The sequence below is a fragment of the Pleurodeles waltl genome, chromosome 3_1, assembly GCF_031143425.1.
Source record: "Pleurodeles waltl isolate 20211129_DDA chromosome 3_1, aPleWal1.hap1.20221129, whole genome shotgun sequence".
NCBI classification, from domain to species: domain Eukaryota; kingdom Metazoa; phylum Chordata; class Amphibia; order Caudata; family Salamandridae; genus Pleurodeles; species Pleurodeles waltl.
The window spans coordinates 91,928,424-92,000,512 of NC_090440.1; the positions used below are offsets into that span (position 1 = coordinate 91,928,424).

Here is a 72,089-nt window from a genome sequence, read left to right on the forward strand (position 1 = left end):
TCGTATTATAAATACTTCAGCACACCGTGAAATTAAATAAAAATAGAAATCGACATCACAAGGGAAAAAACAATAAAATATCAAAATGTCCTGGTTATCGCGATATATTCATATTTGGTACATTTAGACTTAGAGATGCGCGTAATTGACAGGAGAAACGCAGCCCATGGTGTGCCCCATTCAGGCATAGGGATTGAGGGGCCGAGGCTTTAAGTGGGGGTTTGTGCATCAAGATGAAAGTAATAACACAAATAAAAACATTGTGAAAAACATTTGTATATCAAGTTCAGAAGGAGCGGGCAAACGGGGGTGTACAATGGCCCCGTATTGAGAAAATAACACTAACAGAAGTGACCGCATAAGCTTAACAAGCATTAGCAAAGCAAACAGATCTCACTTTATTCACAAATTAGCTCTGCAAATCCTTTTTGCAGATGCTATGCAGCATGGGCAAAAAAGAGGAAAAAAAGAAAAGATGCAGTGATAATCCACAATTCTAGATACATGTGCATACATCATCACATATGCATGCACTTGAAGGCGTCACCAAGTATGTACGCACCAACAGTCGCAGGTCGCAGAGGGGGTGGGGCAGCACGCACGGAGGGAGTGGGTGGGGGACAAATTGCATTCAAAAAATATTTTAAAAAACACTTACCTCTGCTTCTGTGCTGCTCCTCTGCTCTTCCGTCTCTCTGCAGGCACAGGCTCCCTGTCTGCACTGTGGCCAATCCTGATGCTGCTCAGAGCAGCATCAGGATTGGCTGGGAGCACCCAGCCCGGGCACTCCCAGGCAGACTGGGAGCCTGGGAAGGCTCTCTCCAGCCTGGCTACTGTGTTGCTGGGCTGGAGAGACCCTTCTGCGTATGTGTGTTTGGTTGGCCCGAGACGGCCGGCCGGCCAAACTTACATGTGCCATAAGGGGGAGTGCTGAGCACTCCCCTCATTTGCTCATCACCCAGTGGCCCCGCCCCTTTCCCCCCAAAACTATAATAAACATAGTTTAGTTATATAAATAGTTTATTATAGTTTTTAGGGAAAAGGTTTGCAGCTGTCGCTGCTGGTGGAGGGGCGACGCTCCTTTGCCCTTATGGAGGAGCCACCCCTGCGTACCAATATGGCCAGGTACCGATAAGGCCTTCTGCAAATCCCACTCCACCCCAAACCACACTCCGCTTAAACTTACTTTGCCTTGCATAGAACCACAACTCTTTGGGTTTAGGGCTCGTAAACCCCCAGCCGTATTGTTATTGAGAAAACACATAAATCAATCAATAAAATGTGTACGCAGTAACCTCCATCATATTTACATAGTATTTACAACTTTTCAGATGCCTAGCCTTAACAGAGAATGCTAATACATCTGATTTTCCTATCACTAAATAAATCCGTTTGTTCCTGCTTATCCAAATGTCAGTGACTGTGGGTGAGATCATGACTGATTGCCAAGACATCCAGTCTCTGTCCCTCCCCACATTAGGAGGCCCAGGGGTAGTATCTGCACAGGGGACCATCCTATCCCCTCCCAAACCCACTTGTGGGTACACCCTCTAGAGGGCGTCCGCCTGCCTTCCAGGATACCTTCCTCGGGTGCTCCCTCCACCCTCGACACCCCTCCCCCCATGGGCCAGTGCTAGCTTGAAGACCTTTACACATACATGAGTGGATGGCCCTAGGGGCCTACTCACAACCCCCGCACCACTTGATGTCATCCTCATTGAATGGCCCTTGAAGGGCCCAATGACCTTGCCGTCCTGCTCAGATAAGAAAAGGTACCTAATTGTCTCCCCAGTCATGATCTCACCCCACTACAGGCCACCATAGTAGACCGACTATCTGGCCTTCCCTTCCCACAGTCACTCCCCTACTGAGGACGATGGACCAACCAAACCAGAAAGTTTTCCAACAACAAGTTGTTCCATACCTGAAAAAGATGCACTCTATCTTCGAGGAAGAAACTCTATCCGTGAATGCAGCTGGGTGGAATGATAACTAACCTTTGTGGTCTGAACAACTTGGCCGACTTGTTATTAATTGTCTTCCACTGAGTCATTGAGAGCCTTAACTGACAGGCTGCCCCTCCACTGAAAATGGGGATCATGTTTGACCAGACAAGCACCACCTATGGAAATTGCTTGGCTATCCAACCGAATTCTGAGACCACCAACTCAAACAGCTGCCGCCGATCCAGGGGAACCAAGTCGTTACCCCCAAGATGCAAAATGATGACGCGTGGCGGGCACCTTAGAGGAAGCATTGAGTCCAGCACCAGCCTCAGCTGAGTGAGGCGCAGCCCGCCCTGATCGTAGAAAGAAAAACGGTATCCAGCCTGTGATGTGTGTAACGTGAAGGCACTCTTTACAAACAGATCACCTGCCCGTCAGTCCTGAGAGTGGCCGATGACCCACACTTCAGTTACCCCTGCAGCTCCTGCGTGAACCGGAACCCTTGGGACCTCCAAACAACTGTCTCCATCTCCTAGAGAGAGAAGACGGATAAAGACAAAAGGTGTAAGAAACAAGTACTCAGAACATATGCACTCTCATATACCTCTTGTGTCAATCAGAGGACCACCTGCCAATCCTCCTAACTGCTGCACCCCAAAACCCCATCCCCACTGCTGCCGTGGCTGCCCTGATCCTAAAGGATTGAGTACCGAATTCAGAGGTTTCAAAACCCACCACGGACAGAACGTGCTTGAGTACTTGTGAAAACTGGTATCTGGTCAGCGACGTGCCATCAGCATGCACCAAGACTGTACCCTTTAACCTCAGTGGGGCGCTATGTTAAGAAGACCTCAAAATTATAGACCGGACAACACATATTACCAGGGGGTCTTCCCAAAAGTATGTGGTCACCCCTCCCTTCCTGGTCCATCTTAGAATGACGGACGTTGATCGCCAAGGATCCCCCACATTCCAGCCAATGAATATCCACCAACTGCTGCCCCCCTGTTATGTCCTTCTTGTTTCTCGCCACCAATTCACTCAGTCTGAGGGCCCCCTAAAAAGCCAGGGTAAAGGCCGCCCTAAATAGGGTGTCCTCCCAAGAAGAGGTACAGATACACTCCAAAGCCCACAAGATGAATCCCAACATCACTGCGTCAATGGGGCACCTAGAATCTGGTTTGGTCACCTGGAGCCACTGCCAACCCTTAAGGGCCCTCTTTACCAGGAAGGATTTTGCTCTGTTTGGCGCCCCCTGCAGTTGGGCAAAGAAAGAATGCAACTGCAGGACCAAGAATCAGGAAGTCATCCAAGTAGTGGAGTACCCATTGATAATGTGATTTGCATCCGAAAACCCACTCTGAGAATGCACTTAATTTCTCAAAATAGGAACAAGACACGGAGCAGCTCTTTAGCATACACTTATCAAAGTAGTACTTCCCTTTCCACTGGAAACCCAAGAGATGGAAGTCGTCTGAGTGGACCTGTAGCAGCCTAATGGTGGATTCAATGTTCGATTTTGCCATCAGAGCTCCAGGTACCAGCTCCCACAGCATCTGAATTGCTTGATCCAAAGAAGCGTACCTGAGCAAACAGAGAGCCCCATCAATAGCTTCCTTCACGGATTTTCCCTTTGGTGCAGGCCGGTTATGGATCAGTCTGAACTTCCCTGGCTCTTTCTTAGGGACCACCCCTAGGGAAGAACAGACAAAACCCTACATGAGTCCTGAAGTTGGCTCAGCGTCCTGTTATTCTGAAGAAATCACATATTCTCTGTGTGCCTAAAAAAATGAATCTGACCTTGTGTAATATAACTGGGGATCACGTAAAGTGTTCAAATGCCCTTAGGCTGAGTCTGTGCTATATAAAATTGCAATTTAAAAAACGTTCATGGAGCGCTTCATGAAAATTAAAAAAGTAGTTTTCTAAATGTGAGTCAGCTTATCAAAGGAATAGTGAAGACATTATGCTCCAGGGGAGGCACTAAGGCAAGAAGAGGAAGGCAAACCATTGAGTCCTAAAAACAAAATAAACATAGAAGTGGACAGGGTAGGGATATCCTGACCCCCAGCCCTTGTAGAGGAGAGACCCCTATAGGGGCCAAAAAGAGTTGTTGGGGGTTGATGCGGTCCTGTGGGACTCCCAAAGGAACCAGTGCAGCCACTGTGCGCTCCCGAGGTCCACCAGGACTGAACAAAAAAAAAAAAGATCAAATGTTGGGTGGGAGTCTGTGGACTGCTGGCAGCTAGTAGAGGTGTTGGCTGCCTTAGAGGGATTGGCTGCATGGCCTGGCGAGTGGTTGGCCACAAATATATTTTAAGAAGATGTTACTTTACATAAAAAAACTTAAACATTTACTGAAAAAAATAAAAGTTACATTGAAGTTATAAGTAAGTAAGGTAGTGTTGGAAATGGCCCTTTTTGAAGGGTCATCCCTAGACCTTTTGCCTTCATCCTCCTCTTTTTTTCTGACCCTATTTTTGCTGGTGTTAGGACTCTGGACACGTTATCACTGCTGACTAGTGCTAAAGTGCAAGTGCTCCCTGTTTAAATTACATGATGATTGGCATATTTGATTTGCTAGTAAGTCCCTAGTGCACCAGGTGAGTCCAGTGCCTGTAAATCAAATGCTACTATTAGGCCTGCAGCACATGAGAAGCCCTGTAAACATGTCTCAGGCTTGCCATTACAGTGCCTGTGTGTGCAGGTTTTTAAACTGCAATTTCAAACTGGCAGGTGCAATACTTGCCAGGCCTAAACCTTCCCTTTTACTGCATGTAAGTCACCCCTAAGGTAGCCCCAAGGCTGCCCCATTGGCAGGGTGCAGTGTATTTAAAAGGTAGGACATGTACTGATGTGTTTTACATGTCCTGATAGTGAAATGCTGCCAATTTCTTTTTTCACTATTGCAAGGCCTATCCATTTCTGAGATGTTTGCATTTGCATTTGTTTGAAAACCTTACAAACCAGTCCCTAACCTTTCACTTGTTAGGAACAGCCTTTTTGTCCTCTTTCCTCTTACACCACTGTCTTTTTACAAAGGTGCTCCAGCAAAGAGGCAACTGATTCCAGCATTGCATGTTATATCTGCTCCCTTTTTTACTAGGTTTGAGTTTTGGGTTTGCTTTTGATAAATTATGTAGCCCCACAGAGTCCAGGAAATTAAGAATGCTTGTGAAAATATTCTCTTACAGACCTCTGGGTCAGTGTCTATCCGCAGAAGAGTGTGTCCAAAGTCAAAGGAGATCTTGATGTGCACACTGTAGTATAGCTGATTGCAGAAAAAGTCAATAATGCTGACCCACTCAGCTTAAGGAATTTAGCTGCTGGTGAAGACAAGAAGAAGGATGTGACGGATAACATATGTACCTGCACATACGTTTTCCATCACTAGTATCCCTAAGTCAGCTAGCTGTACCTGAGAGGATGCAACAACAGTAAGTGACTGCATTCTGATCACTGTTATTGACTATGCACATTGCACGGGGCTCAACAGTCCTACGAGTGCTCAACAATGGTCTCAGACCATCTCGAGGCATAGACCATAGACACTGCAACATTCAGCACCGACATATTTTCACAAGAGACCCTAGATAAGCATGGTTAGTTCTGATTAATGCTCCTTGCCACTCCTCACTTTATGCAGGCAGGAGCCCTGCTCAGAGGGAGTCTGTCTGAATGTCTCCCTGGGCTTATCTCCAGCTCTCTATCAAGCCCAGACAGTCGGTCCGGGGTGGGGTGGGTGTCGACTGAAATCACAAATTTAGGAGGGTTCTTTTTTGTGTTTAGTTGTTCTTCCTGCCCTATTATTTAATAACCTGGGAATGTAGGCTGTGAGGTTTTAGAACAGTCTGCTTGGATGCCGCCCAATCAGATGGGGAAGGGAGCAGCGGCTATGTTGCATTGTATAGGAGCAAACATGCCTTTTGGAGAGAATTCTTTAAAATCCTATATTGCAAAATGTACTGGTCGAGGTATTTTACTAATGAATGTTGAGAAATTACCTTTCTTCTATTTGTTTTTGTTTTTTATTTCTGGGCTTCTCCAAGGTACTCTATCAGGCTAAATCCTTGCTATTGACAATTGTGCGACCGGCAGATCCTAGTTCACATGCTGGCAAAACTAACTAACTATTAACTTGGACTACACAAAGATTTGTGATTGACAGTGCTGAGAAATAACAAATGTGTGATATGAAGCACTATATATTTTTCCAAAATTATTATTCAATAAAGGATAGGGCCAGAGCCATAGATACGTTTGCCCAACCAGCACACAAAAAAGACCACAAATCGCACATTAGATTAGTGATGGTGTAGTTGTACAGGTAAGAAAATTAAACACACAGGTAAGCAAATTAAACACGCATTTGTAAGTGCCAAACCTCCGGGGGTGATGTGGCCCAGCATGATGTTCTTTGAATTAGAAAATGGGAACATATATACTAAACATTTTTAATGGTGCAAACAGTCTGAATCTTTTGCAACTGCAAAAAATGTTTTTTAACATGTACTAATTGCCTTGTAGGAGTTGATATTATTGTTACCGACTCATAAAAGTGATTTGTGACTCCACACCACCTCACAATTTGAAAGGGGTGAGTTACCAACATCCCTTCCAAATACCAAATAATTATGAGATGTACCAATGATTTGTGACTGAAATCCGGCTGCAAAGATTGCTCCCAGGAGACCACTGCCAACTCTGAAAGAAACTTTTATTTTTAAACACAGAACCATTTCCTTTAAGTAAAATGGCCCATACTTAAAAAAAAGTTTACTTTATTGAAAGTTGATTCCTGTGACACTGTGGGCCTCATTAGGAGTCTGGCGGTCTTTTGGGAACCGCTGTGGTGGTGGCTGCCAAATCACACCCATGTTGGCGGTAATCTGACCGTCATATTAGGAGTTACACTGTGAAGTCCGCCAAAAAACAGCAACATTTCCGAAACTTTCACGACACTGGAGGATGGAAAAGTGGTAGTTCCACCACCAGCACCACCCACCCGATAAAATCCTGCCCCCCAAATTACGATCCACAAATCACCACAGCAGACCTTCCATGGCAGTCCTTCCATGGCAGAAAAATATTGGTGGTGCGAAACGCTGCAGTCTCAACTCACTTCCATCAGAACACATTACCACATTGGATAGTTTGACTACCCTATACCTGACACACATCCACACACCAGACACACCTACTCACTGCACTATATAACACACCCCTACACAACCCACAATCCTTTGCATTCAGAACGTCATATACATACACAGAGAAGCAAAAAGACAAGAATTTGTACTTGTACACTATAGGCACACATACACATTTCACTGATACACCCCACATCAGCACAACAATCACAATATACACATCACTATCACACAAAATCCGCTACAACTGTCTCCCACTCACATCGCAACACCCACACCTAACCAATTACCCAACACTGCACCCTTACACTCACAACACCCTCACACACAGTCTACACAACCACTACCATGTCCCCACAAAAACACCAATGTTTCACTGATGATGAGTGGGTCATGGTGGATGAAACAGTAAGGGTAGGGCCACACCTGTTCGGAGAACAGGTCCAACAAACATCTATTGCCAGGAAAATAGAGTTGTGGCAAAGGATAGTCAACAGGGTCCATTCTGTAGGCAGTCATCCACACACAAGGGAGGACATCAAGAAGACGTTGAACGCCCAGAAGGGAGATGGTTCGTTCCATAGCATCCAGGCACCAGCTAACCGTACCGAAGACTGGCAATGGGCCCCCACCTCCTCCCCCTACTTTCACATTATCGGAGGAGAAGGTCTTGGACATACTGCATCCTGATGGCCCAAAGGGGGGCTGGAGTCTGGTTAGTACCCACAACATTTATGTCACACAATTGTCTTGTCCTGCATGCTCCCTCACCACACAAACCTACCCTAATAAACTATTTTAGCCACTACACCGCTCACCAAATCTCCTAATGCCCCTCTCTTGCATGCCACTTCTCCACTGAGCCCAACTGTCCTCACAGTCCTTGGAAATGGCATGTTAACTACTGGCTTATTATAGCACTACCACTCCCAGAATGCACTAACCCATCATTGCGAAAACCTGGAATGTGTACAACACATCACATGTAATGCATGTCCAACTAAATTACTAGCTACACCATCTAGATTGTTCTAGTGTGGAACAGTACATGGCAATGACAGCAATGCAGTGGCACACTCACAATAGCAACCAAAGCTAAACACAGCTATAGCTGAGTTACCATTCATAATGGCCACATATCAAATATCCTAAGCCAGAAATAGGCTGAACTGGGTTGGAATTTCAGATGGATGAGTCGATGCACATGCACTACATCAAGGTACAGACCAATGTACTTTGCATACTCATATATTGTGTTCCTACAAGTACACAAGTCAGGCTCATGGTAATCCACCTACAAAGCAGGCGCACAATGATAGTTCCTCTGAATCACCTGGTCTAGGCACTTCACATACCCATACCATAGCTTCTAAATTACATATCCCAGGGAATTTACAAAGATGACAGTGACATGAACCTTGGACTGCAAAGTAAGAAGAAAATGACAGCTAGGTCCAATGTCGATCAAAAAGCACTCCACCCATTGTGAAGAGAGAGGCTATGATCTCATCTTTACACATGTGCCAGATACGTCTCCAGGCACATAATACACCATTTGACATCCTCCTCTACCCCACAGGCGAAATAAATGTTTAAAGCTTTTCCACCCCAGTGTTATGACAGTTTAACAATCAAGGTTACACCCCACTTAAACAACACTGATATTACCAGGTATCTGTCATGTACACTTCTCATGTCTGCCAGCAAATCCCATCTGTTTCTGACACAGTATTTCTCAAGCCAAGGTTACAAAACCAAACAGGATCTAGGCAAATCTGTGAGTGAAAGGAAAAAAGGATAGACCATTGCACAAAACATACCTGACATCTGAGAAACCATTTCGAGAAGTATAAGTTTGCATCTGCTGTAACAATACATGAGACTGCAGAACAATCTGTCCTGTACACAATACAAACTTTCAGTCTGCATTCACAGCTCACTTATAGGCACTGGAGCTCACTACACCGCCACAGATGATCCAAGAAAGGAAGTGTGATGCCAGCCATCTACATCTGGTTGTACAATTACATCACAACAATAGGTCTACTTCACATACCTGTCTGTTAGTTGAAGTATTGACTGATTAGATCTGCCCTAGAGTCTCCTGATTCATCTTCTTCTGGCTCTTCATCACTTGGCATATCAGCATTTCCACCCACAGGTTCAGCTGCCTCCCCCTCATCTGCTATCAGTGGTATCTGACATCTCAGGGCTCGATTGTGTAGCATGAAGCAGGCAACTATTATTTAACATACCTTATGGGGCGAGTAGAGGAGAGCTCCTCCAGATAAGTCCAGGTGCCTAAATCTTGCCTTCAGGAGCCCAAAGTCTGCTCAACTACATTCCCTGTCCTCTTGTGGGCCTGAATGTAGCGGACTTCCCCTGGAGTGGTTGGGTACCTCACTAGTGTCAACAGCCAAGGAAGGTTTGGATAGCCAGAGTCACCTATGGACACAATATGAGAACAACACCAACATGTATGTGTGACATGCTATATTGTGATGGCAGGAAACATAAATGGCAAAAACACAGTTCACTTGTAACTTACCAACCAGCCAGGCCCTCTCTCTGTAGGATCGTCTCATTAGCAATGGGACATTGATGTTGCGCATGATGAAGGAAGCATGCACAGAACCTGGATACTTGGCTATGACTTGTGAGATTTAGTGGTCTGCAAGACACATGACATGAATGTTGATGGAGTGGTAGTTTTTCCTGTTCCTATACATCTGTTCATTTGCACTGGGAGGGACCGAGGCTGCATGGGTGCCATCAATGGCTGCTACCACATGTAGAATGTGTCCCATCTCATAAAAGTCTTCCTTCACATAGGCCAAATCCATTCAGTAGGAAAACCTGATGTAGCTGTTCAGGTGTTTCAACAATGAACACAGTACATACTTCAAAACCAGACTGAACATGGGCTGAGACATCCCTGTGGTTAGAGACACTGTATTCTGAAAGGACCCTGTGACCAGTAAGTGGAGCTCTAGCAAAACTTGATCGATGGGAGGTATACAATAGGGATTGCGAATTGCAGGCATCAAATCTGGCTCCAATTGTTTATAAAGATCCATGATGGTATGACGATTCAGACAATATGTCTGAATGACATGTCTTTCATCCATGGTGTGCAGGTCTACTAGTGGGCGGTACACTGGTGGTTGTCTTGCTGTCCTCATGGCAGGGTAACTATGTGAAAACATGTAAAGACAGTATGCATATTGCCAACTATAACAATGGGATAGAACTTATGAAACAACTGTCACTGTCAATGTGTGTGAGACTAATCTGTTATACATGATTCACAAATATTGTTGGACTTCATTTGCATTTTCCAGACACATAGGAACCTCTGAGTAGCTGTACATAGCTATCGCCACATGTCCTCCAACAACACAGCATTTACAGCACAGATGCACAATATGTCACCTAAACATGAGGGCAGTTGGTACAGATATACAGCACAAAAGGGGGTTATGTAAATGACGCAAATTAAGATACACTTCCTTACATGAAATGTGCTCAAAATGGCAGGCGGTTGACCTACTGTCCTGGACAGTTGGAAGTGACCTTAGTCCGCCACCGGAAGTCGTTATGGTGGTAGGCGGTCACAACCATGGTATAACTTGCTTTTGGAAGAAATTGCTGCCTTTGACGGACTTGGGCTGTGACCTTCATCTTCTGCAGTATTGCTCACTTGACTCCTGACACTGCTGCCTGCTAGACCTCCATGACCTGAGCTGCTGTGTACTGCCTCTGAGAGCTATCATGCCAGGTACTGCAGGTGATAGGGCCCCTGCCTTCACCCATGACGAGCTGGAGAAGCTAGTGAAGGAGGTCCTGCCCCTGTATGAACAGCTATATGGTGCACCAGAGGAGCAGGTGAGTCCAATGTCATACCAATGTGTAGTAGATGTGGTGTTTGACTATGTACTTGTGAAGGTGTTGATGCATGCAGATGGTATGTTGTGAAGGCGTGTAAGCTGAGAGGATGAAAATGTGTGCCAACTTGCTGGGACTGATGAGTACTGTCCACTCCTATTGGTATGGTGCAGGTGGACATGACTTTCTCCTTTTGTCTGTGTCATCCATGCAGGTCAACGCCCATCAGAAGAAGGGGATTTGGCGTGACATCTCCAAGCAATAGTGGATCCTGGGGGTTCACACCCGGCGGAGCTCCCGCTGTAGGAAGTGGTGGGAGGACCTGAGATGCTGGGCCCGGAAGACCACTGAGGCTCAGCTAGGGATGTCCTTTCAACGAGGGAGGGATGCCCGTCGGACACTGACCCCCCCCCCCAATGGCCCGCATTTTGGCAGTGACCTACCCTGAGGTGGATGGGCGTTTGAGGGCAGTGGCAGCCAGAAGGGGGTAAGTACTGACAGAACAAATGTACATTCCTCTGTTAGTTTGGTGTATGTTGTCTCAGTATTGCAGCTGTGACAATGTTGTAGGTGTTACAGGTATGTTGGCTACTGGGAATACATGGTACTCCAGTTGCCAATATACAATCAGAGATCTGGACTTTTGATTGTGCATGGAAACATTTTGATCACCTGTGTCCAGCTAAATGTATGACTTCATGGGGAGATGCACGTATAACGAGCCACAAGTGTGACTCTACTCAGCCATACATGTCTGTAAGCTGCTGTGTCATCCTTCCCACCTAGTGATCCCAGGTCCAATCATCCAAATAGTGTGTTATGTAGCTCTAAGGTGTCAGACCACTCCTGTTTAAATGGATCTGCTCTCCGTGCAACATTGGGCCTGGCGCATTAGTTACAGGGCCTAGGTATCCTGTGTCCTGAAACAGTTGTAGACTTCATGTGAGGCTCGCATCCATTTCAGGCAATTAGTATGGCCAATATAGTACTGTCCCTATGAGGTTTGAGGAAGTGTTGGGGATGCCATGTCATAATCATACAATGGGGTATGTGAAGTTTGTAAAGGATGGACATCCCACAATGGGGAACTCATGTTGTCTATTTGCCCTTAGCACTTCTTTGCATTACTTTGACATGTGGACAAATTACTTGTATCCTAATGCCTTTGTTGTAGAGAAGGCAAGTGTCTAGGCTGTTTGACCCTTTGCCCATCTGGAATGTCCATGCTAAATATGCCAATGCCATACCTATAAGAGTGCTACCTAGAGTATAAGCTGCCTACATCATGTCTCAATGGCTACTTTGTGGCTGATCATGTATGGTAGGCTATTTTTTGTCCTACGCTTACCTTACCTGATCTGGGCTGTTTGGACAGTTTTGGTTTTGGCTCAGCTCATATTAACCTGACTTAATGGTTTAGCTGAAGTTCAATTTCACTAATACCTGTTGGTGTTGTGGGATATGTTGTCAGTAAAACAGCAGTCATGTAGGTGCATTTGTAATTCATGTGTACATTAGTTTTCAGTGTGTAAGTGTTTTGTCAGGACTTAGCTAGAGGGAAACACATGTCAGGACAGCTGTAAGTGATGTATGTGTACTCATGTTGTCATGTAGTGGCTCTGAATCAGCATGTCAGGTGGAATGTTATGAGCCCTCCTCGCAAATTGTATTCTGTCCATAGTTGTGTTGCTGTAACTATGCTCTCTGTGATTGTCTGTGGATATATCATGTGTGCTCGATAGCCCCCAAATGCAGTAAATGAAGCTGTTGTGTATTTGACAGTGTCTCAGAATAGTGACTGCAGAAAATCCTGTAAGATTTCTTACAAGTATTTACATAGCTGTTTTCCAGACATGGAATGTCACATTGTGATGGCCACTGTATGAGACTGCCACATGTGTATTCATCAAAGAATGTTGCCATTGTGTCAGATATGTACAGAAGGTTCAGCTAGGCATGTGACTGGAAGGGGAGGTGCTGTGTTCTATGTGAAATGTGATGACTTTCCTTTAATAGAACAAGACTTTGTTGGTGGACTGGGCAGGTGTGGAGTCAGAGTAGGCATGATATGGTGTTATCTGCCACCTGCATTTCCTTAGAGTGATAAGATGATGGACAGTGATGAGCTGTATGGAGATGAAATCTTTGCTTTAGCCAGGCCATGATGAGCATGATGGCTTAGAGTTACAGTTGATTTGATGGGATGCTCGAGTAGTGCTTATGATGCAGGTGAGACAGATGACAAATGGGGTAGGTGGAAGTATCATATTTTGACATGATGTAGGCTCTGAATGGCTTTTAACTGGGTCTTCCCTGGCAGGAGATGTATACCTACTATTGCACATGTTGTAATGTGTGCGTGTGAAGAATGTGATGACCCACTTTCTCCCTCCCTCTCTCTCTGTTTGTGTGCATCAGCTTTGGCAGGCAAAGGAGATGGGGCCCAGGCGAATAGGAAGGTTACAGCATGCAGGAGAGCAGGAGGGCAAGGGGAGTGCCATGGGGGGGGGGATCTACATCATCGTACTTGGAATCCTCCTCCAGTGGACTCTCCCTGGCCGTGGCAGACCCCTCTAGGACCACCCCAGTACCATCACTGTCTATCACCCACCTTTCTACCACTGCCCTTCCTGTTGTTCCCCACCCAGTAGGCCATGCCCACTCACCCAACAGGGTGGGAATTTCCTTTGCCGCAGTCATCTCTGCCCCAGCCCTAGTCAGACGTGCTGCCCTCAGAGAGAAGGCTATTGATCTCCTGAGGTCGATCTTTGTGGATCAGTTGACCATTGTGAATGCCATCCAGCGACTTGTAACTAATATCCAAAAAAGCAATGCGTTCCAGGAGGGCATTCACAGTGCACTGGCAGGCCTATAGAGATCCTTTCAGGCTCTGGCCTCCACACTGATGGCAGCCAGTCACCCTTTGTCTTCCTTCCCATGTCCACCTTCCTCTTCCCAATCCCAAACCCCTCTTCCCCGGCACAGCCAAAGCACGCAGACAGACAGACAAGCATGCATCCACCTCAACATCCAAGGGTAGCTCAAACAAACACAAGCACCACAAGACACACCATTGGTATGCACACAAGCAACATACAACTGCAGACACATCAACAGTCACAACCTGCCCTGACACCCCCACCACCCTCAGTATCACAGACACAACACTTGACACACCTGCACACACCACACCAACAATCACAGATCCAGCCACTACACTAATCTTACCCGCAGACATCACAACAGCAGACCCTCAGACATTCACCCCAGTCACCACATCCGCAGACACCACAACCACAGACATGCCTACATGCAGCACATCCTCGATGCCTGCATTTACCACCCCAACAGACAGTGACCCATCCACAGCATCTCCCTGCACCTCCACCCCTCCTCCCAAGACACATAAACGCCCACACTCACACACCCAACAGACACTCACCACCCACAAGCATACATCACACAAACATGCACCCAAGACACCCAAGCCCTTTTGCCATGACCCTCCCTGTGTGTCAAAGAAAGCTTTCCTCTCGGAGTTTGCCCTTTTTACTATTCCTCTCCGACCACGTGATACCCCTAAATGTTCTGTGTCCCTCCCTAAGTCTGGCCCTTCCACCTCCCAGACACCCCAAGTACCCATGCTCCTCCCTTGCCAAGAAGTCAATCCCTCCCAAGATATCCCAGTCCTCTCCTAAGCCTCGACCCAAGCCCCCCTCCCAGGCCAAAACCCAAAGTTCCTCCTCCCAATCCTAAGCCCAGCCCCGTCCTCTTCCCTAATCTCTGAGGTGCCTGTCTGCCCCCTTGATGCCCCTACCTGTGGAGGATACAGGACAGTCAGGAGTCACGTTGGGGGCACACTCATGTATTTTGTGTGCATGTTGCACATTTATTTCTTGGACTGGCCTCTGGGCAGATTTGGTCTTGGCTGACACTGTGTGTGAGCATTTGTGTGTTAGTGGTGGTTGTGCTACCTGTTGTGCCTGGGCAACATGTGTGGTTGTGTACAGAGCATTTGTCCCCCAGTGATGGGTGTTTGTTGTGCGATGGGCATGTGTATTTTGGGGCCATGTTGTTGTGATGGTATTGAGTGGTGTTTGTGTTGACATGTGTTAGTTGCAGTGTTGTGTGCCTTTGTATGATTGGACTGTGTGCGTGAGTGTGTGTGGAGAATGGTATGTCAGATATGTTGTGATGTGTTTACGGGGTAGTCATATGCTGAATTGTTTGGTTGTGTGATTGTGTATGTTCGTTGCCAGGTGTTGGTACATAGAGTTGAATGTATCAATCAAACATTTGTAAATCGCACTACTCACCCGCTAGGGTCTCAAGGTGCTATGGGTGGGGCGAAGGACTGCTACTGTTTGAATAGCCAGGTCTTGAGGCGTTTCCTGAAGGTCAGGAGGTCCTGGGGCTGTCGTAGGTGAGCCGGGAGGGAGTTCCACGTCTTGGCGGCGAGGTGGGAAAAGGATCTGCCGCCGGCTGTGGTCTGGCAGATGCGAGGGACGGTGGCGAGGGCGAGGTTGGCAGATCGTAGATGGCGGGTGGGAGCGTGGAAGGTAAGTCGCTTGTTGAGGTAGGCAGGTCCTGCGTTGTGGAGAGCTTTGTGAGCGTGGACCAGGAGCTTGAACGTGATCCTCTTGTTGACCGGAAGCCAGTGTAGGTCTCTGAGGTGAGCTGTGATGTGGTCAAAGCGAGGGATGTTGAGGATGAGGCGTGAGGAGGCGTTCTGTATTCGTTGCAGTTTCTTCTGGAGCTTGGCCATTGATCCTGCGTAGAGCGCATTGCCGTAGTCCAGTCTGCTGCTGACGAGGGCGTGGGTGACCGTCTTTCTAGTTTCGGTGGGGATCCATCTGAAGATCTTGCGGAGCATGCGGAGGGTGTTGAAAAAGGCAGATGAGACGGTGTTGGCTTGTTGGGTCATGGTGAGAAATGAGTCAAGGATGAAACCTAGGTTGCGTGCCTGGGTGGTGGGTGGTGGGTGTTGGTACTGTTCCTAGGGTGGCAGGCCACCAGGAGTTGTCCCATGCGGAGCGGTTGGAGCCGAGGATGAGGATCTCCGTCTTGTCCGAGTTCAGTTTGAGGCGCTCATCTTCATCCAGTTGGTGATGGCAAGCAGTCCGTCGTGGAGGTTGGTCCTGGCGGTGGCAGGGTCCTTGGTGAGGGAGAGGATCAGCTGGGTGTTGTCTTCGTAGGAGACGATGTTGAGGCTGTGGTATCTGACGATGTTGGTGAGCGGAGCCTTGTAGATGTTGAAGAGAGTTGGGCTGAGAAAGGATCCTTGGGGAATGCCGCAGATGGTCGTGGTGGCTTCAGACAGGAACGGAGGGAGGTGGGTTCTGCCGGAGATGAATGATGTGATCCAGTCCAGGGCCTTCTGGTGGATCCCACCGTCGAAGAGGTGTGTGTGCAGAGTGTGGTGGCAGACGGTGTTGAAGGCTGTCGAGAGATCTAGGAGGATGAGGGCAGCGGTTTTGCCTTTGTTGAGCATGATCCTGATGTCATTGGTAGCGGCGATGAGTGCGGTCTCGGTGCAGTTGTTCCCTACGGAATCCGGATTGGGAGATGTCTAGCGTGTTGTTGTCCTCCAAGAAGCGGGTCAGCTGGCCGTTGATGATCTTCTCGATGACCTTCACAGGGAAGGGGAAGAGGGAGATGGGCAAGTAGTTCTTGAGGTCTCCAGGGTCTGCATTGGGTTTCTTTAGCAGGGCGTTGACTTCAGCATGTTTCCAAATATCTGGGACGGTTGAGGTCTCGAAGGAGCTGTTGATGATGGCCCAGAGCTGGGGGGCAATGATTTTGTTGGCCTTGTTGAGTATGTGGTGAGGGCAGGAGTCTGTAGGGGAGCCTGAGTGGATGGAGCTCATGGTTTTGCTGGTTTCCCATCGTTGGTGGGGGTCCAGGAGTTTAGTACGTTGGTGAGGCAGGGTGCTGTAGTGATGGGTGTGTCGGCGGTGGTGATGGTGGGCTTTGACATTTTACAACAGTGACAGGTAAGTGTGTGTACTCACAGTTGCTGTGGTGGTGGTCGTCACTGGTTCGGAAGTCATTGGGTGAGCAGGAGCAGCCGGAAGACACGTAGTTCAAATTACATGGCGGCTGCGGACGAGTATGGCTCACTGAAAATGAGTGGCTCCTTTTGTACAGTTGGTTTCCACCTGGATTTCTGTGGTGGTGCGACCACGGCAGAAACCTTGGCGTGTGCAACCTCGTAATCTGTCTGGCAGAAACATGGTCTCCACCGGCCTGCAGGTGGCTACCGTCTTTCGTGGTAGCCTGACTGCACTGGCGGAGCTGGCAGTGGTATGGCTGTATTCTGTTGGAAGTACTGCCATGGTCATAATTGGTGGTGTTCTCCGTCTGCCTGTTGGTGGTACAACTGCCACCACCAACATGGCAGTCCTGAGACTGCCAAACTCGTAATGACCTCCTATGTGAATTAGAGAGCAGCCAAGTCATCAACGTAGCAACCAGGCGTGGTGACGACAAGAGTTTGAGATTTGTTAAGGGTCCAGCGTCCTGGAGGTTCAGTATAAGCAGAAATTAGAATATAGAAATGAGCAAAAAAGGGGCACTATATCAGTCGGAAGTGTCTTACTCCAGAGTAAGTAAATAATCTTCCAGTAGTTGCTATATATCCTTGGGTCTGGAGGTTTGGGGCAGCAGCTGTGAGTAAAGCTCGCTAATTTTATCACTATGAATTATGCTCTTCAGCCATGCAGAGTCTGTGGTCTTTGCCAGCTGCTCCAGTGGAGTGCCAGGCCTTGTTTTGCAAGTAGAAATGCTATGTCGGCAAATCTGCGGACGTTCTTGGGAATATCTTGAATGTAACCCAAAAGTGCCATCAGAGGGGCAGGTGCAATCACAACAGCAGAGACTAGAGAGAATATTTTGTCCCATTAGTGGTTCAGTGTGTGAAATCAGCCTCCATAGCATGATACTGAGATCATTGGGACGAACGTGTGGGATTAATTCACACCAAATTTGTGGGTGTGATATAAGCCCGATGTAAAAATGTAAAATGTAAGAGCTTGTGGTTGATAGCGATGAGCTTAGTCTGAGCACAGCAATAATACTAGACTTTGTCGGACAGTGGCTGCTCAAGTTCGCTTTCGAAGGCCTCCTTAGTCCACCGGGAGGGTTCGGGTCTCATGGCTATACAGGTTCACTATAACCTGGAAATCAACCATCCCCACAGGAGTCACAGATAATAAGCATCAAATGGGGGAAATTATCTGGAGTTCGGGGATTTGTGGGTAATCAGGAGTGTAAGGTATTGTGGAGTCACTAGAGGAGAAAGTGGTACAAATAAGAGACATTGTACATTGTAGAAATGAGTGTCGTCAACATGTGTAAATACATGGCCATCTGGAAAGACGATCCCCATGATATGCAGGTCATGGCATTCTAAGGTGAGCTGAACTAGCTTCTTGTGTGTTAGGGGAAAACAGGGGCTATTGATCAGGGGTAAGGCTGTGGAATAAAGGATGGACACTCCTAATACACTGCGGAGCTTCCGCCCTGCTCAGCTGGTGGTTGAAACAGTCTGTATGTCTGATGGATCCATGGGGATGCCCTTTGGTAATATGGGGAATAACAGGAGGTTCCTGGCTTGATCCCTCTCCGGTGTCAGATAGGGGACCCTAGCATTTAGGTGGTATCAGTGGTATCTGAATTGGCATTTCACAGCAAGGTAGTATAGTTGGGGGTCTGGAACTCCAAAGCCACAACGTTTATAAGGGAAGATCAAGGTGTCCCAATGAATGCGAGGTTTGCGTCCAGCCCATAGGAGTCGAGGTTGAGCTGGTAAAGAAATGCTGTGTCAGTGGTATTAGGATATTGAGAAAAAGGTATAGGAAACGAGGGAGGAACATCATTTTTATCATCGTTACATGCCCTTCCATAGAGAGGGGGAGCTTAATCCAACATTCTACCTGTGTAGATATCTTATTAATGGCGGGGCCATAGTTGAGCCTACAAATCTGGTCTTTCTCTATATGTAGATGTATCCCCAAATATTTGGTGGAGTCAGCACTCCAATTTAAAAGGTATAATCAGAGGCCAGGTGTCATGCAGGGCCTGGGTGTCTGTAATGTAGTGGAGGACCCCCAAAGTTCATGGTTTGCTATTTGCCTGTGAACTAGTGGAATCTACTGAGGTGTTCTGTACAATTTTGAGGATTAGATCAGCCTCTACTGGACCCATTAGTACATAGATGTTTTGGTTAAACTCGGGGGCATCTGCGTTCTGGGCATATCAATTTATCAACAGGGCTCGTTTGTCGGCTAGAACAAAGGTTAATATGATGTATCAGCCCCCTGGGTCTAGGCATCTGCGTTCTGGGAATATAAATTTATCAACAGGGCTTGTTTGTCGGCCAGAACAAAAGGTTAATATGATGAATCAGCCCTTTGGGTCTAGGAAACTGGTTGTGAGCGAGAAAATGATACTTTTATGAATGAGAATGCATACCCACCTTCAGTAGGTATAGTAACAAGAAAAGTAGCAATGTGTTCCCCAAGAGGACGTAAATGTGTGGGAGTCCAGAGGTGGGAGGTGAGTCTCATGAAGAAATGCTATTTTGACCTTATGTCAGTAGAAGTAGGAAAGCACATGATTCTCTTATGCAGATTGTTATGGCCACATATGTTCCAAGTGAGAAGGGCAAATTCTGCCATCTTCTCATGGCCATCACGTTGTGCCACCTGAGATGATAATATGGTAATGGTCGTGTAACATCAGTTGAAAATGCTATATGTACCAGAAGGAAGTACAATACTACAAAACAAGAGCAAGAGCAAAACAAGAGCATACAAACTCATAATACCCTCCCACACACACACTAGACAACAACATATCCAGTGAATCCCAAAAACAAGCAGAACAAAAACGAACATCTCTTCAAATAACATGGCAGTATACACCTCGGGGTAGAGGCAACACTTCAGATGCATGGACTGGAAGGTATGGCCACAAGTCACGATACAGTAGGTGAGTACAATGGGAGCCGTGTGGCTAAGCGGAGATAAGGTGACGACAGAGAGGACACTGGGGATGGGGGTCTTTGGCGGATCCTCTAGAGGTAGGTACATTTGACCAGGGGAAGTGTCCATTAGCCAAGGCGTGTCTGTGCAGTAGACACGGTGGTCAGGGATGGAGACAAGGAACGTTCAGGAGTGTTCCGTCTGGACATGGAATTGTTCACAGTATGCTGTTTACAAAATCCACAACCTCTACTGGGGTGTCAAGAAAGCGAGGCTTCACACTAATCTCGACACAAAGCTGTGCAGGGGACAGAATGGCATAAAAGAAGACCAGTTTGTGCAGAGAGTTTTTGACATCTGAGTATTTACGTCGCCTCTCCTGGATGATGATGGTGAAATCAAATTCAGAGAAATAGTGGAACCCTAGTATTGCAATTGGCCCTTCTTGTGGGCCATCCTGACTGCAGTGTCTCTGTCCCTGTAGTTAAGGAGGCGAGCGATGACTGGAAATGGGCTGGGGGGCACCTGCTGGTGGTCTCAGGCCTAGTGGATTCCACAATAACCATGATGTGGATGTTATTCCGGTGGGAGCACGCCTCAAGCTTTTCACTGTGGTTGTCGAGCCATCCTCTAGCATTGTCTAGTCTAGGGCCTGCAGATCCAGACGCTCGTCCATACGATCAAAGCAACTGGTGAGGGCATTAAAATGTGCGTCAATGGAGCGGAACCCGGCTTGAAGGTCAGCCATGACAGTGGCTGTGCTACTTGTAAAATCAGAGCTAGTACCCTGTCCCGGGCTTCATCTGTTTCTGAGTGTGAGCCCTGTTGCCACGCGAGCCTGGATTGCTTGAAAAGCAATTTGCGTTGCTTAGGGTCTTTGCGACCCATCATGGGGACCAGTAAACAGGCAGAAGGATGTTGCTGGCAGGCAGTGAGGCAGTGCTAATGGTGTAGCAATGGCTAGGTGTGGAGTTGACTATTCAGTGGTCCCAGACCAATGGGTGGCCGTCAGCAACAGATATGCACTCAGGGGGTTGATCTATGTTCAAGCGTAGAGAACAGATCTAGTGATGAGAGTATGTGAGTACACTCCAGGAAGTCTTAGAGGGAGTAATCCTATGTGCTGCTCAGGGTCACAGTGCTGCTGTTTTGTGCCCCACCACTTGCAGGTATGTAGGGAGGAGAGAGGGAGCAGCAGCACCCCACTGAAGCAAGAGATGACCCATGTAGTAGCTGTGTTGAGGCAGACGCGGGTGTGCCACCAAAGTCCCTCATGTCAACATCATCCACACAGCAAGATGACCGGTAGTTTCTGAGGCCCAATATGGTGAGTTGCGCAACCCAAGTGAGAGCTAGGCATGTTGGGTGTCTGCATCACCACTATGGAACTCAGTCACAATTGTACTGGTGCTGCTTCGGCAACACAGGAGGGCCTTCAGTATTTGGGAGTTGCATTGTGAGGCAGCTGGAAGGTAGCACCAGAGGTGGATGAGCCGCATAAGGATGGTGGATGTAGGCCACGGCTTGTCAGCTGCACAGGTGGCTCTTAAGTGCAGCAGCAGAAGGTCAGGGAGGGGTATTGGCACAGCCACTTCTCGTACTGCAGTAGTCCAAGCTCTCCCTGTGGAGCAGCAGTGGGTCACTCACTGGGTGGTGTTCAACACAGCATCGGGAGCCCCGATGGTCAGGAGCGGCTCCCATCCATGGCAGGGCTGTGTAAGTCGGGACCATCAGAGACACCATCAAGCGCAGCTGAGAGGGAGCAGAGTGCTGTGCCGGAGCCCGACATGTATTATCTGCCATGTAGGAGGTGTAAAGATGGACCGCAGCACCTGCTAGACTTGGTAGTCTCAGATTGAGGCTCACCCCTGAACCCTGTTGCTGTGAGGCCTCCGAGACAGTGCTGGGCCATGTGCAGCCTCTCTTAAAATCTGGTATTAGCAGGCGATTTCAGTGGTGTCTGAGACTACAATCCGCATCATCTGGTCCTCAGGAGTGCGTTCCCATCGTGCACATGGAGTCAGATTTGGGAACGGACGTGATCCATGCAGTAACGGGCCAAAGTCACCGGAGCTTCATTGTCAGACGGCCAACTTGGTCGCTGGCGCGGCCACACCTCCACACTAGGTGCAATTTAGTAGAGAGGCTCATAATACCCTGCTTTGGTAGAACTATAATCATTATATCTTGGACTTGGTATGTTCCCTGGCAAACCACCATAAACATAGGGAAGTAGAGTGACTCACAATATGCCATGCTGTAAGGCCCTTTTTTGAGCTGCTCTTGAAGCATGCATGTAACCACAACGGTTGACGCCATCCTCTCATGTGTGCCTGTGAGGACGATGTCACGCACCTTTGGCAAAAGCAGCTATTGTGGGAAGGTGCATTATATAGACTCTCCCTGAAACAGGATCAGATGCTGTTCGAAGTGAGGAGAGCTAAATATCTGCTGGACCACAGGTTCCATGCCTTGATTAAGTATGTGGAGCCAAATCTCTGCATGATGATAATGAGACTCTTAAATCGAGCTTAAACTTTGGGGGCTTCAACATTAAGGGCCTGATTTAGATATTGGTGGACGAGTTACTCCATCACAACGGTGCCGGATACCCCATCCACTGAAATCTAAATTCCATTGTACCCTATGGGATTTAGATATCGGCGGACAGGATATCCATCCAAGTTGTGACAGAGTAACTTGTCTGCCAATATCTAAATCAGGCCCTAAGTGGCTTACATATTTGTGTTCTTAAGAGTATGACTGTAGAGGGGTCACAACTACGTTCCCTCCATGGGGCCGCTGTTGTACGGCTAACATTTAGCCTCCATTTTAGCTTTCTTTTAATTTAGCATTTTCTTTTAAATGGTGGTTTCCACATGTTTATTCCTTAACATGAGAATCTGCCACATGTGCATTTATTCCTTGTAGGCACTGTCGTCCTATAGTCGGCACAGTTAGTTCCAGGGTCACTCATTTAGAACCCGATGCCCTTGTTATATTTTTGTGCACATCGAGGACAACTCTTTCTCTCCAGACTAACATAAGATGCTGATCTACACTTCTGGCACAGTATTTCAAATATAGTATTTCATTATCTAAACAGCATCCATGCTGAACTCAGCAAGAGGCACTTCATGCTGAAGTAATCATGATACTGCTGTGAGCGGTGACTGAGATAAAATCCTGCTGGCCCGACCTTCATCCTCAGAAGGAAGACAGACATGCAGGAGAAATTTGCAGGCTGCACATTTAGATGGGTGCATTTGTTAGGCTGGCTTCCTGACACCTTATACCAAGGTATGGGGACAGATTATTCCAACAAGACTGGCAGAAGGGTACTCCCACGATGGCCTCTCTAGTGTGTAGGTACTGGTGACATATAGGAGTAATATTAGAAACAACATGGCTGAATTGATGTGCTTCAGCTGCTTAATAATTGCCGCTCATGTTTTATATACAAGGATAAGATATTTTCAATAAATATTTGAAAATGCATTTTCATAGTTTTCTTTGTAGCACTTTGGGCATGCAAAAGTAACAAAGTAAATGGTTAGATATGTTTCCACAATTTCCTTGGGAATCGGAGTGGTCATGTTTGAGGTTACTAAAAACATCTATCACCCTGGAGGGTTAGGACTTTAGATGTGGTACTGTAAAACTAAATCAACATCTAAACATAAAAATACTCTATTTTGTGAAGTTGTGTTGATCTAATACTCAGTCCTACTAAATTTGTAGGACCGTATGACATTGCTCCACATTCTAGGTGAGGTATCTGTTTAACAGTCTTCTCAGTAGTTTTGTTGTGCGTTCTCAAGGGTCCTTTATCACCTTTATATGGAGGCGTCTGTAGTGATAAGGATTAATCTCCTTCAGCTTTAATAGGAAGCACCTATTTATGTCTGTAGGTTCATCAAGCTTGATCTTTTAAAAGGATTATTCCAACTATAGTGTTTCCTTTCTTTGAATTCTATTAATAAAATAAGGCACAACTACTGATTATTGCTGTTAATTGCAAACAAGCTGTTACTAATCATTTAACTAGATATGGGCTCGCCACGGTAGTGGAGACATTACCTTCATGAATTAGGTACACAAAGCATATAAGTGTAAAGTTTTTTATTCCTGGGTTTATTTTCCTGTCAATGCCAATTTGCAAATATTTCACACATACACTGAGGCTGCAGTCTCATCTGTATATAGACCTTGTGAATATTTAGAAATACCTTTGCGTTAACAGAAATATCATAATTGGTTCCAAGGAGCTCCTACATACACTTCAAAATGTAAGTCTGGGTCCTCTCAGTAATGAAGGAGAAACCTGGCCAGGCTTAGGAGGCTATACACCTTATCCACATACAACTTTTGTAAACCAACGTGAAACACTTGGTCAAGTAAACCATTTGGTTAGGCTGTATCGACTTCTGATGCAGTTTATTATGTGTAAATTAACTACTGGCCCAGCAAGGGCTCTTTAAGCCTTGCAGACGCAGTCAGCTGTGCCTGCAATTAGTCCAGATACTGTTAATGCCATTATGGGTAAAATCCCTGAAATTCCGTTTTGGATTGCACACAAAAAATTGCGACCCTGTTTAGAGAGTCGCAAATTGCGACTCTCTAAATTAGAAATCGCAAATAAGGATTCCTTATTTGCGATTTCTTAGCACATGTATGAAGCCATTCCTAAATGCGATTTTGGCATTTAGGAACCGCTAATTACCACCAAGTTGAACTTGGTGGTAACCATGTGCAAAATTTAAAAATGCATTTAAAATGCATTTTTAAATTGTACATGTACAGCACACATGCCCTTTTGGCATGTGTGCACCTTACATGTTCCCCAAAAAACCTTTGGGGTGCAGCAGAGGGGGCCTTAGCCCCCCAGCACCCTGGGGTTTTGCATATGCAAAATTGTGATTTCTGGTTCAGAAATCGCAATTTTGGAAATGCTAACAATTTGCGGATATGGGCCAACAGGCCCATAGGTGCGAATGGGGCCGGTATCGCAATTTGCGAATTGGTAATAGCATTTGCGATTTTTAGGAAATCGCTATTACCGATTCGCAAATGTGATACATGGCACTTTGCGAGTCAGAAATAGCGATTTCTTAAAAATCGCTATTTCCGAATCGCAAAGGGCCGTGATGATACATCTGGCCCTATGTGTCTTCTACGTAGTATGGTTCCCCCTGTTTAGGAGTGTAATACATGGGACTCCGCATTTGTTGCCATCTACACCATTACTCATGGGACTCCTTTATTTGCAGTTTTACCTGAAGTCCTTTAACAGATTCAAACTGAACATCTAGCGGCCCCCTAACCTGGATTTAGGGATGAAACTCATTGGCACCATTGCCACAGTGTCCTCAATAATCTTAGGTAATATTAAAGGGGAGACAGCTTCTTGGCGATACGCTATCGGCTTATTTTGGTTCCAGCTGCAGGTCAGGAACACCAGCTACCAAAATTTCTGAAAACCATACATCTATAGGTTGTGATAGTTTGGGAACCAGGCCTATTAAGCCACAGCTTAAAAGCAAATTGGATATTGATAATACCAAGCCAACACCAGAGTCTTCTAAAAAGAGCTGGAATAAAAATAAAGATAGAGCTGAAACTAAAACATGGATTGGATCTCAGCAACCAGAGTCTTGAGAAAAATGTTACAATTTACGTAGCCATGGTATGATTAAACAGCCTGTTAGGATTCTGGGGGTCATTACGACCCTGGCGGAACAAGTCCGCCAGGGCCGTGGGATGCGGTGGCACCGCCGACAGGCCGGCGGTGCCCCGCGGGGCATTCTGACCGCGGCGGCTCAGCCGCGGTCAGAGAAGGGAAACCGGCGGTCTCCCGCCGGTTTCCCGCTGCCCCAAAGGAATCCTCCAAGCCGGCGCAGCATGCTGCGCCGGCATGGGGATTCCGACTCCCCCTCCCGCCATCCAGTTCCTGGCGGTTCTCCCGCCGGGAACCGGATGGCGGGAGGGGGAGTCGCGGGGCCCCTGGGGGCCCCTGCCGTGCCCATGCCTATGGCATGGGCACGGCAGGGGCCCCCGTAAGAGGGCCCCTAAAAGTATTTCAGTGTCTGCAAAGCAGACACTGAAATACGCGACGGGTGCAACTGCACCCGTCGCACCTTCCCACTCCGCCGGCTCTATTACGAGCCGGCGTCATCGTGGGAAGGGAGTTTTCCCCTGGGCTGGCGGGCGGTCTTGTGAAGACCGCCCGCCAGCCCAGGGGAAAACTCGGAATACCCTCCGCGGTCTTACGACCGCGGAGCGGTATTTCGGAGGGGGGAAGCCTGGCGGGCGGCCTCCGCCGCCCGCCAGGCTCGGAATGAGGGCCTCAGTATTCAGATACATGTTCTTCTCGTTCCTTTCAGGACTCTACAGACAAGTGGTCAGACAGATGGGGAGGAGGTGACTGCAGACAGGAAGAATATGGGAACTAGAAACATACTCACAGGTCTCCTCTGATCTCATTATTAAAAAGGAAGAAATACTTCCACAACCAAAAGCACAACTTGAAAAGAAGAAAGTGGCAGGAATTTCCACTAAATATGCCACAAATAATCAGAACTTCTGAACGTGACATGGGTGAGAACTTTTCTTGACAGCACAGCCGAAGTCAGAATAGTGCACAATAGTTAGCTAGTCTCTTCAAGAGTTTATGGTGGCAAGACCGACTAATGACTATGTACAGGTTGAAACTCCAGATCAGCGGCTATGCTGATAAACTTTATGATTTGCACATAAAATTGAGGGCGATATATCACGTACTATTAAAATAATATTCTGGCAGAATTTAACTAACAGTAACATAATGGCATTAACTAATTTTCTTGGCTGAGACTGATTGGTCACCTGAGTTTGTTAGAAAAGTCCTACAGGGGTAAGATGTAATACTACCTTCCTTTACTGTTCTTTTTTCCGAGGAAATTAAAGAAGCACGTGCTGCAGAATTCCTCAGTTTTCAGAATTATATACTATTCTGGCTGGTTGGATAAGGACACACTTATCATGTTATACCTACAAGGTCCGTTCAGCCCTGTTAGGAAAAATTCTATAACAATTAGAATATCAAGGTGTGATTGAGCCTTGTGTCTTCCCAATGAATAATCCATTATTCCCTGTGATTAAACCTGATGATTCCTACTGGATGATAGACATCTAAACAGTCACACATGGACCTTTGCTGTACACAATTCGCACAGCACAACCTTAATAAATAAAATTTTTAGTAAAAAATGCAAAACTGCATTGGGCATTTCCAATCCTTTTTCTGTCAAAATATTGTGCCTGGAAGATGCAATTTGACTGCGTTCACAGTGCTGGGAACCAAATGAAGGTTCTGTAGACTTCCACAGGGAATAAGAACAGTCCAGGTCGGTTTGCTGCCTGAGTGATTTCAATTTTACAAGAAATTGACTCAGAAGCGTTGTCTTATGTTCATGACATTTATCTCACAGAAATCCCTCTACATGCACTACGTAGTACTGATCTTTCTACTCCCAGACTGGGGACTTCAAATGCTGGACTTTAGATGACAACACAGGATGGGTTTCTAACGTAAGTTTGCCATTTCCTACTGCTGCCACTCGCAATTAATTTAAATACTACCAACTGCCTTTTGAGGTGCCTACCTGCTCTCGTTTGCCTGAAGAGGCCCATGTTTTTACTCAGACTGCCTCTGATAACTTTGTCAACATTGATGATTTTTCTTCAAACTCTTCGCATTCCTTCTTCCATTGTCATTGCGTACTGTTCTTTTGGCTAAAACAAACTTATCTGATTCTTCCATGGTCCTACTGTTGGACTTTTCTTTCATTTTTTTTCCTCCTACTCTGGACTGGATTTGTTATAATTGTCTTCCTGCTGTTGAATGGACATTATCTCCCAGAATGCTCTTCTCCAGAACTGGTGGCTGGGGACTGAAGCCCCATTCTTCACATAAGGTCAGAAGATACTTGTCCCTTGTGAACATTACTGCGTTTCCTGTCCATGACGGTGTTGTTTGGAATAAAGTCCCATGTGACACTTTTCGTCCTATAGACGCATTATAAATTCCTTATGTGCCAAACATTTCTATGGATGACATGATCTATAGGTTCCATTTTGGATCAATGGGATATTGTGACTGTTTCTAATATGCTATCTGAATTAGAATCACACTCAGTACTTGAAAATTATGATTTTTACTTGAGTTCTGCAAATGATGGTGAAATATTTTGCTAGCGTTATTATGCACATCACTATTTACACATTGCTAGTACTCCATGTGCTGTTTTTAATTATACACAGTAGGAACACTGCCTGACATCACCTATAGGTAGTTGTAGAACAAATTTAAAGAAGTGTTCTTATTTTTCTGATCATGTCCCTACAGACTGAATAATATGTCAGTATTAGAGTATGCCTTCCCCACCGGAGAAAAACATGCTCACACAAACAAAATTGATTTATTCTGACTCATTTATTTCAGCTCTAGCCCTGAAGGGTTATTATCATTGGAAGGACAGACAATATAGAACTAAAATATGTTTGGAGAAGGTCCAGGGCACTGATGCTTTATTTACGGCGTGTCTGATCCCGCGCCAAACCATACAACAGCCTACCTGTCTTGGTTTGGTCAATATTACAAATTTGAATAACCCTAGCATTCCCTCTATTGCATAGTTTGATAACTAGCAACCGTACATTAATTTCATGGAAGAACAGATTAATAAAATGGTGCAGAATGGAACATGGAATTCTTCACTTTCTGGTTCAGATGGGTGGTTACTGTGGCCAGTTGATACCGATGGCTGAAGTTGATACCAATGGCTGCAATTCCTGTTTTTTAAACTCTTCAATGGGGTTTAAAGGAAGCAGGCCAAGGCCCAGTATATTCAGTCGCAACACTCTGGCGTGGTTACTACCTATAGTGTAGGTACGTTGTGCCAGCAAAGGCTGGAACATTCCACCTTGTCGGCTGTTAAAGACCACTTATCACTCCTTCCAGATAATATGGATTTAGAAGATTTTTGTTGGGTCTAGAATCTCTTGGATCTGAAAAAATATTTATATGACTCACAAAGCTGTGCACAAAGATATGTTCAAATGTAGTTTCAATTGTGCAGACAGTACCTCAAATACCAGCTATAGCTCTAAAGGCCCCAGTTCTACCATCACTTCCCCTGCCACAGCCATTACAAGCAGTGGTAACGCTTTACTAGTGACAACTGTTTGTATACAACTTATACACCCATTACACCCTCATAATGTTGAGCTGTAGCCTTGAAAGCCTGTGGCCACCTCCCCAGGCACATGTGTGGCCTAACATTTTGAGTGCAGTCTCACTTTGTGCACATAAGGTCTCAACTGCCAGGTTAAGCTTCTTCATGCTTCTGTAGAGTCTTAAATTCCTAGTGTACCCTACATTAGTGCACGGTTAGCCACAAATGCCCAGTTTAGCCCTTAGCCTTCAACACACATTGCAGCTTAACTGTGCCCAGCTAAAAGTTCAAATGCCAAGATAAGCCTCACAATTGCACAGGTATGTATTCAGAATCCCACTTCAGTCTAATGAAGCAAAGATACAACTGAGAATGACCAGTACAGCTTCAAAATACACTTACGCCCTTTCTCGTGCTCTTCCCCTCCCTTATATGTGGGCTCTAGCCAACAATCGAAGAACAGTGACCCTCAACAGCCTCCTAGTCACTGCTGAGGGGCTCATGCTGAGAAAAGGCACGGAAGGAAAAAGTGTAAACATAGCTTTCAGAACACTATTTACTTGTACCTCAAGACCAACTATTTCTTCATACTCAAGTACCACAGACAGCAAGACTAGTCATAGAGTAGTCTAGCCATAGAGGTCATAGAGGGGAGCAAAAGCAAGTCAGTGGTACAAATGAATACTCATAGTTACCCCTAAAGGACTTTCTTTAAGCCTGTGTGTTAGCAAACCGAAATATTTGCACCAACATGGCTGCTTCTATTTCTTCTAGGTTAACTAGGGGTGGGCGGCTAGCTCCGCTCTGCTGGCAAAGCTAATGGAGTTTTTGGTGCACCGCTTTGAGCGCGGAGTCTGACCAAAAATTCCCCTAGCCCCACTAGCAGAGCAGCGCAGGGCCACACAGCACAAACGCAGACAGTCTGCGCTGTGTGGCCCATAACTGGGGCTGGAGTGCACACTACTCACCCAACGTTGGCAGGGCTGTTCGTCGGCAGCTCCGAAATGGATTCCGGGCATAGGGGTCAGAGGGAGGAAGAGCCAGGCTGCTGCACTGGCAACGAGAACCCCCTGGAGAATCCAGGTAAGTTCTTGTTTCTTATTTAATGTGCACACTGCTGCACAAGAGGCTTGCAATGGCAGCTTTTGCTGTCTACGGCGCTGGCCTAAATTCAGAGCAGGGCCATAGGCAGTGAAATCTGCCATTTCAGGCCACTTATGCACTGGCCTGCTCAGGCCTCTTGTGCACCAGCCTGTCCCATGTGCACTGACTGCGCATGAGGCAGGCTGGTGCACAAGAGGCCTGAAAACGGCAGCTTTTGCTTCCATCTGCCCTGGCCTTAATGCACTCGATCTTGGAAGCGCTAAGGAGGGGCGACCGTGCTTAGCGCTTTCGAGAATGGGAGCATTCAGTTCAGGGTAGGCGGCACTCTGCTGTTCATGGAACTTTGTGGAATTCCACGGATTTGTTTATCAATTCCATGGAATTCTGCAAACTAGTGCTCCGCCCACTCCTAAACTTGCATCTGTATGGTAGTAAAGTTCCACCATACCCCAAATTTATGACTATAACAAGCAGGGAAAGACCGTGTGAAGTGACTGTTCCTGTTGTTCTGCTAACAGCTCACACACATGAAAGGCTCCACAAATGTTATGGAGATAAGTTGCAACCCTAATAAGCACTGGCACAGCCAATAGGTCTGATGTTGACCCCAGCGTTTTGGCTTTGTCAGTACTTGTTTGTGTGTCTTTGGGACTCATCACTCTAAAAAAAACTTTTGCTAAAAGCAAACAAATGTTGTTGTCCATAGTAGTCCCTTGCACGTAAGTGAACTACTTTGTGAGTGGATTTGCGCATGTGAAAGGGCAAAAGCTGTTCCTCACAGTGAAGTTACCCAATGGCTGAAGTTGAATTAGGCTGGCACATTATCTCATGCTGTATTTGTGTAGTGGGCTGAAGAAAAATGTGGACAACACAATAACACACCAATGTATAAAGGATGCTGCCTGAAAGCCCCTCTAAGTAGGTAAATTACACCTATAATTTCACTGAAATCAAAAGGCTTTGGCTAACATCATACTTAAACAAGCATTTGCAATGCGACGGGTCTCGCGTTTGCTCGTGTTATAGTTAATAGCATTGTAAACTCCTAACTGGACTTTTCTTGTGACATAAACCATGTACGTAACCGGAAAACGTGCAATAAACTGTGTAACAGGATCGATATTATGCAAAGCGCTCGACTTCGGCCAAGCGAGATCGCGTTGCGAAAATAGAGAAAAAGTAGTCCACAAACCGAATGGAAAACAGCGAGCCTTGCATGTTTTCTGTACTTGCTCGATGCGCTCGTGGAGGGCTAACCACCGGAAAAGGCATGACGTATGCGTGCCTTCCACTAATGAAATCAAGCAGATTCTAACAGGCAAGCCCACGAACCAATGAAAGATACTGACGTCACGTGGACGGGGCTCCGAGCCCTTATTAATCCCTAAAGCGTCTCGCTAGCGAAATGCATGCGCAAGCGCATGCGACGCAGGCTCGACCCTAAAAAGAAGAGAGACAGAACAGCTATGTGCAAACCTAACAATAGACATAAACCTTTGCTGACATAGAGGTAATTATCACCAGTGAAAACAAAGTAATAGGATACATAACTAGTGTACTGCAAGGAAATACAATTTCTCGAGGAAATAAACTAAACGATAAATCCGGAAATAATAGACTATTATCAATCTAAGGGTCTCCAGGTGCAAACAGGAGTTGCTGTGCACAGTAGCATCACAAGTTGTGCAAAACTAACCTCACAGACCTGGCGGGTTCACCTGCAGTAACTTTGCCAGTGTAAATCAGGTGCAATTTGCGTGGCAAAATACCTCAATATTGCTACTTTTGCAGCCGAAAAGTGGGAAAATAAATAATGTTACCATTTTGTCTTCTATTCCCACTTGCGAAGTAAGAATATGTGGGAAATACCACACTAGAGAACCCGAACCCTGCGGTACCAGTAATTCCCCAGGCGATTGTAATGCACCAAAATATTGTCCAGGTCAGAAATAGGTCCTCATATAACCACCTGAATGTGAGAAGCAGAAATAGAAAAAAGACTGTATGACTGTGGTATTTATATATCGTGAACCTAAAGGCATCTTTCCAAATGCCACTTGAGCAATCTTTATACAAGAGAACATATTTCTCTGTGTAAAGAATCAACAATAAAAACAGATCCCTCTTCGAGTCTCAGTTATGTTTTTTCTGTTTCTTTGAAGGGGCGTGAAGAAGAATTCTCACAATGCAAGACTAGTCTGAAAATGCTATTTATCACTGGGAACAGTAATAATGGGATTTTAAGCCATGCCTAATCCACTGTTTTCACGACTTTTCACAGACAACAAAGATCCGGCCTAAACAATGCAAACTAGTGAATACTTGTGATTTTTGTCGTTTTGAAAGCGACTCGGGAGAGAAATCGCCTTGGGAGGTTTATAATTGCAACCTGTCATAGTAGATATTAATCAGCTGTGAGCATGGCTTTCATTTGACACAAGTCTGCTTGCATCTGCCTGCAATTTGCACATTCCCGCAGCAGCCCACCATCACACTCAGAGTGTGGGAGCCACAGATACAGCAGCGTCCTTAGATGTCCGCACTGGGGATGTACAGAGCTCAAACCTAGCTCCAAAGCAACAGAGTGCATGTTCAAAGGTGGGGCAATAGGAGATGACGTACAGAAGGGGTGGGTAAGGAGAGAGATGCAGGGAAGGAGGTAATCACCTGGGATTCATCATCCAGAGAATTGCACCCCAATAACGTGTTGCATGACCTTCATACATTTCCTGAAGAATAACAGTGCGCTAGCCTGCCAGATGTTTGGTAGAGTTAGACAAGCTGAAAGCAAATCTGCCCTTTTTTAGGTCTCGGTTTTGACAGCGTAGTTATCAAACAGACATGTTGCTTACAATATATATGGAGTGGAGTTTGGGTCTACTCCTTTCAATCTTTTGCTTTCTTTGACCAGCCTCTTTCACTCATTGGCTTGAAACTTTGTCAATCACTTCTTAGCTCGGTTTATCTTTCACCAAAGGCTATTGGCTCTTTGGTGGGATCCTTCCACCTGGACCCTGGTGCTTGCACTGAACTGCATGTGGGACTACTTTGCAACTACATCCATCTCTGTCCGCTCTTGCTGACTCCCTCCTGTGTGTCTCATTCTGTTACTTCCCCCCGTACCTTCTTTCCCAGTGCAACTCTGCTTTTCACCTTCTAATGTCTCCGGCCAACCCCTGATTCCCCTATACACTCATTATTATTATCTTCGCTGCCTTTCATTCCTGGCACCTTTTCATAAGTGCCTTTGGAACCAGATGATTTGTTTGTTTTTCATAGACGCAAATAAACAAATGTATTGACAATGAGGAATATTTGCCAATGCTTGTTGGTTTAGTCTGCTTGTGGAGCAAAATTCAGTTTAAAATGCCAGCAACCAGTCCTCAAATTGATCTGGGAAAAGGACGGATATTATGTCTGAATACTATCATCTATCCAATTAGGCTGACAGAGGTTTCCTGCACCTCAACAGCCGGTCTTTAAAGTTTATGAATGGTCACCAATTAAAATAGGCCTCACATATGGTCCTCTTTTAATTGTGTGAAAGAGTGGCCAACCAGATTACTGTTGTCGCAGCGATCTGATTGATGGCTGTGTCTACGAATCAACACAGGGCCACGTGTTAGTCCAAAATTGGTAGCTGCCATCGGAATAGGACCTTGACAAAATTCCTATCCTCGAATGTAGGCTCCCTACTGTACATGGGGTTTTTCAGTGTGTGGTAGACCAAAGTGAATCCTTCGAAAAAGGGAGCTTTGCATTGCGAATCATTTTCACTTACTGCGTAGTGGAAAAAAAGCGAAGAAAATCTTATTTACTGATCCCATCAGTTTGATGCTAGAAGCTATCAACCGTATTTCTACGCAAAGTGCAGATATCCAAATGAAATAGAAATAGACTAGAAGATACTAAACATCTCACACTAAATAATTTGCCACTGCCCAGTTGGAGTATTATTTGTGGAGCCACCCTCTATACATTTGTGCCATGTTTGGAAAAAACAAGATGGAGGAGACATTTTTACAGAGAAAATGTGATCAATATGATCTTGCGACCGCGTCATGGTATGTAGATTTATGTGCATTTCTCGCTTACACTAAGGGACGCACATAGATGGGCACCAGTAGAACCTCCTTTCCCCCTGTTGGAGTTCGACTTGGAGCAGGACTCCTGCAGTGCATGCAGACACCCCCCCTGCCGCAGACCACCACAGACTGACGCCTATATAAGACATGAGCACTGATGTACAGAGAATTATATTCCTAGCCTTAATTTAGGATTAGAAATGTAACCTTTTGATTTCACTAAAAGGCATTTTAAGGCCAAAGTAGGACAATATGTTCCATAGCCCATATGGGTGTGTAAGTGGGCATCCGTGTTTTGGTGGAATGCTGACATCAGAAGATGGAACCAATGCATCCTATGATTGGAGGGCTAGGATTGGAAAGACAGCCCACTATTTGCTTTGACAACCTTGCCCTCATGATTAGTAAATCTGCATGCAGAAATAATGCATTCACCCATTGGCAAAAAGCAAAGTTCTCCTTGTGTATATGCATGTTTGCAATCTGTGTATCTTGCCAAATACATTCCTGGTTTTGGCTTGAAATTATTAATGCCATGTTGTCATTTGGATAATGACTGGGCAGGAATGTCTCATGCATGGTTCAAAGGAACATGCGCCCCTGCCCTACGTTCTCCATAGCTAGTTTCAGAACCTTTCTGTAATATTTGCCTCAGTCCCTCATGAATCATGCATGTATGGTGATCGTTTGCAATATTGGACTGAGACCCATACCTGGGCTCTGTGGTCATGAGAGGCACACCAAATAGAGTGAAAGCAACTCTGGAATATACTGTTTGGGGAGGCAGCAGATAATCATAGTAGTGGAGACAGGCTGTTTCCAGTCACGTATATGGAGATTGTGGCATACCTCTGTCTCCTCCTAAAGTAAGGGTCCTGCCAGTCCCTTTCCTCAAGTTCTTCACTCCATCATGGTGATCATGGATGACACATGAATGTTTGCACTGTAGATGTGTGTCAGTGTAAGCATGGAGACGAAGTGACTGTGCCTGCATACTTGCATTTGTGTAGGGTGTGTGTGTGTGTGTGCGTGAGTGACAGCAGTCTATTTTGCATCTCTGCCAAATGATGGGCATGTTAGATGCAGACCCTAGAACATCCCCAAAGTAGTTGGAAGTGAACCAGGCACCTGTGAAAGGATGGAAGAAGACCAAAGACACTATGAAATGTAAGGACAGTCCCTGCCCTCTTCCTGCTCCAATTCTCCTCAGAGAAGGGCATATACATATTGGGTAACAGCCACACGAGGGAAGGCCAGCTCATTTTGTGCCATTTGTCCTGCAAGCCCCAGTTAGGGATCACCCAATCTATTCTGTTACCTGCAATATTTATACAATGACATATGGCTGAGTGTGAGATGAAACACACTGCTCTAACGCTAGACAGAGCTCAACAAGTCAGGCTGTGGAAATACACAGTTTTAGTCTACAAATGTAAACTAAATATGAGGTGCCATCCTCTTGTCAGCAGACTGCAGAAATCTGTGAGTTCCAGGGTGGTGCTTTTGGACAGTCTGCTTGTTACTCAGGAGAGGGCTATGACCTGAAGTCTTGCTATAATCTTGCTAGGAGTACTGCTGTGAGGTGGCTTGAATGGAAAAGCTATCAAAGAGGAGACAAGGCTACTGGAGGTATTCCCATAATGAAGCACCATCTAGTGGATCAACCAGTGGTCCTCTCACTGGTGGGGGTCTGTAAATGAGAAGAAGAGTTCCCCATGGACAGGGATAGTGGTTATTGCAGGACTAGAAAGATGGGAATGAGTAGGTTCAGAAAGGCACAGAACAGACAAGTGCGGCTTCGGAGGCAACAATTTGTCCTTCTTTTACACGAGTGGTGAAGTCCATAAAGGGAATGATTAGTCTACCTAAGATCTTAGCTGGAAGGGGAATCTCACTTGGAGAGCCACTTTGTAGCATATTGCTTTTCTGCAAAGTCTCCACAGATTTGTCACCTTTTTCTGGACTCCATTGTTGGTGGTGTTAGAACTCTGTATACAGTGACATTGCTAATCAGTGCCACAGAGTGTGCTCTGGCACACAAATGGTATGAGTAAAATTGGTTTCACTCCATTGATCCATTTAACTGTCCTGCAACAATGAAAAAATGCACCAAACTCCACAGTTAGTGAGGGTGTGGCATTATGCAAGTTCACATATGGTGAAAGATATGGAGTGATTGACCAACCCTGTCTATCATTATTCAGGCCAGCAAGAGGCGCTCAGTGCTCCTGGAGCTGTGATATGGTGAAGGAGAAGTAAATCCTCAAATCCTCAGGCACGTCCATTGGGCGAGACGCGCCTGAAAGGGCTTGTACACTACTGGTAGGCCACTGCCGGAATGCGTGGATGTGGCAGAATGTGATGAAGCCATCCACTGCATCCACAATTCCGAGTCAGCATCCCCCCAGGGTTTTTATGGATTCACGCTGACATGTGCCCTAAACTAATCGTCATAGTTCAACCATGTGAAACCCCCAAAATGCATTTGTGCCTTGCGTATGATGTCCAGATATTTGAAAAGCGCGATGGTCCTGTCAGGAGATTTTTCACAATAGATTCTGGCATATATTAAAAATGCAGACGTCCAGTTATCCATCGTAATCGGCACCCTGGAAACTACGTGCTAGCTCCCATTCCTCCTCCTTGGAGCCCTCCTTAGCCTGTATGTCCCTGTGGAGTAATTTGAACACATCTACGTATTCATGTCGGAAAATGCTGGATTTCGTTTTTTCCGCCACGTGAGAACCCAAAGGCATCGCAACACCCATATATGGGAGCCGCTTCCTAAGCCCCTCTCCGACCTTGTCCTCACCATCCTTGCCGTCACCCTTCGAGGTGTCCCCCATGTCACTTGCAGAAGCCACAGTCTGGACTGCCTGCGTACGGTCCCCCACCTGGGCCACGCTAACTCCAGGTATGCCAACCCCTACTGACTTGCGTGTATTTGGCACAACCTTCTTTTGACCATCGTTCCAAACTGACCACAATTCTCCCTTACCTTGAACCCGGGGAGTCTTCCCCTTAGCCGATGTCAGAGATGGACGAGCCTGTTCCTCCTCGCATAAGGTCATCTTTGCCTTTCTTCTGACTGCCTTCACCTGCAATATAGAAACCGAAGAGGGAGTTGCGCCGCTCTTGCGACCTTCCCCTCTCCCACCTTCGCTACTCACCTCGCTTTCGCGTATCTCTCCCTCTTCCCATTCTTCCGGCTCATTCTTGTAATCCAGATCCACCTCCACTTCATCGTCCATCTCACATTCGTCGTGCACACCTTTCGCAGCCAACGCCTCAGTCCATTCATCATGAGCGCGTCCCTCACAGTGTCCGCCATACTTGCACCCAGTATGTTCCTGCGGTGTAGAGAAGGCCGCCGAAGACCCCTCTAGCGCTTCAGACCAACGTACTTGGGCCGTGTGCGCCCCCTTGGCACCACCTATCTTCCGCCAGTCTCTACCACTAACATTAACTCTTCCCGCCACGCATGGCCGTATGCGCCACTCGTGTCCGTCGTACGGCTGGACCGCTCGGCCGCACGAGCCTCTTGACTCACCTCCCGTGGAACCCACAACCAAAAGCCCAACCTAGACCCACGGCCCTTCGGTCCCCCCAGTTCCTCCTTGCCTGCCTTCCTTTTCGGGTGTCGTTCCCTGTCTAGAGCCTCCTCCCTGCCCTTGCATAGCTGGGCCCATCTTTCCTTCATCTCTTTGACCACCCTCCTCTGTTCCCTAATCCTTTCCTCAATGTCCACCGGGACCAGTCATGTGCTGCCGGCTGCTCGGTTGGCCAGCCAGAAAATGCTTCCCTGCATGGGCCCCTAGGGGCCCTCAAAGTCCCTTGCCTCTCCTCACCAGCTCACCCCACTCTAGTCTTCAGGTTGCTGTCCCCTGGCCCCCCATGCCCAGCCTACCTGCACACTTGGACTTCTGTTTGGTGAGGCCCCTTTGGCCCCAGCCTTCTTGGCCCCCACTTTCCCTGCCTGCACCACTGGGGAGGGGCTGGCCTGGCTACAAGGCCCAGCCACCTGGCCTGCCACGCTGTCAATGGGGGCTCCCTCCGTGGGTGTGTTGCCTTCTGCCATTGGGCCTGCTCCTGGCCCTTCCCCGGTGTGGCCCTCCACCCCCCCAACTAAAGAGGCATCTATCAGGGGCCCAACCCCCCCCCTACCGAGGGAGCCGCACTAAAGGGGCCCACCACCCCCCCACCCCCACTGCTTGGTGAAACTTTACTGCATCCCCTCCCCACAACAGACTTCCTTTGTTTTGCCCTTTGGGGTGAACCGCACACGGCCACCGGCAGGGCGTGTAATTCCGACCCAGGCCTGGTCTAACACGCCAGGCCTGAGGAGGTCAGACTGGCCGGCTTTGTCGTAAAAGGCGAAACACGGCCCTCACAGCAGCAGCGTTGTGGCTCTGAGGCATGGCGCTGCAAGGAATGTGAACCTCCTGAACTCTACCTGCCCCATGGGACCGGTCAAACTTTCCAGTGAACGAACATGCTGGTGTGAAAGAGGCCGGTCCCCACACCCTTCTCAATATATATACCCCTCCCATATCCTACCCCATGCACTCACCAACCAATCCTGCCCTCCCTCCGTCACTTCCCTCCCGAAAGCTCCCTTGGAGAGACTAGACTACGTCTGCTTTCCACGGGGCCCTCCATTGTTAGCTGTTCATAATGTAACGAGTATTTTAACACTCAGGTGCTATGTTTTACACTTTAGTTCCGCTAGCTAAAGTCATCCTATCCTTGTTTAGTATAAAGTGTGATTAAGTTATCAATCAAACAAATTCTAGGTCGTGGCCTACGTTTCAAGAATTATTCCCCTATTTTGTGATAGTTGTCTGACATACAACACTCACATCAGAATGCCTGTCGCATGATCAAGGCCTGTCAGGGCCAAAACACACTGACGCCTTTTCTGTTCTGCCTTTTTTGCCAAAAAGACTGAATAATGATTGATTACCCATCACCAGGAGTGCCGCCCTTGTTCCTTGAAGTAACCCTGTGGCGCATGATAGTTGATATTGACACGCTTGGGTGCGGGCGTACAGGCGCCAGCCAGCACACACCCTGTATATATATATATATATATATATATATATATATAAAATCAGTTGATCCACTTAGCTTTAATAAATTCATATTCATTCTTTAACATTTCCCATGACTGTAATACAGCACATACTTTGTCCCATCCAACGGGTGCTACTGATCTGGAGTTGCAGGGTACAAGGCTCGGGCAGCAGGATGAGTAACAGTGGCAGCCGGTAATTTTAGGAGGGAGGGTGGGACGCACATACACATACACACTCACAATCACACTCATTCATTCACACACGTGCGCACACACACATCTATTCACAACACTCATTATCAAGCATTCAAACATACTGGCATGCACCAGTCATTTAAAAACACACACACACACACTTTCCTTCAGCTCAGCCTTTAAGGTCCCAGGAGGGTTGGGGCTGCTGTCCCAACTTCTTCATACAGTGGGATGGGGTCAGTGAGCCTGCTGACCCCACCCCATTCTGTGACAAGGTGTCAATGATTAACACTCTCCCTGGACGCTTCAGAGCTTAAACCTGAGGCACCCAGGTCAGAGACAATGGGTGACACTTCCCTAGTCACCGAGAGGGAGGGCCTCAAAGCACATTTGCTGAGCTGAGGAGGTCAGGCCCATAGGAGCTGTGACCTCTTCAGCCCAGCAAAGTTCAGCTCAGGCAGCCAGGAGGCTGTGCAAATAGCGAATGCCTAGCTCCTGGCTGCCTGACCTGAAAATGAAGAGTGTCTGTCAGGCTGGCCTTTGCTCAGCCTAACAGGCACTCTTCATGAGAAGCAAAAGGTCAGGGGCGTGGCCCCTTAGCCCCAAAGGACGGGCCGCGGCTGACGAGTAAGACTTCTTATTCTCTTTGATATGTTTTCGCCCAGTTAGTAGCTTCGCTGCAGCCCCCATACTCTGCCTCCGTGTCTTCATGCTGTGATCAATTTGCACGTCACAGAGTTCCTCATTGCTGCGACCTGGATTCAAAATATAAGTGATGGTCTTATACAAATTGCATGTTCCTAACCACTTTTGTATTTGTATTACTGCTGTTTTATTCAGATGTTTTGTTTTTCAGTGCAAGTGACAACTTATAATTTGCTTGTGCACATCTTAAATTAAATGTATAGTTTAAAATACAGTATCAACAGTGTTTCACCATTTTTTGCATTTTAAATAGATTTTAGATTTTCTAAAGAACTCAATGTGACTGTGTAGTTTTTAATGCATTAGGGTTTTGAGTATTTGATATGTCATAGCTTAACTTGCCTCTGTTATATCTTATGTCACAAAAACCTTTTTCTTCATTATCGCATATAAAATCACTTCCAGATATAGAAGTTCTGACTATTAATTGTACAAAAAAGCACTTTAAATAAGTACTTCTCAATGCAGTGTTATAATGTGCCTATTTGTCAAAGCCTCTTAGTTAGAGAAATACACTTTTTTGAATTTTGAAGAGACTTTATCACATTTTCATTAAGTAGCACAAGAGCCCATCCTTCGGTGTGTGTGGACAGTCACCAGTGGCACGTGTAGCAACATTATATGTTGTAGCACACAGGATAATGTGCTGCATTGCTAAATATTTATTAGGTCCCAAAGGTGAGACCTATTGGCTATGCCAATGCTTGTTTCTTTCTGTTTCTGCAATGGGAGACTTCTGTTAACCCCATTGCACTGCTTTTTTTTTGTGATGTTGGAAGGAAGAGTAGAGAAGAAAAAAATATGACAACAAACTTTTGTTTACACATTATACAATATTAGTGTATTATTATGCACCCACCAATATATTTTGAGATTAATTTCAACTGTTGAAAAGTGGGGAAGCAGGTTTAATATACATGAGCATACTTGCCAATGTCATCTGGGAGATTTCCAGTCAGCCTCATGTTCTTTAGCCAACATGGCTTTGCATGCTGATATTTTGAGCACCAACATACAAGGTAAAACCAAAATAACTCGTCCCAGTTATAAACCAGGCTATCTGAAGGCGGCACGTGGAAATGAGGCAATTTGGCAGCAATACCTAAATTCTAAATATAACTATCACTATATATATAAAATCAAATGTCATCAGTTTGAAGACTTTTGAACAGCGAAAGGTTGTGTTGGTTTTGCAAGGGCTCAAACTTGTGATGTGCAGATTACACACTTGGCATTACAGCAAGCTGAGTATTTTACCAGAATTGGAATCTGTTACCTGCAGGTGACAGATTTGTGTCCTTGTTGCATTAATTGCTGAGCTATATTAAAGGCAAAGTAATCTGTGGCAGTCAGGGTAAACCGCTTTTTTGCAGAATGCTCATTAACAACTTTCTGACATGTAATCTGCATGTTACAAAGATCTCGCTGCAATTCCTAGATGTACTTGGATCCCATTCTGGCTTCTGGAGGTTGGACAGAAAATCATGGTTTTCGCGTGTCCCTCTCTCACTTGCGTCAGGCTGGCGTTTTATCAGACAGTGAGTTGCATTCTGGTGCTGGGAGATTTTCTTTCAACAGTGTTGGCTGTGAAAATGATGGCACTCTATTAAACTAAACCTATCTGAAAGTGACACACATGATATTGTGGTGACTTGTAACTATGGTAAGTTTCTGCAACAGATGGGTAACCACATCTACTCATTTTACTGGCATTTGGAATTGCAATCTACCAATACACCATGCACCATAATCTGGTGCATTAACCCAAAATGCTATTTTCCTGCAATTCCACATTAAATCTTCTGATTATATAGTTGTACAGCTGTAACAGGCACACTAAACTAACAAGCAATTTCACTGGCAGTGGAAGCAGTGATCCTCATACTACACAGGTTTATGCCATAGAAGCTCAACCTTCTGTGCTATATAATTCAGGCTAGACCAAGTAACCTGCATGTCAACAGTGTCAACTCACTGCTACCTCAACTTAGCCAAATGTTGACAACACACAAGAGAGTGGCATGCATTGGATAAGGGTTAAGGGTGTTTACTCCTACTTAACACATTACTATAACACTTTAGGGTACATAGATGAAAAACATGTGCATACCATATTACATGTGAATTGTTCAGTTAATTGAAGCTGCTAATATTACTTTGCTGAACAATATTCATGTTATCAACCCCTGAAGAAAGAAAAGAAGCTGAACTGGTCACTCTGTAATTCAAAACTGTGAACCTGTAGGTTGATCACTTTTTTGCAGCAAATATGTTGCCAACATGAATAGTTTTACTAGAAATATAGGCTTGCTTCAATTTCACACTAGAATGTGTTGTGCCAAATTTCCAAATTCCACCCTAGGCATTTAGTCCTAGGGAAGACCCTTCACTCTTATCCCCGCCCTGTAACCCTGAACCTGACTCATTTTTGTGAGTCTTTAAACTTATTTTTTCCTATTTGAAGCACCACTTACGTTGGGCAGCCTTTTTTGTATATCAACACAAGATATGTTTTTATCACCCTTACTTATTCTTTTAAATTTAATCTGATAACAGATATACAGCTTTTCAAAATACTCAAAACAGGAAACTTAAGGCCAGAGTTACAAGAAAGTGGTGCATCAGCTGTGATGTGCTGCTTTTCTTACGCCCCCCTTTCCGGCAGCTAACCACACCATGGTAGCACTGTATTTACAATGCGGTGCACACTAGGACAATAGCGTCATTATTTATGACGCTATTGTGGTACTCTGCAAGATTAGTGCCATAAAAAATGGCACTAATTCTGCAAAGTAAAGAGAGGCCCATTGAAAGTAGTAATGGGCGAGTCATTTTAACTCCTGCTCTGAGCAGGTGTTAAAAATTATGCTTATCATGTATTTGTCGAAACACAGACAATTCTTTGATGTCTGTAGCTCCTAAGAGATGGTCACTGTGAATGTGCCACCTCTGCCCTTCTCTTGACCCCCACCAGCATGAGATCTGTTTTGGTGGATTCTCCAGTATCTTGAAGAGACATAAATGGGGGAGTTGCTTGGCATGCAACAAAGCTGGCATAGTCTACAGCCGAAGCGATTGTTTGCATGGCGGCAGTCAATGGATGTCGAGACACGGAGTCTGTCGGGTTGCTGTCCTTTCTCTGTATGTGTATAATGGTATATGAGTGTTCTTGAAAATGTGCTCCTCATTGTTCAATCAGAGGAGGCATCTATCTTTGCTTTTGGATTTTGTAATAGTGTCAATAACGTATGGTGGTTGGTGACTATGTCATTTTTTCCATAGATGAAGATAGGGTAGCAATCACATGCCCAGACTATTGCTAGGCTTTCTTTCTCAGGTTATGAATATGGCTTATCAATGTCCAAAAGCAGATGGCTTAGGATACAATTTGGCCACAGTACAAAGTTATGCAATATTGTGCTAGAATGGATAATAGGCCTAACAGGCTGGCTTCCACTGTGAGTTCAGTAAACAGAGCATGTCAGTGGCACTCGTATGTTTCTTTTTATTTCTTGACATGTGTGTCCACACTCCTGTGCTCACTGAAATGTTCATCCTTGTTTGGTTAGATATCTGAGTGCACTGCTGACCTTGGCCTAGTCCTTTATGTACCTGGAGAAGTGACTGACTATTTCTAGGAAAGAGAAAACAACACTGGCATCTTTAGGAGCTGGGGTTTCACCGAGAGCCTTGACTTTATCCAGGTCTGGGCAAATTATTCTGTTCGAGATTATGGCCCTCATTCTGACCATGGCGGTTTCTAACCGCCAGGGCAGAGGGCAGAGGAAGCACCGCCAACAGGCTGGCGGTGCTTCCGGGGCAATTCTGACCGCGGCTAGAAAAGGGGAACCGGCGGTTTCCCGCCGGTTTTCCCCTGCCCCAGGGAATCCTCCGCCATGGGGATTCCGACCCCGTTCCCGCCAGCCTGTTCCTGGCGGTTTACACCGCCAGGAAGAGGCTGGCGGGAACGGGTGTCGTGGGGCCCCTGGGGGCCCCTGCAGTGCCCATGCCACTGGCATGGGCACTGTAGGGGCCCCCTAACAGGGCCCCATTAAGATTTTCAGTGTCTGCTTGGCAGACACTGAAAATCGCGACGGGTGCAACTGCACCCGTCGCACCCCAGCAAATCCGCCGGCTCCATTCGGAGCCGGCTTCATCTTTGCTGGGGCTTTCCCATCTTTGCTTGGTTCTGTCCTTCCACTGATGTGGCAAATACAGGATGTCGTCACTCTAGTGATGACTGCCCTGATGGCTTCTTGGAATATCTCTGCTGATGCAGACTGCCGAAGTGTCATGTTTTGTGTCAGAATAGCCATAGATGTGTTGTGAATTTGGTTACATATATTCGTGTAATTCTAGGTTGGCGGTAGCCTTTGCTAAGGCTACCACCAAACTACAATTACCACCTGAGATCTCAGGTGTTGGTCCTCGAGACTGCTCAGTGATGCCTGCTGGTAGAAGTTCTTGTAGTTCCTCCTCTATTACTTCCTGTAAACGAAACAGTATGCTTTGTGATGCTGGACCACCGGATTGATGTTTTCGTTTATGTGTAACTTCACTGGAAGTTTTTCATTTTTCCTAAATTGTTGAATAGTTTTAGTTGTTGTTGAAGTACGGGTTGATCTTTGTCCACCATGTAGAAAACAGCAATTAAGTTTAACTGCTCCACAATCGATAGGCTGATTGGCCAATTTATCACACGCATGTCAGCTTCAGTGATGCGATCGTTGTGTGCTAATGTCACATTGAACTTGTCAAAGACCAAAAGTGGTTCTCTGGCTATCCACATGTAGACCCTAACATCTGCTTGAGTAAACCCTGGCCTAGGGTTAATCGGCTTGTAGTCAGCAGCACACATGTAGTTTATGCTCCGCTGTCCAGGATGAAGTAAGCAGGGTGATTACCCATCATGAGATTTAGGTGGCAATATTTCTTCTTTGTAGTGTGCTCATCAGCAACCATAAATAGATACTAATCCTTCCACTGGAAGTAAGCTGATAGTGAACCCCTATGCAGTTTAAAATCTTGTTGACTGTCTTGTAGTGCACGATTTTGAGCAGGATGTGGAGGAACTATGATCTTCTCTCTGGCAGTCCCTGTGTAGTTGTGTGTTATGGTGCTGTTTGGTGATTGTCTTTGTTTGCTTCGTTGCGCATTTTCTCAAAGGGACTGTCCTTACCACATTTCTGACATTCTTGCCCATGCTGACATCCTTCAATGATTGATATTTTGATGGCTCCTTCATGAGAGAATCTTTGGAATTCACGGTATTGAACCGCGCAATGGTGGCGGGCAATGAATTCACCAATCAACTCCCCTTTTTCTTGTGACATTATGTAAAGGTTCATCACTCATAGTTTACATTCTTTTTGGATTAAATGTATTGCATTTGACACGTTCCTTACTTTTTGATATGTAAAGGATTGAGGTGGCAGCAGTTACTTGAGTATCTAGTGGATATCTTTGTCTATTGTGTTGTTCATTGTTGGCAGCATCTTGGTTTTCATCTTTCTCACCAGTGATCTCAGTGAAATCCTCAAAGTCATGTAACCTTTCCTTTCTTTTGGGCGCCATCTTGCTGCTTGGTTTATTTGATGAATGCACTTGGAGTTGCTGAATAACAGCAGAGATTTGTTTATTTCTGTCAGTAGACATATTTCTGTTCTTTTGAGTGTTCCTTCACTTTCTTTGTATGTTTATTTTGTTTATTTATTTATTACTCTGTTTCTGCTTTGGCGATTGAGGTGTAATTCTGCAGATTTGATGGTTGGCTAGTGTTTTACTATGAATTGGTTCAGTCCAAAATAGCCACCGCTGCATTGTTGTACAAGTGGGGAGGTGGGGAGGTAGACTCCCCCATGTGCTCCTGCCAGGTCATTGTCCCCAACCATGCTGTGTCACTTTTGCCTACTGTCTGTTGGCCACCTCCAGAAGGTGGTATCACCTGCCAGGCTAGTCTGCCCCCACTCTGCTCTTGCAGCCCATGTGAGACAGCTTGCCAAACATAACATCCGGCTTACCACCACATTTGCTGAGCCCTTGTTTAGGTCTCACATACAGACTTGTGGAAAGGCCCATTGTGTACAATACGTATTGGGTGAAATACCAATACACAAAGTAAGCTTTAGTAAAGTTTGGAGCATTATTAGTTGCCTTTCTTGTCTCTCATATTTATTTGTTTTTTGTTCTATGGCTCCCTTCCTCTTCTTGTGTTTGTCCCTCCCCCAAAACATAAAATATTTACCCTCAAATTGACTATATGACTTGTATCCTTACACAGCTAACATTAGGGATGTACTTCTTTTCATTTTATCTCTGCAGTCTGCGTCTGTGCATGTGTTTTCTTGCTCGCTTCCCTGTGTCCCGCTTCTTTCCTCATAACCCCACCACCTTTGCCAGCTCATCCGTTGATGCCCCTTTTCATTACGCAAGATTTCTTTCTTCCCCTTTTTGTTATATTTCTACAGACTGTTCAAGCTCCATTGCTCCCACCCCTCTCTGGTCGATGTTGTTGCTCCCTGCCGCTCAGCAGTGTTCAGTCGCTTGCCTGCCTCCCCTGCTCATATGTTGGTTCTCCAATCCTCCTCATCTCATTTTTTTATTTTTTTTTACTTTTTTGGAGGCTCAGGCAGCTGCAATTTGTTCCATTTTTATAATGCACTTTCACACACCTTTTCTTCTGTTATATTTTTTAATTCATCACACCAAATTTGCCATTTTTGAATAGTAAAATTAATTTAAAAAAAAGCCATAATGTTCACTGCAGCATCTTGACATATGATGTTATGTGTAGTGACACAGGCATGAGAAACATCATCATTTTGGCTTTTCTGCTCCTGCTGTTCAGCACTGGCAACAAGCTTTTTTTTTCTTTTTACCGATGCTGTTCAGCTTTAGCAAATAGCACTGGCAAAGCCAACAGGTTTGCTAATGCCTCAAAGGTGAGACTGTTAGATTTTCCAATATTTGCTTGCTGTTTGAGCCTGTTTGTGGTCAAAGTTTTGTTTCGATTAATGATACTTGGTCCACATATTAACTGTTTCAGATTTGTTTCAAACTAGTGTTTTTGGGAGCATGTGTACACATTGCTTGCCACTAAAACACTGTGCAAAAAATGCGTTCTGAAGAACAGCTATATAGCATTCCTGAATTCTTATTGTCTGAGTTCTAACAAGTGGCCCGCAAATAACTTTATGGGCATATTTTATGTGTAGACATTAATGGGTGAAAAAGACAGAAAGACGATGAGCAAACCTAAGATTGTACACATTACTGAAAAGTAGGCATAACTCTGAATTTAACAAGGGGTCATTTGTACATTCCCTGCCTCAAGATGTCATAATCCCCAATTTTGTGGGGAAATCTATAGCTTCTATATCTATAGCGTCTATAGCTTCTATATCTATAGCATCCATAGCTTTGATCCACTAATGCAACTGTAAGAAGTCAATATATGGCAGTAGGCTCACAATATTTTGTGTTTCAGTACCAACATTGCTTCTATTACTATTTGAAGCTAATACAATTTGTTTTCCTAAAAAGGTGAAGAGGAACCAGAGGTCGGGCGTTCCCTACCATTGCTAAAGTTAGAAAAACCCATAGTACCATTCAATTGTGAGGCGATTTCATGAAAAACTGTCATGGAAACATTCACATTCAGTGCAACCTCCCACATCTCAGGGTCATCGTGTGATAACATCAAATATCCAACAACGCTTCCTTCTGCCCCTCCTTTGGTGAAAAAACAGGACTGACCACTTGTGGGATGACCTACCACACGAGAGGGAAAGACAAGAGATGCAGCCATATTAAGTATATTTAGAACATAAGTGTTTCATTAAAATTTGAAAAGAAATATATTTACAGCTTTAAGCTTGATGCTTTTCAGCAGCTAGAGAAAAGCAGCAACCCCAGGCATGTTTAAAAAGTTTGACACCCAAGATGTGACTTGCACTGACTTTCATGACCCACAATACCCAGTAAACTTGAATACCCAGTAAACATGAATGTAGTGCTAAAAAGCTTTCCATTCCTCAAACAAACTTCGTTCTCCAAAGTTCCCTAAACAAAGCATCACTTTGGTAGTTACAGCTTTCTGTTCTGGAGCCCAAGGAGGAAAACAAGCAATGCATCTATGAATCCCAACTAAGGTGTTATTTTTAGATTTGCACTTCAGACTTCTAGTGCACTTCCATTTGATTCACAAGGCGGGGCCACCTTTACATCAGCGGCCGCTGGCACATTGGGGAATTGCTGGCAGAGCTGCACCACTTTCCAATCACCACTGGAGAGAACCATTCGTCGAAGCAAGGGCCTTAAACAACCACCAGCTTAGCTACTGATACCCAAACCCTTGCCCATTAGCCATCTGTTTCTGCTTCCTTCCATCTACCCTCTTACAGCACCTGCCCTCAAGATCATAATTCACTGCCTACTCAGAGCAGATCATAAATGTGAGGGTAGTTAGGGTTAGTCCCCCTGGAACAGAGAAAATGGTGCAGACTTTCACGTGGAAACTGGGTTCGCACACTTGTTTTCAGTTCTGGGGCAGTGCTTAATTTGAGCCGGTGCTTTCTGGTGCAGGGCACCAGCACTTATTTTTGAGGACCGGTGCTTGTTTTCTGCATCAGGCAACTACTGTGAGCAAAAGACACATATGGGAAACGAGGAGGAAAAGAAAATCGAAAAAGCGTCGCAAAGGGAGAGCTGAAGGGGAAGGGAGTGGCTGTAAATGGATTAAAGAGGCCCGAGATGGCTCGCACATTTAAATGCAGAATCTGCGTGTTTCAAAAGAGAGCTTTGGGCACCGGCATGTTTTTATTTACAAATTAAGCACTGTTTTGGGGGGATTCATTTCTAATTCCATGCTTCTGTTGGAATATTACTGCACTGTAACATTAATTTTGAAAGTGAAATGTGCACAATGCAAGTACTGTGCAGCTCATAATCAGAACCCTAGTGGGTGTCATTGGTGACATTCTGACTATTCCTCCATATTAGTTATCCTCCCATAGCATAGTCCTTAACATATTCTGGATGTTCATACACAATAGTGTCTATCCATTGCACAATTACCTCTATAGTTGACCTATTATGGAGATCTGATGATCTTACCTGGCCATCTCTCGCACTGCGATGCTGCATCTGCTCCCCTTTGCTCCTGGATATCCGCTTCCTGGGAGACAACTCCCCAGGGGACCTACATCATACAGACGCTTGGAATGCTTGTATCTCACTTAGCAAGCATGTTGGCGACAGCCTCACTGGCACCTCGGTTACGCCCTACACTCCCTAACTAACCAGTTACATATCTGTTGGTAAGCAAGAGTGAAAGGAGTAGGCCAAACTTTAGCAATATTCACCCACATACATCTAGTAACACCATATCAGGACAGTATACAAGCTGGAATTCAAGATGGGTTTAACTATACTGATCTAGCAATGTCCTCTAGTTTGAAGCGTGATGTGATGGAGACATTTGATGAACTTTAGCATTGTGAGAGTACTGTGTCCATTCTGGATGTGACCAAAACATCCCTTAATTGGAATTTCTTAACATCTAGCCAATTGAATCTTAGAAGGGCATAGACTGCACCTGTCTAGATGTTGTTTGTAATTATAAGATTGATTCTACAGCTCCTTAAAGCTGTGGTACTATATGTTAAAAGAACTGATCAGGACAACTAGGTCATCTCTGTTTCACAGCAGGTATGCCCAGACTCTGTGTCCTAGGACTTGAGCTGCAGCTCACGGATGGGCAGAGATGTAATCTGGTCACTATGCTGCTGGCTTTGGAATCTGGGGGCCTGGATTTGAATTCTGGTTGCAGTGCATAACAGAAATCATGTGATTCCAATCAAATCACTCGATTTCCCTATGCCAAAATCTTTAAATATGTGAAATGTAGTTGTAAAAAGTAATGTAATTCAAAAAGTTACATTTATACTTGATATCCAAACACCCACTGAAGTGTCCAATATTCTGTTTCTCCTTAGGGTTTGCACTTTATAAGTATCAATGCAAAAATATAGATAAAGCAAACATCCGAACATATGAAGGGTGGCTTGTGTTCCCAGAGACAGACAACATGGCCTAGCAATTTGGACCAGACAATCATTCCATCTATCATTTATTGTTCCTTTCAGAGTTGATATCCTCAGATGTTGATTGTGTAACTCGCTGTGCTGCTGAACTCAAGCTGCATCTCACTGATAAGGCCCAACATGGCTGAAACGTGTCGAGAGATGCTTGTCCTCCTGTACAGAGGAGATATGCCCAAGCAATGTGGGCTGGACTCTCCCTTTGTGGGGTGAGCCAAGACTAATTTGCATATGAGCAAAAAGAATATACTAGAATGCATGAAACAGGAATTATAAGTGTGTGAGACCCACTGCATGTTTGTTCTTCTCAGAAAAGCCTTAGAATATCTTGGAGACTCTGGCTGTGCGACTGGCAGAGTGTCATCTCTCTCTCTCTCTCTCTCTCTCTCTCTCTCTTTTTTTTCAGTTCCAAATACCTCCATTTCTCTTTATGAAAGAAACAGCAGTTCCAGTCTGGAGCCACACCTGACACTGCGGCATAATCAATAGGAAGCCACTTAGGATTCTAAAGGCGGGAAAAGTTGGAGAAAGTGTCTGCGTTGAGCAACAAGGCTTCTTAAAATACATTTGTCTGATTTCTGTCTGGCACCCTGTCCGCCTATTTTTTTGTGCAATTATAGTGCAAACTTTGCCCAAGGGCATTGGAGCACTTTTTATGAGAACCAGATAACATTACACTTTTCTTTGTATAGCCAGCGGGAGATCAAAGTGATTCGCCCGAGTCGCAGAATATCGAGCCAAGGTTATTCACTTCCAAGGTCGGCAGCTCTGGAGATGATCACGTACCCTCCCTAGGTGGAGATGGGCTTCACAGAGTGAACCAAAGGGGTGCAGTTGCACCACTGCTTTAAATGGGCACTCACTGTTGGGAACTGAGCACCTGCACTATTTTCATTTGAAAGGGAGAGCACCGGCACTTCTCAGCACTGGTGCAATGTGTGCTCATAATTCTCTATACTAATCCACCACTAATTCCTCTTGGGTTCCGGAGTAGCATGCTACTTGCCGAAAAGCACTTTAACGCCTCGCAAGGGGTAGTAAGCGCTATATAAATACAATTACAATTACAATGGCTTTATTGTACTAGCACTTTTTTCAACAGCAAACAGGTACTCTGGTGTAATGAGTACCTCAACTTTTATATTTCCATTTAAAGCACTGAATTGTGCACACCATAATACCACTAAATGACACTACTCCATATAACGCTTGATGGTCACTTTTTGCTGGTCCTGGTGGAGTGTTGTCAGTGCTTAATTTGTGCTTGTTGTTTCCAGTGCGGGCGACAGCACTTATTTTTCTGCCTCAAACATTTACTGCGAGCAAAAAACACACATGGGAAAGACGCAGGAAGAGAAAAACGAAAAAACGTCACAATGGGAGAAAGCAGAAAGCTGCAAGAGTGAGCTGAAGGGGCAGGGAGTTGCTGTAATGGATTGAAGAGGCCCGAGATGGCTTCAGGATTACGCTGCCTCAGTATTCCGTGCTGGCACAATTGATTGCAGCAGCCGCATGTTTAAAAGGAGGGCTTTGGGCACCGGCACGTATTTTTTCACAAATTAAGCACTGAGGGTTGTTCACTGGAGGCACATCTTTGAGCCCATTACGTGTGCTTGCTCGTCCTCCTGTATAAGAGAAAACCCTTTTCGCCTTATAAAAACGTGTTTTCAGTTAATTTATATTTACTGCAAAGAGGTCAAAACCTGTTTTCCCACGCTGCACGCCTCTACAGGCATCCAGCAGGCGTGTATACTTTTCTCCACCCTGAATGGTGCTCGGAAGTCGACGGGCAGGCATGAAAACAAACACCAGTGAGCGAGCAGAGTTCCGGCCTACCTCTCTTTCGGTGCCCATCAGCTCACCTCCACTCGTGCATGCCATTCTTTTAACCAGATAACCGGGCGCCAACGTATTTGTTCGTGTTTGCCATCCAGGTGACCTTCAGTCGCTGCGGTGGGACTAGAACTGGAACCGGCTTGTGTGGGCGTAGCTTGGTATGAGAATAGCAGCTTCTCACAATTCTCAAACACACCTACGCCGCTGGAAGAGACTTCCAGTTTCTCTACTGAAAGACAAAAAAGATTAGGGCACTTTGACATTTTTAGATAGAATAATTTTCGTTTGCTACCTTCAGTATTTTTGGCGTAGCTTGGTCAGTTAAATTGGGGACGGGGGTTTGCGGTGGGGGGATTTTGGGGTGCACTTCAGATTTTCCAATTGTCCCATTGGCATATAATATTAAAATACATTATGCCACCTCAGTGGTGACGTTAAAGTGGCACAACTTGGAGAAATGTTTCTATGTGTTTTCATTCGACAGCACACATAGACAATCATCCCTGCAATGCAGGCACCCTTGCACAAGGGTGCCTGTGTTGGCACTAGGCATCAATTTGTGTGCCAGCACAGGAGCCAAGGACAGATCTGGCGCATTCCTGCCCTTTTGTTTTGAAGTAGGGAGGTGCAGCAAAAAGGCTTGGGGCACTTCCATGCGGCAAAACTAAACAAGCATTTACAATGCAACGGGACTCGCGTTTGCTCATGTTAGAGCTGATCGCGTTGTAAACTCCTAACCCAACTTTTCACCTATCGGGCAAAAGTGCATTTATGTACCTAACCCAAAAAAGTGAAATTAACTATGTAAAGCGCTTGACTTCTGCCAAGCGAGATCGCGCTTGTAAATTAGAGAAAAAGAAGTCCACGAGCCCGATGGAAAACAGCGAGCCTCGCATGTTTTCTGTGCTTGGTCGGTGCGCTCGAGGAAGGATAGCCACCGGAAAAGACTTGACGTATGCGTGCCTTCGACTAATGAAAGCAAGCAGATTTTATTAGGCAAGCCCACGAACCAATGAAAAAAACTTACGTGAAGTTGACAGGGCTCCGAGCCCTTTTCTAAATACTAAAGTGTCTTGCTGCGATACGCATGCGCGAGCGCATGCAACGCAGGCTCGACCCTAAAAATGAGGCCCTAAGCGAGAAAAAAAAAAAATTGGTAAAATAAACAATGTTTGTGAAGTCTTTCAAAACAGATAGAGAGAGAGCATGTGTGCGTTTTTATCTGTGTGTATGTAAAAATTCCTGATGAAATCCGACAGACACCTCACCATACCTGACTGAAAGCCCTTGTGCCCAATTATTAACCAGAAAATACATTTATTGGGGGGTGTAAGACCCCCCTGATTTTCGACAGCCATGGGAAGTAGGTTGCAATGCCACCTGACTTGTGTTCAGTTAAAGGAGTAGTTCCTTCGTTGTTTCCAAGAGCCAGTTTACCTTTAAAAGTAAACCCTTGCATATTTTCGAAGCAATATATCTGCTCCATATAAGTATTACAAACTTCCATTTATGGTATACAAGCCGTGATAAAATTGCAAGGGCGGGCAGAACCACTGCTCAAAAAACAAAGCTATATTAACTAACATTTCACACCAGTGCAAAAGAGTGAAATCATTCATTTCACACCATATGTGTTGCTTGCCTGGGAGGAGTAGCCTAAGTTAAAAATGGGGCAAAATGGTCTCACTCTCTATTTGTAGTTGCATGTTAAGAAATAGAGCTTATACGCGTTTGTTCACATTTTAAAAAGAAGCACTGACAAAGCCAGTAGGTCTTGCCTTTGTAATCTACTGACTTTGCCAGTGGTTTTTTGGGCAAGGTGACTGCTGTGGTGGTTATGTCATTATGTAGGTGCTCAGCTACAGAAAGACGTTGTTGTCATCTTCTTTTTTTGTGTGACTGATCAAGGATTACAGCCACCACACAGATCAGCCACTTGGAAAATAAAAATACATTTCGCTTTTGTGAGGGGGCTGGCTACAATTTGGTGCCTGGCCCTCCGAAAAAAGTATATTTAAAACAGAACTGCAGCTGTGGGTGGGCCAAGAAACGACTGGATGCGGTGTGGGGGCGAATGTAAAGAAAGCAACAGAGGATTGAGTGGCAGCACGAGAGAGAGAACAACTAAGGGGTGTCGGGAAGAACCACAGGAGGGAGACAGCAATACAGGGAGCTTGGGAAGAAGCACACGAGGGGGACAGCAACACTGATCATCAGGGAGAGAAGCACATGAATAAGAGACAGCAACAGAGAGTGCAGGGTGAGAGAGAAGCATGAATGAGAAAGAGCAACATAAAGAACAGGGAGAGTCAAGGAGACAGCTGTGAAACACATGCATTCTCATGGAGTGCTTAAGCCAAAAGTTAAAAAGTAGTTCCCTAAAACTGAGAAGTGGAATTCACATGTGAAGCGGCTATGGTCCTACAGAGGGACAAACCCATGATGCACAAGGAAAGCTTTCAAGTAAGAAACAAGCAAATAAGAGTAAAAATAAAGCCAGCCATTGTTATGCAATGATTGGCCCTTATGCACACTGTAAATTCTTGTTAAGCTGACAATAGGTCTTTAGCAATCAAATGGCATGCGCCGTCAGTAGGCTTCACCTACTGAGAGACAAGGCTAAATGTAAGACAAAGTAAGTATTGGTAAGCAGACAGCAAAATAGTGTAAAATCAATTTCATACATGCCTTGTTCCGTAACTACCAAAAATTGTGCAAATTCAGTTTTATTTCTAAAATAAAGAGCAGGAATGGTGCAAAATCAATTTGCTTCAACTTTTGTCAAAAGTTATTTATGGAGATGATTCTCTTTGTTTAAAGCTCCATCACAATCTTAAAATTATTTATATGCAATCGATTCTTCATTCTTGCAACCATTTTACAATCTGCTTTCTCCATGTTTTTAAAAGGGTCAAACCATTTAATATAACATGGACTGGTGAAAAATCTGTTCCAGATTGTGACATCCTATGATCAAATTGTAACTGAGGGGGCAGAGCATGCTGGTCTACGTGATGGGCGTGCATTTGTGGGGCTCTGGCATGGCACAGCTCGAGCATCGAGGCTGATGACATAGGCAACGGACCAGTAGGGTTGGAAGATGTGGCATATCTGTGGATCAGATCCTCTGGAGTCCCAAATTGTCCAATCAGAGTATTTCATCACCTTCTGGTTCACCTGCCTGAGCTGAAGCAATGTCGAACTCTCTCCTCTGATCGGTAAAACCTATTATGGTGCCTCAGTATGGTGCACTGGCTCATTAAAAGGGTTGCCACGTCTGTTCAGCATTCAAGCATTGGGAGCATTCCAATGGGAGGTGAAGTGATCCAGAGTAGAAAGAGGACACCACTTAGGGTGTAGCGCAGGCCCCTCCAACCCCTGCGACGCAGGGCAATCCCCAACCCTTCAAAGGGCCCACAAATCTTAAGTGGATCTTGATTCAGCCCAAAGCCAATCACATTTGTGAGATATGGGATAATCAGGGGCACCTTATCACATTCTGGAGTGGGAGGGGGCGTAATTTTGCATTGTGCGAATGTCACCACTGGTGAAAGTTTGAGGTTCCGCAGGGTGCCACTCTCATGGAAAGCCATGTTCCCCTGTGGCTGATTAGTGTGGTAATGATGTACAAGAGGGAGTAGTAGAGCATTTTGGCAGAGAGATGTGAAGGGGCAGAGAGCCTGGAGAAAACAACTTGGCTAAGGAAGTTCTCGCCAGGTGCAATTGGTGACCCTGAGACACTTGCGACCTGGGAAGCTTCATGTCTGAAGCCTCTGCCTGTTACATTTAATTTAATAATCTGGTATGTTGACCAAGGAAATTAAAGAGATGCAAGGCAAAGATAGGAAATACTTTTTAACTCACAAAGGCCTTCCTCATCCCAGAGACAGAGAATCCACATAGTTCCATCCCCAGCAGAGATTCCTATTCAGAGACCTACTGTAAAGACTGGCATCAATGACATTGAGAACAAAGTGTCCGGAATAGGGTCCAGCGTGGAAGAATTCAAAAGCAGGAAGGCACAGAGAGAGGCCAAAGTGAGGCCAGATTGAGTAAGCAAGAGAAGCGACTGACAAGGCTGTGGGGAGAGGGCTGAGTAGAGGAACAGACCACATGTGCTCTACCAACACTGATATGGCTGAAGCGTGATGTAGAGGTGCTTTATCATGGGGCCAGAGCTTTGAAACGTGTTCCTTGATGTGTCTCCACTCCCTAAATATGAAGACATTGGAACCCTGCTGTTAGAGTTCAAAGACAACTAGAGTATGCCAAATCACTTTACCTCCCAAAGCTAATGGGATTGTGTTATTTGAACTGGGGTCTGCAATGCAGAGGGAAGTCGTCACTTGTGAAGTCACCAAAAGTAGATCCGCCCAAACAGGAGACAAGAAACACTTAGAGAACTCCTTTTTTTATTTTTTTATTTAGGACTCCTTGAGAATACATGTGTTTTATAAGCTCTCTCCTTTATGTGTTGTTTCACCCCTCAAATTGCCACCCCCCAACTTCCCAACCCTGTGTTGCTTCCTGCTCCTCAAAGCTTGTCTGTAAAAGCACAGCAACAGGGATATTTTGGGAGTATGACAGAAAAGATTTTCAGTTTGTTTTTTTGTTTTATCTCCTGCATTCCACATAGTGCATGAAAGAACAAGCTTTAGCACATAAAGGGTTTTATGGCAATAGGAGACGGGCCATTTGTTGCACTCACTGAGCTGATGTCTGAGACAGAAGGTGTACTTAGCATGACACTTCTCTTGGATGCCCATAAATGTGCTTGCTCCCTCAACTACTAAAGAAGAGCAACATTCTGAATCCTGTGGAACGTAGATTAGGCCTTGACACATATTTCCCTTTACATTCTGGCACTTCCTTATTCTTTTTAAATTATTTTTGGAGTTTCCTGAATGAAACATATTTAGAAAATAAAGCATGTCAATGATAAAAATTGAGAACTTTGATTTAAATCTATAGTTTTGAGCTACCATAAGATATGTGGTTGCTTCTCCTTATATATTTTTCTTTTTTTTTCTTTTATTTCTTTAAAGAATACATTATTGACAAAAAATGGCAAAGCCAACAGTTCGGCACATGTATTATAAAGGCAAGAGCTATTGACATTGCCAATGCTTTTTCCCTTTGCATGTATGTCAGGACGAGGTCTACATTGTTGCAATCCAGCCACCAAGTTTTAACAGCTTGTGGACATTAATGACTGATGTTTGATGTTAGTAAGTATCGAGTGTAACCAAAACCATAAGCAAGAAAAGATAAATGAAACCCAATAATGCCAATAAGGAATCATTCAACATATTATTTGCAGGATCTATTCCAAATCTAATGAATGTAATGCCTATTCATAAGGACGTATACTGAATACAAACAAATACAGTAAAAAAGAAAAGAAAATATTTTGACAACCAAGCGTACAAAATGGCGGATTCTTTCCTAACACTCTAAATGAAGAAAAACAAAACCAATGACGATATAATAAAGGGTTGTAAATGCAGGCGCAGCGCCCCCTCCACCCACTAGCAGCAGCAGCTGCAAACCTTTTACTACAAAACGATAATAAACTATGTGACGAGCACTGAGGGGGAGTGCACAGCACTCCCACTCATTGCGCATGTATGTTCGGCCGGCCGTCACGGGCCGGCCAAACACACATGAGCACTGTGCTCTCTCCAGCCCGGCACTGTGTTGCCGGACTGAAGAGAGCAGGTACAGGCTCCCAGTCTGCCTGGGAGCGACCTGGCTGGGCGCTCCCAGCCAATCCTAACGTAGCTCTGAGCAGCGTCAGGATTGCCCGCAGGGCAGGCTGGGAGCCTGTGCCTGCAGCAGAGGAGCGGGGCGGTGGTGGCTGCAGCGGCGACGATGAAAGCAAGTGTTTTTTGTTTAATTAATTACCGTTTCCCCGGCGCGCTGCCCGCCCCTACAAAACACTGCAAGCTGATCCTGTGTAAATGTTCTAGCATACAACACCACTATGACCCACATTAGTTGATGAACATAGCCAATGGTAAGGGTCATGTCAGTGTTGATCCACTCTCCCAACGAAGTAATAGTCCTGTGATAGGTCCATTGATGAAAAGTTCACTCATATGATGACAAACACAGTTTGTACTGAAAAAGCAAGTAGCAGAGAAGTGTTGACATTTCAACTCTATTATTCTTAATTCTCAGGGCAATGCTTTGCGTAAATTATTTGGACCGCGTTGGTTATTGTGAATGGCAAATGTAAATGCTGCAGTGATTTGGTAGCAAGTAAATGGCCACTGTTTTTGTAGAAAGGTAACGAATAGCGATTTCTAGGGATGGATAGATCATTCAGAGGTGAGGTTCTGCATGGCTGGGTACTTGTAATAGTAGTAGTTACTTCATTGCAGAGTGGATCCACACTGACGTGACGCTTGCTGTTGGCTGTTCCTCAAGCTATTGTCATTCACAGTTGTCTGTATTTTTTTTTACTTGGGCTTGTGAGAGTCTACCCCTGGTGTACTTTCAAATTTCACATACACACCCTTATGCACTGACTACCAAAGAATGTGGCCTACAGGAAACATATATCCATCTAGGTGAGAGGCAGCATGCTGTAAATGTGCATGAGAGAAGACTGAAGCCCGACAGGAAAAAAGATTTGCAATGAGGCTGTACTTTGAGGCTACTACCCCCCAATTTCATCTGAAGAAGCTGAAAAAGCAGCACTTCATGCCATTCAAAGGGGCATATTTACAAGAAAGTGGTGCATCGGCCCTGATGCGCCACTTTTCTTGTGCTGCCCTGCCCCATCTCACAACACCATGGTTGCGCCTTATTTGCAATAACGCGCACCATGTCGGTCGTCAGGACAAAAGCGTCAACATTTTTGACGCTTTTGTGGAGCCTTGCTGCATTAGCGTCAAAAATGTTGATGCTAGAGCAGCAAAGCACAGGGAGGCCCATTGATTAAAATGGGTGCATCATTTGAACGCCTGCTTTGAGCAGGCATTAAAAATGACGGAAAAAATGGCAGAGTGAAATCATGTAAATTTCACTGCGCCATGTTTTCGGGCATTCCTGCATCAGAACACTCCTCTTTTCATACATTATGCCTGGTGCAGGCATAATGTGGCGCAAGGGCTTACAAAGTGGTGCAATGCAAGCATTGCGCCACTTTGTAAATACGGCGCAGGAGAAAGGCCTAATTAGCGCCACCTTAGCGTAAAAAAATGACACTAGCGTGGCGCAAGAGTCTTGTAAATATGCCCCAAAGTCTGAAAAATACCAAATTGAAAGTTTTATGTTACCTTCCAGTTGTATGTAATGCACACAGTGCTGGTATACTCTCTTCGTAATCCAAGTCAACATCAATACAGTCTGTTTGTTGACTCAATCCAAGCAGTGGTTCAGCAAGACCAACAGCTAACAAAGTGCCTCCCCATACTAAAATATAAGCTAATGTAAGCATCTCATGGGAAAATGGGTTTCTAAGCTGCAGCATTGCCACAAATACGTCTATGTATGAAACAAATTCAAACATTGTCAAGTTCCTCATTGACCCCTAGTATTTTTGCATTCTCGTGGGAATGCAGGTCTTGTATGTTGCTGAAAGCAACCTCGGTGTTGCCGCCTTTACTGGGTACTTAGTTACAAACTCATAAAGTACTTAAGACGACTTATTGATTCAAATCGTTCACAGGACTCTTCATTAATGTCTTGCATAAATTAGTGTTTAAGACAGTTGAGGTGTCCATCAAATAAGTACAATCTTACAAATGGTTACACATTATTCTTTAAATTGTGGAAATCTGTATTATTTAAAATAATTAATTTAACTGGCTCCAGAGGAGGGGTGTGGAGGGTATAAGGCGGATGCAATACCCCAACCTAAATGACTGTACTCATTACTCAGAAGCACACCCCACCTATGCCAGAATCGATCATTTTATGACCTTGACTTGGCTGACCTGGAGGGCCACCCACTCAGACATTGGTCACATAGTGCTAGTTGATGACACCCCAGTTTCTCTTATAGCGGCAAATAGGTCAGTACGCAGGATGGCACACCTTTGGACAATGAAGGATGCAATGCTTCACATCCAGGGTATTGGAGATAAGCCGGATAAGCACATTGGGGAAAACATGACAGAGAATGACACAGAAAGAGTCAGATACCCAAAATAACCGTATTAGGAGGACTATCATATTTGTCCCGGCCAAGGAAAGAAAACATGGGGCGCTAGGGCATGCTTGACAGAACAAGAACCAGCCCAGATAAGGACAAGTTTGGTCAAGATATGGCGGAAACTCATCACTGAGTGCACACTACTAGACACAGAAGAAGCTGAACAAGACTTACTCAGGAGGAGGCAGAAATATGATGATGGGGAAAAGAGAGTTAGGAAGCAGTTGTCTTGCAAATACAACCAAAAACAGAATGGAAAATATAAAATCTGAGAAGGATCAATCAGGGACCTAGGCAAAGGAGACAGGCTTTTAATAACCAAGAAATCTCTACAAAGCTCACAGTATTTCCCCAATTTGTAATGAGTTGTACTTAAGGGATGGCAACTTACCTGCTGTGCTTGAGTGAACCATCAAAGTAAATTAGGCTATACTTGGTTTTGCTGCAGTCAACCTCGGTAAGTCACTGGGCCCCGATGGGTTCAGCCCGCTATACTGAAACACATTTTGACACTACACACATAGCACCACTACTTACACGTGTGTATTATCCATTCGGTGAGACAAGGACCATGTCAGGATCCATGTTGGAGAATCTCAGTCATCTCTGAAATCAGTAAAAACACAATAATGTGCAACTTATACTAATTGATACCTCCACTAAACAGATGCAATGCTGAACATGGAAATCTTGCCTGGGAATAGTTCTACCAGGTCTGACTGACTTGTGAAGGCAAGACGAAAAGGATAATACACATCATTGACAATGTTGGAAGAGCCCAGAAGAATACTCTGCTGCTCTCACTAGATATGGAAAAAACATCCTACATCAGTGGGTCCCAACCTTTTCACTTCTGCGGACCCCCACTTTATCTTTACTGGAACCCAGGGACCCCCACTGAATCCTTATTGGAATCCAGTGACCCCCTACTGAGTCATTACTGAAAGCTGTGGACCTAATCAGTTAATAATATTTAATTTTCTAAGCAGTCGCGGACCCCCTTAGGAGGCTTTGCGGACCCCCAGGGGTCCCCGGACCACAGGTTGGGAACCACTGTCCTACATCATTAACTGGGGGTGCCTGCTGCGAACGGTAAAGATTTAGGGATTAGGGGGTGGTTCATAATTTAGGTAAATTGCACCCACGACCACTTTGGTGAATGTATATACATTTTAGCTGAGTCAACTGACCTCCATCAGTTAGAATTCAGAGGGATACTAGGCCAGGCTGCCACTCTCCACACTCTCTTATACACTTTGGAATTAGAGGCATTGATGGCCAATGTAATGAAGAATTATGATATTTAGGGGGAAAAGGTTCAAAATGAAGTCCAAACAGTAACAATGTATGGCAATGATGTCCTAATATTGGTATCTGAACTAACATGCTCCAGTAAGGAAATGTTTCAGGATATAAGAGCAATACGACCAAGTTGCAGGGATTGAACATTTCCATCCCCTAAAACCAGGTGGCCTGGCTGAAAGCCCAATTTCACTTCCATTGGGCTGCAAAGTCACTGGCATATCTGGACTTATAGGTTGTCCCGTCTACAGCCCAGATAGTGCAGGTTAATTACACCTGAATGTTGCAGGTTGTGACACATGATCTCTAGACCTGGCACCCCAGTGGTCTTTCTCGTGGTGGGACAACAGCTGCAGTTGAAATGATGGCCCTACCCCAAATCCTTTATCCTTTTCAGACTCTCCCACTGCTAGTATGCTACATGACCTTGAAAAAACTCCAAGGAGCAATAGACACATTTGTATGGGAAGGGAAAGCATCACTGCTCACTAGGCATACGATGCATAGACTTCCCAAACTTGGGGGCTTTGGACTCCTTAGCATAATATAATACTGCTAAGCATCACATCTTAGATTTGTGGTGCAATGGGGCTGTAAGAAATCCAAGAAGCCCTGGTGCTTCATGGACCAGAGGGCTGCAGGCTCAAGCATCCAGAGGGTCGAGTGCTAGAGAAGCAGCACATGGCCTGGAGCTTCTACATGTCGCAGCTGTCAAGTCACGTTTGTGGTATGGTAAAGGCTAGGTCTAAAGAAATTCCCTCCCCCATTCACCCAAATCCTGAACAATCCAGAGATGGACAAAGGGTTGTTAGAAGTGTGGATGGAGAGGTCAAAGGGTGGGAGATATGTTTTATGAACCAGGCTTAAGATCGTTTGAAAGTTTCAGATGGATCTCTGGACTTTCTGAGATGGAGTGATACGATTACCGCCAGGTTCAACACTGGGTCCTTAATGCTTCATTAGACCCTTTATTAGTTGAGTATTAACCCCCTTTGAGACATGGGTGGTCACCAAGAAAGAGGATTAGAGGCTTGTCTCAGAACATACATACTGAATTTGGGAACAGCCATGCTGTGTGGAATGTTCATGTTTCTTTCATGATGGGGATTGGAGACTGCCTTATGCAAAGGTAGAAAACAAGTGCATATCTGTAGAAGATGCTTCCCATTGAGCAGAAGGGAAATAACACTGTGATGTCAAGGAGGGACAGCAAGGTGCAAACAAACTTCCTAGCCATTAGTATAAGAAGAAATGGCAAAAGGGTTTTTATCTGTTAATAATGCAGGGATTATACAAGCAAGAAGGAAGGAGGTAAAACGGTAGGAAATGAGGAATGTGTAAGGAGGACACTGGTACCTTCTCGAGTAGAAGCGATTATCCTCAGGGGGATTATGCATACCACGTGGTAAGTGTCATATTCTTAGATACACAATTTGAGGATGAGAGTATGTGTTCTGTGTTAATATTTTGCAGTTTGTCAGGTTTGTGCATTTCTCTGTGTGTTAAACATAAAGGCATTTACAAAGCCTCAATACTAATTTTAAATTAGACTCTACTCATTATATATTTGAATCTTTGAGCACAATTTCAGAATAATCTGTACTAACAAATTTTCCACAAGTTGCCCGAAGAGCTAAATAGAATGTAGCTCAAATTTGAAAAATATATGGACACAATGCTGAAGGAGTCAACTTCAGTTGTGAGACAAATATTGCTTCGCTAATGCTTTGTTGAGGGCTAAGGACAAGACATATGTGAGAATTGACCCCAATTATCTGATGAAGAGGCAGAAGGAATTATTGATTTAGTTGGGTATTTGAAAAAACTGGACAAACACTAGGGTCCAAATGAAACGTTGCATCATTCACATCTGCAGGCTTAAAATGACGAGAGTGCACACATTTTTCTGCCAGCCTTCAATTCTGGGAGGACAGATTTGTGAATCAACATACAAGGCCTATGCTGAGGGATAACATCTTCTGGGATGAAGGAGGAACAATGACACAAATGACATCCTAATTTGAATGAGTGTTGGTAGTAACAAATTGGATAGAAAACAGATGATGCGTGGAGAGGGCTTAAAAGAGGGATAAAGATGGCAGTTATCACTTCTGGAAAACATGCGCTGGGAGTACTGAACTGCAAAGAAAACAAAGGGCTATATGTGGTGTGGTTATTCTATTGGGCATCAGTACATCTGACACTGTCAAGGATTTCCCCACATATGAATGGTGCTGAGGAACTAACTAAATGGTGCAAAAATGAAAGGAGTGTGGAGACACACCAGGGTAGTAGGCACAAGCTAGTAAAGGACAGCTAATGAGAGGACAAGGAAGGCCCACATGGCACTGTGGTCATTTATGATACATGTATGAGAGGACAGAATAGTACCAAATAAGAATTGTAACTATGGGTGTGCAAACTTATTAAGACATGAATCTTACTACATCACTTACTTTATTTTAAACTTCTTCGCAAGTGTGAAACAAGCAAACTTTAACACAATTAAAGAAGAGAAAAAGGGACCCAGACAAGCCTATTCTAGATGTACAGTGGTATTTTACCTTTCACTGTCTACTAATTAACAAATTGTTCTTTTAAGCATTGTAGGCACTAATGCGAAGAACAACGAGTCGCCATATTGGAAAATGACCACCAAAATAATATTTTTGTTCATCACTCCTTAATGGATCAGAGTATTTTAAAAAAAAATTTGTTCAGCAGTCAATTCTCTTTAAAAATCTAAGACAATATTTGTCATACGAGCCCCCACTGTATCCCGAGTAATAGGAAGGATTTCACTCCCTTGTTAGGGTCTAATTTTTTAAATGAAGAAAAATATCTCAAAAGGACCCTGATTTCTGGTATAATTATCCATTTCATGGTATAATTATCTCAGGTGACAACACATGCACAAAAGTGTAGAGGTATGATTGAGGTGATAGATGATTCCGTTTTTGTACCTTAAAAAAGCATTTGCAAAATGTAGGTAGTATTAATGGTTTTAATTTTTTACAGGTCACCTTATAGGAATATAAACTATTCTTTTCATTAAGGCAATTCAATAATTGTGTTGATATAGGTGGTCATTACAACCCTGGCGGACAGTGTTAAAGCGGCGGTAAGACCGCCAACAGGCCGGCGGTAAAAAATTTGGAATTACGACCGTGGCGGAAACCGTCAACAAAGACAGCCACTTTAACACTCTGACCGCCACGGCGGTACAGACAAACAGCTTGGCGGTCACCGCCAACAGACAGGCTGTAGACAATGTACCGCCCACACTATTATGACAGGCCAATCCGCCTCCTTTTCCGGGGCGGATTCACCGCAGATAAAAACACGGCGGAAACAGGAAATTCGAAGTGAAAACGCTCACCTCATCACACACCACGAGGAAGGAGGGCACCATGGAGCCGGAACTCCATATTCTTCCTGCGCTAGTCTTCCTGCTCCTGTACCAGGAACACCAACACCGGCGGCGAAGACCACAGTGAGTACTGCACCTACGACATTGGGGAGGGAAAAAACAGGGACACACACACGCAACAACCCCACCCTCACCCACTACAACACACACACTAATACAGCATGTCCAAACATTACAGTAACACCCTCCAACCGCCCCGGAAGAATGCAAAGACAAAAGGAAATGAGTGTAACCATTGTATAATATCTAAATAGAGTAAGCAAAAATATACATATATACACTATTAACAAAATATACACCACGAATAGTAGTCCAGGTAAAACACCATTCATAGTCCGTGGACCACTGGGCCCAAAATGCATGGGCGAGGCCCACACAAGATACCCGAACATGACTGAGAGAACACTGCAGGGGCATCAGATAGAAATACAACAGGCACCTCAGGGGGAAGGGAAGGGGGGCACCTCAGCCGGATGAGTGAATGACGCCAGATCCACGAGGGGGCTCCATGCCCATTGATGTATCCTGGGGAGTGCAAAGCCACAGTCTCTCAAGTCTCTCCAGTGGGTGGTTTGCCCACTGCCTTATCCTGGGGAGTGCAAAGCCGCAGTCTCTCAAGTCTCTCCAGTGGGTGGTTTGCCCACTGCTTTATCCTGGGGAGTGCAAAGCCGCAGTCTCTCAAGTCTCTCCAGTGGGTGGTTTGCCCACTGCCTTATCCTGGGGAGTGCAAAGCCACAGTCTCTCAAGTCTCTCCAGTTGGTGGTTTGCCCACTGCTTTATCCTGGGGAGTGCAAAGCCCCAGTCTCTCAAGTCTCTCCAGTGGGTGGTTTGCCCACTGCCTTATCCTGGGGAGTGCAAAGCCACAGTCTCTCAAGTCTCTCCAGTGGGTGGTTTGCCCACTGCTTTATCCTGGGGAGTGCAAAGCCACAGTCTCTCAAGTCTCTCCAGTGGGTGGTTTGCCCACTGCTTTATCCTGGGGAGTGCAAAGCCACAGTCTCTCAAGTCTCTCCAGTGGGTGGTTTGCCCACTGCCTTATCCTGGGGAGTGCAAAGCCACAGTCTCTCAAGTCTCTCCAGTGGGTGGTTTGCCCACTGCTTTATCCTGGGGAGTGCAAAGCCACAGTCTCTCAAGTGGATAACAGTCTCCACTGGTTCTGGAGGGGGACTAGTGCCCAGAGTGCGTCATCCTGTGCAGGACAGACTGAGTGGATGCATGTCTCCACTGGTTCTGGAAGGGGACTGGTGCCCAGAGTGCTTCATCCTGTGCAGGACAGACTGAGTGGATGCATGTCTCCACTGGTTCTGGAGGGGGACAGGTGCCCAGAGTGCATCACTCACCCCGTGACGGTCCCTGTTGCGTCACTGCCCCTACCGCTCATGGGCTAGCGGTGCTTGAGTTGGCGGTCCTTGCCCTGTTCAGCGGTGCTTGCCCTGTTCAGCGGTGCTTGAGTTGGCGGTCCTTGCCCTGTTCAGCGGTGCTTGAGTTGGCGGTCCATGCCCTGTTCAGTGGTGCTTGCCCTGTTCAGCGGTGCTTGAGTTGGCAGTCCTTGCCCTGTTCAGCGGTGCTTGAGTTGGCGGTCCATGCCCTGTTCAGCGGTGCTTGCCCTGTTCAGCGGTGCTTGAGTTGGCGGTCCTTGCCTTGTTCAGCGGTGCTTGCCCTATTCAGCGGTGCTTGAGTTGGCGGTCCTTGCCCTGTTCAGCTGTACTTGCCCTGTTCAGCGGTGCTTGAGTTGGCGGTCCATGCCCTGTTCAGCGGTGCTTGAGTTGGCGGTCCATGCCCTGTTCAGCGGTGCTTGCCCTGTTCAGCGGTGCTTGACTTGGCGGTCATTCATTGCCCAGCTGGGCTGGGGCTGGCGGGCATTCATTGCCCAGCTGGGCTGTGGCTGGCGGGGTCCTCCTGGACAGCTGGGCTGTGGCTGGCGGGGCCCTCCTGGACAGCTGGGCTGTGGCTGGCGGGGTCCTCCTGGACAGCTGGGCTGTGGCTGGCGGGGCCCTCCTGGGCAGCTGGGCTGTGGCTGGCGGGGTCCTCCTGGACAGCTGGGCTGTGGCTGGCGGGGCCCTCCTGGGCAGCTGGGCTGTGGCTGGCGGGGCCCTCCTGGGCAGCTGGGCTGTGGCTGGCGGGGTCCTCCTGTACAGCGACGAGGGGACTGGCAGTGGCCTCCTGTACAGCGACGAGGGGACTGGCGGTGGCCTCCTGGGCAGCGACGATGGGGCTGGCGGTGGCCTCCTGGGCAGCGAGGATAGGGCTGGCGGTAGCCTCCTGGCCAGCGGGGATGATGGCGTTCTTCTCCGCCGTGCTGCTCCTCCCAGTCTTTGCGCCTTTCTTCTGTCCCTTCCCCACCTTGGGAGGAGTCACAGCTGAGTCCACACTCCCCCCGGGACCCCTGTGAGCAGCTTGGGTGGCTGGAGTCTTCCCCCTCTCTCGCCGGGCACTGGCCAACTTCTGGTGCTTGACAGGGGGGGGACTGGCTGTGCTCTGGCTCCATGTTACACTGGCTGGCCTGGTGTCCGGTGCACTCCACATATCTGTCACAACAGGCACCACTGGTCCCGGTGATTTTGTGGCTGAGGTGCTAGTACGGGACCTATGAGTTGGACGGTGGGGGTGGGGTGGTGGGAAATAGGTTAAGGGTGGACATGAAAAGTTGTTTGGAGACACTGGGACGGGTAGCTAGAGGGGGGTTGGGAGTGGAGGAAGAGGTGGTGGTTGTAGGAGGTGTAAGTTTTGTGGATTTGGGTGCAGGTGCATGCGCTGGAGGCTGTCGTGAGGTGGATGGTTGTTGGGTGGGTGTGTGGCTGCGTTTGTGTATCTTGGGAAGGGGCGTCACAGACACACTGGGAGAGGACACAGGGGACGTGTGAATGGTAGTGGGGGTGGTGAATGCACGTGAACGGGGTGTGGTGGTGGGTGTGCTGGTGCGGGACGTAGTGGCTGTAGTGGTAGTGCATGCAGGTGTGAGTGTAGACGAGACTGGGAGGGAGGAGGGAGACGACGACGAGGGGGACACAGTGGAGGCAGTGGATGTTGGTGTGTCTGTATGTGTTTGATGCTTGCGTGAGTGCCTGTGGGATGTGTGGTGCTTATGTTTGCCTGAGCTTCCCTTGTGTGGTGAGGTGTGTGCAGGCTGGTCTGATGGTGTGCTTGGGATAGGCAGAGGTACATGGGATTGGGTCTGGGTGGAGGAAGTTGGAGGGGGGAGGCTAGACACAGGGACAATGGCTGCCATCAGTGCTGAGGCCAGAGTTTGAACGGTTCGATGAAGGGCAGCCTTACCAGAATGAATGCCCTCCAGGAATGCATTTGTGTGTTGCAACTCCCTTTCTACACCCTGGATGGCATTCAAAATGGTAGACTGCCCAACAGTGAGGGACCTGAGGAGGTCAATGGCCTCCTCACTGAGGGCAGCAGAGGTGACAGGGGCAGGGGCTGAGGTGCCTGGGGCAAAGGAGATGCTGGGAGGGCAGTGCTGGTAGGGGGGTGGCGGCTGTACCTGTTGAAGTGGGGGGCACAGATGTTGCCGCCACCACAAGGGAGCTCCCATCGGAGGACGAGTCCGTGTCGCTGGTTGCAGATCCTGTGACTGCCGTGGTGCTCCCCTCGCCCTCCGTCCCACTGGTGTATTCCGAGTCCGTAGTGTGGGCCTCCATGGCCATGTGGGATGCAGCTCCCTCGTGCTCCGGTGCCACTGCTCCTCCGCCTGATGATGCTAATGCACACAAGAACAGGGAGACCGCAAAAAAAGGGGGGGGAACAGAAGAAAGACAGGTTGAGTGCATGGCTTACCGCTACCGTTGGCGGACAAGACAGACACAGAAGCCCCCTGCACTACGCCGCGCACTTGTGCTCTACAGTGCACTTCCTGGGAAATGACCTACAAGGCTATGGACGACATCTGCACACATAGATGAGACAGGGGCATGAATAGCTGTACTTGGCACTCTACAGAGGTGGGGTGGGGGGCCATAGGGCCATGCCTTACGAAGGGGCCTAGCCTACGGAACTCGCCCTGGCCTAGGGAAACCCACAGCCCTCCTCCCCTACCCAGACCCCTCCACTGCACGCAAAGTCAGCTGAATGAGAGTGTACTCACCCCCTGGTGTCTGCTGTGATGCCCTCAAGCGCCCATCCAACTCAGGGTAGGCCACCGCCAGGATCCGGAACATCAGGGGGGTCATGGTTTGACGGGCACCTCTCCCACGTTGGGAGGCCATCCCCAGCTGAGCCTCCGCCGTCTTCTTGCTCCAGCGGCGAATGTCCTCCCATCTCTTCCGGCAGTGGGTGCTCCGTCTGTGGTGGGCCCCCAGGGTCCGGACGTCCTTGGCGATGGCACGCCAAATATCCTTCTTCTAGTGGGCACTGACCTACATGAAATGTACAGGGGAAAAAGAGAAGTCATTACCAACTGCAACGTCAAAGTGATTGGCCCCCATCCCTACCCTTGCCATGTGGCACATGCACCCACCGTCTTTCATGCACGCAGGACTCTGCCCCCTTCCTTCTTACAACCAGCCCTCTCCACACAGGCATAGCCCATACAACATGCTCCCTGTGTACTTACCTGTTGGTCTGGAGGACCGTAGAGTAGCGTGTACTGGGGGAGGACCCCATCGACTAGCTTCTCCAACTCCTCCGATGTGAAGGCAGGGGCCCTTTCCCCAGACGCACGAGCCATTGTCTCTTCCAGACCGAGGTCACAGCAGCACTTGCAGTGTAGGTCCTCTCCTGTCGAAGATCAGGTATCGAGTGATTCAACAGATAGAAAATGGCGGTCACGTCTGCGGCGGTGCGTACCATCAACGCCGGCGTACATCGTCATTGGCTCCTGGGACCCATAGGGTCCAATGTTAACCAATGCAGCATTGTGCTGCGGTCTTCGACCGCCTACTGCAACGGTGTACAACGCCAGTGAAGTTACCTCACATCCCATTGTCCCACTTTAGAGGTCAGGCAGCCGCCATTTGAGGGGCCCACATGGCCTAATTACCAACTGCGTCACACATACCTAGGCCTACTCTCAACACACATACAGGACAGATTTTGTGTATGATTCGTGTTCTGTGTAGACTGTGGGTACATACCTCTGAGTTGTTTGACTCTGTGCTCGATGTTGTCCTTCATAGGCACCGTCTGCTGGGACATGTGAGGAGATGGCGGAATCCTCTGGTGTACCGACCGCTGGTGGACCTGTCGACAATGGAGGAAAGAAATTTGATAATCACCTACAGGTTTGACCGTGCCACAATCCAGGAACTGTGTACCCAGTTGGAGCCAGACCTGATGTCAGCAATCCGCCATCCCACAGGAATCCCCCCTCAAGTGCAGGTGCTGTCAGTGCTCCATTTCCTTGCAAGTGGTTCATTTCAAACAACTGTGGCCATGGCATCAGGGATGTCCCAGCCTATGTTTTCCAACGTATTGTCCAGAGTGTTGTCTGCCCTGCTGAAACACATGCGCAGCTACATCGTGTTCCCTCAGGTGGAGGACTTGCCTACAGTGAAAGGTGATTTCTATGCCCTTGGACATATCCCCAACATCATAGGTGCCATTGATGGGACCCATGTGGCTTTGGTCCCCCCCCCACAGGAGTGAACAGGTGTACAGGAACCGGAAGAGTTATCCTTCGATGAATGTACAGATGGTATGTTTGGCCGACCAGTACATCTCCCATGTGAATGCCATGTTCCCTGGCTCAGTGCATGACGCCTACATCATGCGGAATAGCAGCATCCCTTATGTGATGGGTCAACTACAGAGGCATCAGGTGTGGTTATTAGGTGACTCTGGTTACCCCAACCCATCATGGCTACTGACCCCAGTGAGGAATCCCAGGACCAGGGCAGAGGAACGCTACAATGAGGCCCATAGGCGGACTATGAGGGTGATCGAAGGTACCTTCGACCTCCTGAAGGCCAGGTTTAGGTGCCTCCATATGACAGGTGGATCCCTATTCTACTCACCAAAGAAGGTGTGCCAGATCATCGTGGCCTGCTGTATGCTTCATAACTTGGCTTTTCGACGACAGGTGCCTTTTCTGCAGGAGGATGGTCCAGATGGCGGTGTTGTGGCAGCTGTGGAGCCTTTGGACAGTGATGAGGAGGAAGCAGAGGAAGAAGACATTGACAACAGGGACTCAGTCATCCAGCAATATTTCCAGTGAAACACAGGTGAGAATACATTCCTGCCTACTACATGTACTTTTACACTTCTACCTCTATCCTGTCTGTCGTTTTCACCCAGTGTATGGTCACTGAGTTGTCACTTTCCCTTACGGTTTCACAGATGTGGGTCCCAACGTGTGTCATCTGCTTAGATACCTCATGGACTAGAGCTGTGTGACATAGGTATGTTGACATTACTAATTCCTGGAAATTTTGTCACTGTCATTGCAAATACACTATTTCAAAATCACAGACAGACTCCAGATCTTTTGGTGCTTTAGGTGTGTTTATTTAAATACAAACAATTGGAGGGTGAAGTTAAATGGTGAGGGGTAATGGCGGAGGAGTGTCCATGGCAGAGTCCAGTCTATTTGTCTCAAAGGTGCATTGCCCATATGGGCATGGGAAGTGGAGCTAGGGCAGTTCCAATATGGACAGGGTGACAAAGTGGGACAGTAGGATGACAATCAGGGTGGTCTCATTTCTTGGCGGGGGTCTTGGCATCGTGCTCTGTCTTGTCCCTGGATCTCAGGGACCGCTTGTGGGGCGGTTCTCCATCTGCAGGGGGTGGGGTCCTGGTGTGGTGGTCCTGTGGCGGTGCCTCCTGTCCACTAGTGCCGGCGGAGGTGGTGGGCAGTTCATCGTCCATGCTAGTGTCAGGGGCCCCTTGGAGTGCCACAGTGTCCCTCCTGGTGTTAAGTATTTCCTTCAGCACCCCTACGATGGTGCCCAGGGCGGAGCTGATGGTTCTGAGTTCCT

General features: G+C 46.2%; 1 long non-coding RNA gene across 1 annotated transcript; it reads right to left on the minus strand.

Moving 5' to 3' along the window:
• Positions 1 to 1,076: 1,076 nt before the first annotated feature.
• LOC138285960 (uncharacterized) lies at positions 1,077 to 52,422 on the minus strand. Its single transcript, XR_011201672.1, has 3 exons — positions 52,280 to 52,422; positions 3,531 to 3,639; positions 1,077 to 2,478 (listed from the first exon to the last, which is right to left on the minus strand). It is a non-coding gene; the product is annotated as an uncharacterized lncRNA (long non-coding RNA).
• Positions 52,423 to 72,089: the final 19,667 nt, after the last annotated feature.